Genomic DNA, 58,217 nt, shown 5'->3' with positions numbered 1-58,217 from the left:
GAAATTCTTGTGAATGCTCTCAATTTGACACCTTATCAAACAGATCCTTTGGACAAGTTTTTGGGACTAGAAAGCTTCTCTCCCTCTCTAGTTGCAGAGGAGAGGGGGTCGCTCCTTTCTGTCTAAGACTGGGTTTTAAATATGAAGTCTTGTATTTTTAAGGTGTGACTCTAGAATTCCGTTAGTCAACATTATAAGCAAGAAACAAGCAGGTGAAACCCAATTTTACGGAAAAAAATGGGGTTAGGAATGACTGGACTTTTAATTAAACACTGAACTATAGGACCAAGAGCTCGCTTCCCGAGGGACCAATTCTTGGTGCTGGGAGTGATCCGGGGTGAGCAGAGCGCGTTTCCCGCCTCGGGCCGCAGGTCACACTCCGCTCGGAGGCAGGAGAACCGCCCTCCCCGCAGTTTCTGGGACTAGACGCCTCTGGCGCCGCCGGAAGGGGACTCAGTTTTCCTGCAGCAGCGCGGTTTCTTAGGTCTTCCCGGGGCGAAGCGGGAACTGCTTCATCTTTAGGGTCTGGAGAAGCATCTGGGCTACTCCCGACCCTCAATGGTGAAAAAAATCCAGAAATGCACCCAAGAAAAACAAAGATCATTCCTTTTCACTGTCGATTTGAATCCAAGGAGTCGTGCTGGCTCCGTGGCTTAGCTGGTTAAAGCGCCTGTCTAGTAAACAGGAGATCCTGGGTTCGAATCCCAGCGGGGCCTTTTGTGGTTTTCCCACCCTCAAGGAAGAGGACGAGCGATCCAAGTGTAATATTAGGGGTAAATTCCCCTACGGAATTTAACTCAAGCGTTTTATACGGGTCTAAGGGTGGGCGTTTTGACTGTTTGCGAAGAGAAGGTATAAAGATGAAGTTGCCTTCTTTTAGGGAGAAAGAATTTCTATCTTTCTTGATGTCAACATCTTTATTTCGCATGTAATACATTTTAGCACATTACTAAAGGAACAGGGGAAAGCAGCACGCAAAATCACCAACTTTAAACTACAAGCAACAGCATCATCTCAGGTCATTCTATTCTCTTTCCTAAGGGAATTCCAAATGCACACTCCCAATCTGTAGGCGGTATTTTTAGAAAGGCCAACCTCAGCGGTGATTGATAATTGTGTTGTTGGCAGCCACTAAAACCCAGCCGCATAACATAAGTAAGTAATTTAAAAGGTGGTTTTGTGCCCGGAGTTTTTCGGATGGGAAAATCAAACAGGAACACATATTTGTCATCAAGATTTCAGAAAAGAAGTCTTCAGGGAGAAGCATCTACTTGATTATATTATCAGAGTGGCTAGCCCCCTAGAACAAGCAGACCTGAAAATGGCAGCTTCCAGGCTGATTTGAGGAAGTCCAGAAGAACTGAGGCGCCTACTCCTAAACTCTCCAAGAGGGAAGGGGGAAAAAAGGGGGAAGTGGAAAAGTAGTCTGGAGTTCTACTCGCAGCCAGGGCCCTACAGAAACCAAATCAAGAGAAATGGAACCTCACTGTAGCTGTTAGCAACTCTCTTGTTCATCTCCCACCAGCAAGCTCCCCACCACCCCATGCAGAAAGTTCCACCAGCTGGCTTTTACCTTCAGAGCACATTATTTTATGTAGATGGTCAAGGGTTGACTATGATCTCTTGTCCTATCTGTAGAAACAAAATGTCCCAGGACTCTGAGGACTAGTTCAGGAAACAACTCTATTCTTATGGAGAATTGCTCCACGCACTCTGCCACTTAACTCCCACTTTTCTTTATAGGCATCACACAGCAATGGAAAGGCATTTTTTCACTACATCCTCCCATCCTTTAATCACGAAAGCCTTTCTTCCAGGTCTCGAGTACAGACGTCTATCAAATGCAGAGGACAGCTGAGTCACCAGGTAGAAGTCAACACTAGACCACGACTATTACTGAATCTGACTTAAGCTTCACTCTCTGGATCCATCAGGGTCCAGGAATGCCTTTCCTGGGATGCTTCCTGCTCAGAGGCCCTCAGTAGATCTGCACCATTGAGGTAAGGGCACTGGTTACTGAAGCAATGGAATATTCCGGGTGAGGATTCTAACCAACTTCTGCAGGCTGGGGAGAAGACATAGACAAAGTGCTCCAGGCAAAGGAAATGACATGTGACCAGAGGTTACAAAGTGGAAGCAATGAGGGGAGAAGGTGTGTCTGCACCTCAAACTCTTCTTTGTGTGGATATGACCAAAGGCCTCATGAAGACCCCAGATGCACTTGACCTGACAGCTGAGAAGTATCATGTACTTCATGGGGTTTTTGTTTTTGTTTTATTTTGTTTTTGCTTCATGGGTTCTTGTTTTGTTTTTGCTTCGTGGGTTTTTGTTTCGTTTTCAAACAGACCATGTGTTACCAAAGCAGGAAGGGTGGCTTTTGAATTTACCGGTTGTGAAGTAAGTCGAGTCTCTAGCTGGACTGCTATGGTTCTCCTGGGAGGAGATGGAGAAAGAAGGGACTGTGTTTCCCATTTGACCCTGGATAGCAACACTCCTCTACTTGCTTTTTATCTGACTTTATTGCCAACCTGTCTATGTCCTGGGGCAAGGGCTGTCTCTGGATCTCCAGAGTTCCACACCGGCCCCAGAGATAGCAGATACCCTGTCAGGGGAAAAGGTAGCATTTATCTGGTGTTTATTCTTTTCCAGGCATTTGGTATTTGCCAAGCACTCGATATATGCTAAGTCATGCAATGCCCGCTGCATCCTTACAAAAGAAGGTTCCATTATTTCCCCTACTTTAAGAGGAGGCACCAAGGTACAGGGGTACAAAGTCACTAGCCTGGAAGGTCATACAGCTCAGAAGTGGCAGAGTCAGGGGTAAGCCCATGTAGCCTCAATAGCATTGTACCAACCTGTTGGGCCTCCAGATATCTCTAAATGCTTCTCTTTGCACTTATTTGCCATTTCCTCCTCTGTCATATGCTGCCGAGGCCCAAGTGGGGACTCGAAATGGGCAGAAATGGACTGAACTTGTGGCCACCTAGGCAATTAAGAGGAAACCTTGTTTGGTTGTTCCTTTCTAACCTTACTGATGACAATCTTTCTATGAAATACCAATTCACTTTTCTTTCAGTGTATGTATGGATGCTTCTGTGAATTTTGAGGAATTTAGGAGAAGGTTGAATGATTCTGAATATCAGCGATCATAAAACAGATTCACCCTGTTTTCCATCTTTGTAAGCAGGTATTAGATTGGATTTCTTTTTAAAAAAGGAAAGGTGAGGAGAAGATTCTAGTTACCTGAGATTTTTCATTACTTGTGGCTTGGCAATAAATCATGTAAGAATAATAATATCCTCAAGTTTGGAGTTCAAAATAGAAACACTGTTTGCTAATATTTGTAACTAGCTATTAATGCTTAAGATAAACAGGCTGGAAATCAGGAAACTTGAACCTGAGGGATATTTCTGAAGATGTCACTAAACACGAATTTCTGTGTTTCTAAATCACATTCCCTGGGTCCTGGATCCTGTTATGAAGTGCAAATTTTGCAAACTGCCAGGCCCTCATGACCTGCCCTTGGCTCCCACTGTATGTCAAGGAAAGCTTCACAATGGAGTATGTAGAAGATGTTCACTGATGGTGCCCTTTTCTGTCGTGACCAGGCGTGGGGCCCAATTTGGGAGTCATCCCTGTGTGAGTAGGCAAAGACACCCTTGCCCATCTCTGTGTAGCAATTAAAAGCGATTGGTCTAGCAACATAAATAAACCTAAACACCCTAGTAGGGCAGGAATAAAGTAAAAATAGAATGGGATACATGAAACAGCGTCATTTATGTGAATTAAAAACGCGAGAGCTAAAAGCAAAAGTATATGTTCTGCAAACACGTTTAGAAAGAAAAAGATGACCTTTCTCCAGTAATTTCTTATGGGGGTGGGAGATAGGAAATGAGATTGAGAAAAGGGTATTAAAAAGAAATCTGTAAGTAAACAAAACAAAAGAGGGGCCCTGGAAAGATCAGTGTAATTTAGGAGTTGACATTCCTTCAATTTCTTGAATGTAATAAAGAGGAGATGAGATGAAAATTATTAGTTTTTAAATGTCTTCCAGGTACAGAGTGCTTAATTATAGAGCGATGATAAGAAATTTTTAAAAACTGATTATTCCACGTGGAGAATATAGGAAAAAGTGGTGGGATACGTTCACTGAAAAACGACAGTTTGTCAGGAGTGGGATTCGAACCCACGCCTCCAGGGGAGACTGCGACCTGAACGCAGCGCCTTAGACCGCTCGGCCATCCTGACCCTGCTGGTCGGTGTGTTGCTCCAAATTTATTTCTGGGTCTGCAGAAACACTATTCCCTTTGCTCAAGACACGAGAACTCCGGTGAAAGAGTGACCGAAAGTACGCCTTGGAGAGCCGCCCGGGGCGCTCGGTTGCCGGGTGGCCGATGGGCACCGGCCGTGCAACCTCGGATTCGGGCCCCCGGGGGGGGCGGGCCGGGGGCGGGCAGGGCACTCTCCATCCTCTCGGCCGCATGCTGGTGAGATAGTGAAAGCCCCCGCGATGCCGGAGTGCACACGCTGTCCCAGGAGGCGCCAGGTCGCTGCCGGGGAGTGCGGCGGAGGCCGGGCCCGCAGGTGCTCGCAGACTCCCCAGGCTCTCCTGTGAACCGCCCAGCCGGTGCTTAGCCCCCCAGCCCCCGACCCCCACCCCGGGAACCGGCTGGTCCGGCGTCTCGTTCTGAGTGCATTTAGCTCTCTGCATGAGGATCTGCGGGCGTTGCTGTACGGGCGTTTTACTGCAATAGTTCCCAAAGGAAACAAAAAGCGAGTCGTTTCTGTATCTCGTAGACCCGGCGGGGGGCGCCCTTGACACCAGGCGTCTCCTGCAGCCACTTTCCGAACGTACCTAAGGTCAGGCGGGACCCGCTTCGGGTTTTCTCGCCCGGCGTCACGGTCAGGACCCTGTGCCCAGAAGAGCACCGACCCGAAGCGCGAGTTTCAGACAAACTCGAACTAGTCCGCTGACCGCCAGGCGGATTTTAGACCCGTCGTCTCGCCTCTGTCCACCCGAGAACGTGCTTTCCGGGGCGCTTCACGGCTACGTCTAAATTCCGTGGAAGGACTCCAGTGCTTCGCCTCTTCAATTATGCACCAAATCTGCACCCCCAGGGAACCAATTAAAGGCAAATTCCCAGGCCCATCCCGACCTACCGAATCGGACGCCACGGGGAGAGTCCAGCCGCGCGCGGCTAGCAGGCGCTCCGCGTAATTCCCAGCCGTGCCCAGGTGTGCGAGGCACCCGCTTAAAGCACAATAACCCTGTAGCTCTTCACCGACGCTCCGCTCTGCCCTCCGCAGGAGGTGAAACGGGAAAGCCTGTGGATAGTGCCACCTGGGAATGGCATTTGGTAAGATTTCCCTCCACCCCTAGGGGATGTTCGTATGCACCCAAGTTTGAGATCATTATTTTAGGGTGAATCTTTCTTTTAAGGGCAAGGTGGAAGAGCCGCATTCAGAAGTGTTCAGGTCTCTGTGCTACAGGGCTCTGGGCCCAACAGGTGTGAATCAGAGTGCAGGAGCTCAAAGCGCTCTTGCAAGGGATGCTCGCAAGGGATGCGCGTGGGCTCCGTGTGTGCGCGCCCACCTGTGCCGCCATGTCTGCACGTGGCTCACTGCATATAGCCATGGTGACTATCCCCGAAGGAAGGTGCTCCCCGGTACCTGAAAAGCCAGAACCCAACCTCTCCGGGAGGAAAAATGAAAACAATCTGTAGAGAAGGTTAGAATCCGATTATTGGAGTGGTTATATAGGAGGAGATGGTATGTAAGCATTTTCTGAAGACAAATATCTCTCTCAAGGATGCAGATAAACTTTCTGAGTTTTAGAAGTCCAGCAATGACCACTGTCGTCTCTTAGAAAATTGGGAACCAACACTGATCATTTCCTCTAGGCGCTGGTAGCTGGTGCCAGCTGGAAAGAGAGCCTCAAGTCTCATCAGGTAAGTTCTTCCTCATTAGTGTCTCATGCAAAGAGGATAGACCTGGGGGAGGTGGGAAGAGATGGAAAGGGACACAAATGTTTCCAACGAATCTACTGTCAGCTCAGTACTCTTGTCTGGTGGCCATTCTCCTTAAATGTTCAAAGAAATCATGGATTTGGGGGAGGTCAAGGGGGAAGGGGAGAGGAGTCACAGAGATGATTAAAACCTGTGATCGTCTTTCTGTTCTCAGAGAGGGGTTCTTGGGGCAGTCCCTTCTGTTCTGGGTGATTTCACGTGTACATTTCAGGTTCCACATTATACTTTACATCACCAGAGCAACTGCTGGAGGTTCTTAAGTATTTTTAAAGAAATCTTGGACTTTGTTTTTCTTTGACTTTCTAAAAGAATAATGTGAGCACAAATGAACACTTAAAGCTAAATAAATAATGTTTTTCTCCCAGGGGGACCGTGGGGGAGGGGTGGCATGGGGTAGACAGCGTCAGCTGAGACATGTTAGAGGCAGGGGCATGGGAAAGAGGACACTGGGTGTTGGGATCCATGAAATGACGGAGGAAGAGGAAGAGGCCCTTTCTATCTGGTTCTCCGGGTGCAGGCCCTTGGGCCAAGTTAAAGGTGGCCCACTTAGTTGCTTTGTTCTTCTCCTGACTTCTTCACACCTAAGACTCTCCCAAGCCAACGGATGTCACCTTGGTAACTTCTAAGGCTCTTCAAACAGGAATCCTCAGACAAGGGCTTTCTAAAGATCACCAAGGTTTTGTTTTGTTTTGTTTTGTTTTCCAATTACAAGGTATTACCATTTAAAATTTCCCCAATATTGCCTCCTCCTGGAAAAGTATTGTTAACATTTGAAGAGGTAGCCTCACTCACCTACACCAGGAGTCCGGCTACCTTTCTAGGAGGAGAGATGGGGTTCCCCCCTAACCCCTCCTTCCCACCCAACCCCACCCCTTCAACCCGGCCTGCAGGGGAGTCTTAGACACACAGACCCCCAGTGGTCAGCCAGCTGCATTCCCATGCAGCTGCTTTCCTGTTTTTATGTCACTTCCACTTGTCGGGTTAAAGAAAAGTTGCAGATGCCGCCTTCAGCAATCAACATACTTATTTATTAGCTTAAGACCGTGGGCAACATCTACTCTGGAAACTGGAAAAAAAAATTCTGGAAATGGAAGGTGTGAGCCCGGAAAAATCTGCAGTCCGTGAGGATGACAAGCCATGTGTAGCCAGGAAAATGCAGACTGAGCGAGTGTGCCTAGCCTAGCTGGGCCCACCCAGGGATGGAGCAGCATCTGGGGCCTGGGGAGGAGCAGACCTGGGGACACACAGACCTGGAGATGAAGGGCGGGGGGAGTGGAGGCCGGTGGGGGGAGTGAACTGAAGGTGCGTTTGGGGGTTTAACCCAGAGGCAGGGTGGAGGGCTGAGAGGTCCCGAGGCCCGAGCGGATAAAGAGGTGATGTCACTGAGAAGGGTCCTGGAAAGGCTCTGGGATGGAGAGATTCTATATAAAAAGAGGAAGAGAGCTGGAAACTTGTGTGGGGTCTGCGGAGTGAGGTTGGAAAGACCCCTGGGGTCAGGGGGAAACAGGCCGGCTGAGGCAGACAGGACAACAGGAGCAGGGGCAAGTCCAGCCACCCCGACTGGGTTTCATCTGGAGTTTTCTCCTGGATCAGAGTTTCAGTCTGGCCCCCAGCCTTGATCATTTCATCCCCTCCCAGGCCCCCAAGCCAATGGCTCAGATCCCACACTAGTAGGGCCAGTTTCCTCTACTCTCCAGGACGTGTCTTTGACAGCTGGACATACAGGCCCAGAAAGTCTAGAAGCCAGCCAGGTGTTCCTCATTGGCCTGGATTCCCCTCACAGTCCTCCATTGTGATGTCTCCCCAAGTTGTTTTATGGGATTTCAGCCTTGAATCTTATCTTCCCAGAACCTTTTGAGTTCCCTGCTTGCCTAAAACCTGTTCCTCTACACATCCCTATTCTGGAGACTCAGATGTTTCTGTCATAAGCCCATGCCAGTCTAACCCCATCTTGATCGCTGAGTTCTCTCTCCCTACAGGATTTGGTCTCTGGGAATAGGAGAATGCTAGAAGCAGCTTCGGAGTCACCTCCCTGCCCCAAGTATCAGCATAGAAACAGAGGAGGAAGGCCCTAGACCCCACACTCTCTAGCAGCAACAACACTACCTCCCCAAGACCAAATGATTCCTACCCAACAGGGAGAAACAGGGCCTGGGTGGGCCTGGCAGCTGGTGTGTCAGGGGGGACAGAGGGGAGGGCTTAGGACAAAAGAAAGCAGTTGGGCTGGGATATTCCTTAAGGTGCCCTTTGGCTGGGCTGGGGGGGGTTAGTTTAGAATGGAGGGTATCCCCAGAGGCCAAGTCCTCCCCAATGGGGAACAGTGGGATCTCCTTAGTGAAGACTGTTGCGAGCAAAACCCCTGCGTCCCGCCAGGAGGTCACAACGTGTAAAGAAGAGAGAGATGGATATGATGTAACTCACTTGATCTTTATTGGGACGAGGTCCGCACCACTATCGTGGCCCGGTCACGGTCCGCTGACATTGTCATGGAGAAGGAGACGTCGCCTCACAATCTAGACAGAGAGGTCACCGCAGAAGTTGAGACTGAGAACCAGTGAGTGGTCGGCAACGAAACTGTCGGGGTGTCAGTAACAACCAACGATGATGTTCTCCCGACAGGGAACTCGCTTCACCTCAGTCCAACCCGATGCCTCTTTATATACTGTGCTAAGTCTCCTTCATAAACATTACATCACTTATATTTCTTATGCTTACACACCAAAAACATACACATGTTATAAACATGTTTTGGTCTACGATATTTCGCACAAGTTAAAATATTTACAACTTGTCACTCCGTGCTAATCTTATCACTACACGCATATGGTCTAGGCTTACTTGCTATGTGGTATTTGCTATGTGGTTAGTTTGTTATCACTACACGCATATGGTCTAGGCTTACTTGCTATGTGGTTAGTTTGCAGTTTGTTCCTGTTTTTCATTTAGTAGGGGTTTGCACTTACTACATATTATTTATTTATTTATTTATTTATTACACTTTATTTATTAAACGTTCGTACTCACTACAAAGGCCTTGGCATCAGCAACTACGGTGACTCTCTCAGGCCCATCAGTGACCGGACAGATGGTCAGGGGCTTTTTGCCACAGGACCACAGGCAGAAGAAAGGCCGGAGGGGGCCAGAGAAGGAGGCATTGGAGAAAGTATAGATATGGGACCCATTGGTCATACTGTAGAAGGAGACGTCACCTGATTCATAGTCCAGGAAAATCCCAACCCGACGGGGGGGCCCTGCCAGGGGGAGAGGGGTCCGCAGCGGGGTGAGGGCCCAGTACCTGTTCCCATACAACTCCACAGCCCAGAACCCATTCTCTGGAGTCATGGGGTCAAACCCTTTCTTCACCACATTCTCCCTGCACACCCCGACTGCCCAGTCAGCCCTGTCTCCCACTTCCACCTCCCAGAAGTGTTGCCCTGACGTGAAGGTCTCACGACCCAAAACGCAAGGCCAGGAGTCAAATCTCTCTGGTTTCTCAGGCAGCTCCTGACGTGAATCTTCCAGCCGGACAGATCTGGAATCCTCATACAAAAAGAGGTGGGGGTGGGCAGTGTCTGGATCCAGAGTCACATCCACTAGAGAGAGAGAGAACAAGTCTCAGCATCAGTGAGCGTGAGGTGCTACAAGACTTATTCTTTCTTCTCCAAAAAGAAATAGAGGACTGTTCGAGAAGCTGTCAGGCCCCCTCAGGAGGAGAGCTGTTTGGCCTCCTCCTGTCACCCGTCATGTGTGAGCTGACTGTCACCAATGCCTAATGGGTCCCTGTCAGAGGGGCTTGTCTTCTAAATGTCTTCCAAAGGCCTTCTACGTGCCTCAAGGAAAATGTGGAGGCCGTTCGCCATCATCTCTTCCCTATCTATCCTCACCACAACAATGGGTTAGTGTTTTTATTTCCAAGTATGACAGGACTTTGAATCCCTGGGGGATAGAGCCTCAGAGCCCTTGAGAAGTCTGAGAAGTTCAGAGCCACTGACCTGCATGCACCGTAGCCTTTTTCCATCCTGCAATGAAAGAGAGAGAGTCAGTGACGGGTTTCCTAACAGGAGAGAGAACACCTTGTTGTTGAATTCATGACAAGAAGAGAGAACTTACTGAGCTCTTCCAGGAGTTTCTCTGGAAAACAAACAAAAATACCTTAATGACCTTTGAAAGCAGACATGAGGGAGGGGAGAAAACTGGTGTGAGGGACACACAAAGGAGCAAAAGGTCAGTTCAGGATTACTGAGACTTTATCAATAAATGAGGAACAAGGATTATGGTTTTTTTCCTAAGAAATGTGCAGGAAGTTCCTACTGGCTTGAGATCAGATCATTCATCTTTACTGGGAAACCGAGTTAGAAGTGAGGAGAGAGTCTGGCTGCAGTGGGGGGGGGGGGCAGTGAGGAAACAGCAGTCTGATATCTCAGTTAGCATTGCTTTTGACTCCTTCTACACCCCAGATCTTCATATTGGGTATCGGTGGCTTCAGGTGCCTTATAATCCCCCCTCCCTCGACTCTCAGAATTCTGGAATCGAGTATCTTCCCATTGGCAGCCATCCCAAAGGACTTGGGTCCAACCCCACTTGGTAGCACGCCTGACAAGCAGCCTGTGACTTACCCTTAGAGCTGAATTCGTCCTTTCTTTGTCTGGATCTTTCCTTGTAGAGTCTCCAAGTGCAAACTATGGACCCAATTGTCAGAAATCCTAGGACCATCAAGATGACAGCCACCGCCACCATCCAGGGAGTCAACCTTGGGAGGAAGGGAGCTGAAACAAAAGCCCCAAGAAGGACGAGTTGCTGGGCGACTCCAAGCAGGTCCAGCTCTGCTTCTCATGATGACCTGGTTCTCTCCCACTCCTCCCAGGGCAAACAACAGAACTTCCAAGGCTGCTGCTCTAAGCTTTTCAGAAAAATTTTGGGCCTGATGGCGTGCTGCTCCCTAGGGGTGAGGTGGGGACTTAGAGGTGGTGACTGGCTAGGCCTTTGGCTAGGGATTTACTAAACCTGCCCTTGGAAGGGACAGAATAAAAAACAAAAAGAAATGGCTAGGGGCACCTGGGAGGCTCAATTGGTTAAGCATCTGCCTTCAGGTCAGGTCATGCTCTCAGGAGTCTGGGGTCGGGCTCCCAGCTCAGCAGGGAGTCTGCTTCTCCCTCTCCTTCTGCCCCCACCCCTGCTTGTGCTCTCTCTCTCTGTCAAATAAATAAAACCCTAAGAGAAACGAAACGAAACAAAATGAAAAGGCTAGTTCAAAGCCCAAATTCCTATTTTATAGATGGAAAATGTCCAGTTGCTACAAGACTACCCTGGATGTCAGCCGTGCTCAGACGATGGTTCTTCGTATAGGCTGATCAACAGTTCTGGGCCAGGCATCAGGAGGAAAGGCCAGACTTGCAGAAGGGTGTTCATTTAGAAGAAAGCAACACTAATGGTCCCCACAACCTCTTGAATTTCTGTTATATTCCAGAAAGCCTTACTGGTTCAGTAATCCCAGTTAACGTTCCAAGAAAATGTAATTGTGTTTAATTCTGTAAGGCATACAACAGTGATCTATTTCAGTGTCTGATTTCCTAGAAACTTTTGATCATGGGCAAGAAAAAAAGCAGCATCATTTTGGGAGAGGACGTGGGAAACAAAGAAAGTAATGGATTGATTCATGTTAATGTGGGAATTCCTTCTTAACTATCCATGCAGAATGGGAGCCAAGGGGATGTAGGAAGTAAATCAGGAAGGGAAAATGTCACCTCCATGTGTGACAGAATGGGACTCAATGACCAAAGAATAAGGAGAGGTTCCTGCCTGAACCAGAGATAGCCTTGGGGTGAATAATGAGAATATTTGCTTTCCTGCAGACCCTGGAAACCTAGACAGAGCTCTAGCATGGGATGGAGAAGACAGAGGGGCAAGGGTGGAAATGGGTTTTCTTGTTACTCAAGGACAGAAGGTCCCAGAGACAAAGCTTCTGTATCTAAGATATATCTCCTAAAATGGAAAATCCAGAATTTCCTTGAGATTGAGGCCAATGTTATGCATTTAGAATCTTCTCTCTTCTAATGAAATTCGTGGGACTTCTTCATGTCAGTGGTCAGGAGCTTAGGTAGGGACAGCAGACAACTTCCATGAGGGCCTTGGGCAAGTGTCCCAGGTAATATGGGCCCTGAAACTGTGTCTGATAGGACCCCAGCATCGATTTCACTGACCTGGTATGGAAATGTCTACTTCCTTCTCCTGGCCAAGAAGGAGGTTCTGGATAGAGCAGGATATATTCTTCATGGAGGGGTCTCTGATGATCACCGAAGCTGCTACAGTGAACAGGCCTTCTTCATCAGGATTCCTAGACTCTGAGGTGGATAGAAACTGCTCTCCCCCAGATGTCCTCCACTGGACATGTGGCTCTGGGTACCATCCTACTGAGGTACACTCCAGCCGGACCTCTCCATTTTCTTGAACTTCCATATGGATGTGAGGATCAGAGCCCAGAGCTGTGGCGAGAGAAGCTGGCCTTAGTTCTTCAGCGGACAGCCTTCCGGGAGCCTTATAACCACAGGATTACACAGTCTGAGAAAGAGAAGTGCACAGGAACTGGGAGTGGGAGGCCCTTATTACCTATTTCACAACACACAGAAGATGTGGTATCAATAAAAGGCATTTCATAACCTTATCACAGAGGGATGCCATATTGGGAGTTAGGGTCTGAAGTGAGGGCAGGAGTCTGATGGACAGACATGGGGAGCTTTTCTAATTAGTAGGAGCAGAGAGCTCAATGACTTAGAGGCGGGTAAGGGAGCTCCAGAGAGGGGAGAGGGCTTTGTGGTTGGAGGTATTATGAAATGACTTTGAGGAGGAGAACTAGGAGATGGGTATTTGAGGATGATCAGAGAAGGAGTATCCTTGAGGAGAAAGAGGATTAGAGGTTCTTTGCATTGAGATTGTAGCTGACAGTCTAAGTTTCCTTTATCTGCGATATTGATACAGGAATTTCCTTAAATGGGTTTCAACCTTGTCTTCCCCACACACAGTTATGTCCTAACATATATCAACATAAAGCTGTTTTTCCCTTCTGTCTTCATTCTGATTATTTAGTTACAATTCTACAGAGTACAGAAAACATGAAGCTGCAGAGAAAAGTCCTCAAACACATGTCCACACTGTTAGTTGAAATCCAAGTTCCAGGGTGTGTGTCTACATGACAATGTGGATTCTTTTCATGAAAAGGGCTCCCACTTTCAGCAGAATCTCAAAGATGTCTATCACCCAGGGGCGCCTGGATGACTCAGTCAGTTAAGTGGCTGCCTTCAGCTCGGGTCATGATCCCAAGGTTATGGGATCGAGCCCCACTTGGTGGAGAACCCGCTTCTCCCTCTGCCTGCTGCTCAGCCTACTTGTGCTCTCTCATTCTCTGTCAAATAAATAATATCTTAAAAAAAAAAAAAAGACGTCTATCACTAATAAAGATAACAATGACAGTTTTATGCCATCATATCTCTAGGATTTTATAATCAACTTTGAAGCTAATTCCCTAAAAAGGAAATGTGAGTTATACATAATGCCACCACACGGGACACCCTGTTCTGAGGCAGGGACCCCAATCACACCCCAGTATTTTTTAAACTTTACCTTTATTTTAATCTATACATAAAAGACAATGCATCTGTATACTGCAAATCATGGGGCAGACTGAGGCACAGTAATAATATCTCACAGGTGTATAATGCTTCTGCAAGCTTCCACAAGGCAGTTTCTTAGGTATTGTCTAACTTTATTTCATTCTTGCAAAATCTTTGATAGATGCACGCCCAGTTTTGCAGTAGGAAACAAGGCTCCGAAAGAGATTTGTTTGCTTCTGTTCACCGGTAAGTGGGAAAGTCAGAGCTCAAGGCAGGCTTTCCTCCTGACTGCTTACCATTTCCACTATGGGTTCCACCCCGAACTTGGGCTTGATGTCAAAAAGAAAACAAAAACCAAAAACTTTTCTCGGTGGATCAAGAATGTTAAGGAGCAGCCCGGCTCTAGGACCTCAGGAAATTCGACCTTAGGTAAGAATCCAGGAAGCAGCCTCAAAAGATGGGAACCATGGCCTCACCCCATGGTGAAAAACGGACACGACTTACATGTTCAGTTCTGAGACTGGGTCAAGCATATTACGGTGTACTCCCGGAGAAGGCTGCATTTACTGAACTAATTACAGGGGAAATGCTCTGCGCCTCTCAACCTGCCAGTTACCTCCCACTCCAGGCCTGCCAACCCTTTCCATCCTAAGAGGGATTTAGGCAAAGAATCCGGTGGTTTCCAAAGTCACGGGGCCCTAAGAAAAGGTACGCCGCCTAGAAGTCACCGGAGAAGCCAAACCCCGCGCGCTCACCGGCCACCTTCAGGTGCACGCTGGCCTCCTCGTAGCTTCCGTCCTGCCGGAAAAAGCATCGGTACTCGCCGTCGTCTGAGGCCCTGACCTGGTGGATCCTCACGGCGACGCGCCCCGCCGCGATGTCGCGGTCCACGAGTGTGGCTCTGCCGCGGTACTCGGCCACCTGCTCCCCGTCCTGCTCGCGCCCGTCCCGGCGCACCAGCACGGCGGCCGCCACCTTCCCGCGGAACCACCGCAGCTCCATGCGCTCGGCGCTCACGTTCGGGGACAGGTGGCAGGGTAGCTCGACGTCGTCACCCACCGCGGCCAGGATGGGCTCCGGCGGCCCGATCACGTCGAACTGGGCTGCGAAAAGCAGGGGGCAGACGGGGTGTGCGGGGGGAGCTGAGCACCGACACCGACCCGAGTCGGTCCCCGCGACGGAAGCTCCGAGTCCACCCGCACCCCCCGCGGAGGGCGCTAGCCAGAGCCAGGTGGTGCCTCACCCGTTCGGAGAGGTTTCAGCCCGGGTTGCGGGAGGCGGCGCAGAGAGGGAGACCCAGGCGGGACCTACCGGAGTCCGGCTTGGACAGCGGGAGGCAAGCGAGGATGAGCAGACAGCTGTGGAGGCAGGACTTCGGGGAAACCGCCATCTCCAGCCCTCCTGGGGCAGCACGTTGCTGGTGGCCTCCGGTGTCAGAACTTCCCGCCTAGGAGAGGAATGCACAGATCACGAAGTTTCTTCAAGCCCCTCCTGCTGCGTCCTCCCTCCAACTCTTTCCAACTTGGGACGCTCTAGATCTTTGCACCTGAAGTCTCCCCCTTGCCTCCTCCCACTGCGGACTCTGCGATGGTCCAGAAGTTGGCACCGCACACCCACCACCTGGTCTGGTCATGCGGAGGCCAAGAAAAACAAGGCTGTACCCACCTCAAGTCTAGCCCTGACATAAGTACAGCCATCCTGACAAAACAAAAGCTGGCACCTTGCACCCCCCTCTCCACCCGCTCCCCTCCCCTCGGTAGTACGTGTGAACAAATAGTTAACTTGCAGAAATCACAATCCTACAAGACAGGAATCTCCCTTGGTTTACAAATGTCCCAATGCTAAATCTCACTAACAAGGATGCTTGATAGGAGGAATGTGACATTCCACCAGGGAACTCCAAACTGTCTTCATGTTAGTGCCTCATTAGAGGAACAAACAGCCTTGGCTTGATAATAACCCGGCCTCCAATATTCTGACAGTCTTCTTTACCCTGATAGCCCTTCTGAACACCCCCTTTGTCCTCGCCCACCGCCGAGTCCACCCCTACTCTGCCTTTAAAAATTCTGACTGTAGGGATGCTTGGGTGGCTAGTTGGTTAAGCAGCTGCCTTCGGCTCAGGTCATGATCCCAGCGTCCTGGGATCGAGTCCCAGATCGAGTCCCACATCGGGCTCCTTGCTCAGCAGGGAGCCTGCTTCTCCCTCTGCCTCTGCCTGCCATTCTGCCTGCCTGTGCTCACTCTCTGCCCCCCTCTCTCTCTCTCTGATAAAGAAATAAAATCTTAAAAAAAAAAATATTCTGACTGTAGTCTGGTTCAGGGTCCAAGTCCCTACTCCGTTGCATCGGGTATACTTGGGCCCAAGCTTAAGCTTGCCAAATAAACCCTCGTGTGATTTCATCGGTGTTGGCTCCTGGGTGGTCTCTCAGACACGAAAACTCAGGCGTAACAGTCAAGCATGTACACCACCACATCACAGGCCCTAAAACCCCAAGACAATCCTAGGAGAAGGGAATTGTGAGGCGCAGCACCCCTAATAGATTGCCTGTCAATGAACAAGTCTTGGAACCACTCTCTGCTCTACAAAAAGCCTCTTTTTCCCCAAATATGGTAGTTTGATATTCAATTTCTGCAATGACCATAAAGACGAAGCAATGCAGGCAGAGACAGAAGCCCGGGGACTGAATTGGAGGAGAAAAGAGGAAAGTCACAAGAAAGGGGAACTGGAGAGAGCACAGGGTCCAGGCTAGAGGGCCCAGGACTGGGGAGCAAGGAGCCGGAAGGACAGCAGATGCCCTCCTGGCTGCTGGCTCTCTCAGGGGAGCCAGGGCAGGCGCAGGTACTGACCTCGGATCTTGGAGGAAGAGGCACCAAGGAGCCTGGCCAAGGAGTGACAGAGCTGCTCCTGGCTCCAGGGGCAAAGTTAAAGGGCAGGAAGAAGGAAGGGGGAAGTGCTCTCAGCAAAGCCTGCCCCCAGGCCCCAGCTGCATTTACTTTGGATTGGGGGGTGTAGTTTCCCAGAGAGATGAGGGGTCTACATTTGTGGTCTTCAGCTCAAAGACCTGAATATATGTTGATGAGCTGGACTAAATCAAAGGTAGTCAGGTGAAAAAAGAAGAGGGTCAAACAACACTAAAACAAGATCCTAAGGCCTTAAACCAGTTCATTCACTTCTTCAAGCTCACTTCTTCTACCTCTAAATTAGGAATGTCATTAATAATGCCTTCTTTGGAAAGGCACTGGATTAAATGAGATCACACAGGTAAAGTGCTCAGTACCACAGGGGTTTAGAGCCTTCAGCTCAGGTCATGATCCTGGGGTCCTGGGATCGAGCCCTGCATCGGGCTCTCTGCTCAGCAGAGAGCCTGCTTCTTCCTCTCGCTCTGCCTGTCTCTCTGCCTACTTGTGATCTCTGTCAAATAAATAAATAAATAATGTTTTAAAAAAAAATCCAAACAGTTAAAGAGCTTTTAAGAAAAGTGTCAGTCCTGTTTCCCCTCTCCTCATTCCCCAGAAACAGCTCCTCACCTGCTTGCTTATCTGGCATTTATCTACATTTTTTTCAAGACTTTAACATATTTTTTTAAAGATGGGTTTATTTACTTGAGAGAAAGAGGGAGTGTGTGCACATGCAGGGGTGGGGGCAGAGGGAGAGAATCTTCAAGAAGATCCCTGTGCCCACCAACCCACGAGATTATGACCCTGAGCTGAAACTGAGTTGGTCGCTCAACCGAACTGAGCCCCCCACCTTCTGTCACTTTTTCTCGACATACCCATTTTTCGATATTACTTTGCAGAGCCCTATCAATGAAGTCAATGACAATTTAATTCTTGTGACAGTTAGCTTCCTGTGTCAACTTGACCGGGCTGAGCAATGTCCAGAGAGCTGGTAGAATATTATCTCTGGGTGTGTCTGTGAGGATGTTTCTGGAAGAGACGAGCATCTGAACTCGCAGACAGTTAAAGGAGATTTCCCTCCACAGTGTGCATGGCCCTCATGCACTCCACTGAGGGCCTGAAGTGAACAAGACGGGGGAAGGACAGTCTGGTCTCTGCTTGAGTTGGTGGGCAGACGTCCTTCTGTCAGACGTTGGCTTCCTGGTGCTCAGGCCTTGGGGTTTGGACTGGAGCTACGCTCCCACTATTCCTGGGCCTCCAGCTTGCAGCGGGCAGATCAGGGGGCTTCTCTGCCTCCATAATCACAGGAACCAGTGCTCCTAACACATGGTTTTCTATATATCTGTATATATCCTCTTGGTTCTGTCTCTCTGGGGAACCCTAATACAACAGAAATAGATTCCTTCTGTTCAATGTTTCCAGTGCTATTGGTTATGTAGCTGTGGTTTTTATGGGTCTAAGTATCACATCTGATGTCAATTTCTTTTCCTGTACAACTTCTTGAGCTTTTCAGGGACGGAGGAGGGAAGGCATTAAATGGTTCGTCTCCGTTCCTTTGCTTACTTTTCTGTGCTCTCATCAGGCATATTTCCCACCCTCCAACAGCCCGAGTACCGTTTCCACCGCGGAACGTACCGGATGATTTATCAGGACTCGGTCATCCCCGCCCCGCCCCGTCCCTCCCAGAGCCAGGCTTCTTTAACTTACCTGAGCCTCTGCTTCCCTGGAGGGTTTTCTAAATAGCAGATTCGGATCCGGTCAGCCTGGAGCAGGATCCGAGTTCTCACCCGGCTGCTGGTCCGCAGAGCTTTACTTCGATCCTTACTCAGAAGCCGCAGGTGAGGCGGCGGCTCCGGGCTTCCCATGACTGTGGAGGTGGCCCTGAGGGGCTGCTCTGGCTCAGGGTCTCGGGCTTCTTTCTTTTGCTGAACTGAGCTAGGAGAAAGGATGAGAGCAAATGGGCACGGAGCAGGTGTCGTATTGAATGCAGAGGCCTGCGAGGGAGCTTTGTGGTCAACCGCTCTTTCTTGGGGCACACATGGTTGGCACACTGGTAATAATCAGAAGTGACCTAATATGTCCACATTGTAACAGTGATCCCACTCCCTATTTACCCAGCCTGTGTTCAATTTACATGATTTGCCACACCAGGTTTTGCATGTATGAAGGGCAGCTAGAAAGAAAGGGGGGAGACTCGGAGACCATACAGGCAGATTTCTGTGTATTAGAGGGGCTCGTGGAGGCAGATGGAGATGAAGTGTGCCCTGGGGAGCAAGAAGACACTGAGGTCTGGTTGAGTGGGGACATCTTTGAGTCATATTCCTGGAAATGCTTTCGAAATGGAGAATTCCAGGAAACAGAGAGGAGGGGCAGACAGGGAACTTTCTGGAGCCGGCCAAGTGCAATTGGATTGAACAGGGGAAAATAGGAGGATCCTGGGAAAGGGTCAGGGTTGTGTGGGCCACTGTTTGAGTTCTTTCGAGAACGTACCCCCTGCCTCTTTTCCCGCTACCTGGTAGGCAAACCCTCCAAAGCATGGCTACATGCATTCACCCTCTGTGGGGAGGCTATAAAAACCTGAAAAAACAGAGGTTAGCCCCTTTTGGCTGAGGATCTTTCAGGGTGAGTATCACAGAAAAGTGCATGCATGCAGGTGATTACTGAGAAACAGACAAGACACACACACACACACACACACACACACACAGAAGGAGACTGAGTAGAGGTAAGGAGGGGAAGGGAGGAAGGGAGGGAGAGTGAGTTCGATTCTGAAGGCTCCTTTTTTTTCTCCAAAGAAAGGAGACACCATGCTAAGTAAGAATCGTCTATTATCCTCACGAAAAGACCTTTTCCAGCCTGTTCCCTGGCCTCCACGCCCAGCCCGTAGCCACCACCCTCCTACCTGCAACCCCTTTCCCCCTCAACTTCTTTCCTAATTATCAGCTACAGATGAGTGTGCCTTCGAGTTACTCTGGGAGAAATGAGTGCGCTAATCTTAGGGCCACCTTCCAAGAGGCCTATATGTCTCCTAAGGAGAAAGCGGAGGCGATTTACGCGGTCTTCTCTCTGCCCTTATTGCTAAAATGCCGTCAGTGTTTTTCATTTTCATGTATCCTGAGGCTTCAAATCCAGTAAGCAGAAGCCCAGAATCCCAGAGTAATGAAGAGTCACTGATGTATGTACAATTGTGGTTCTTCCATTCTGCCATAACAGAGCTTTTATGAGATGCAAAGCCTTGTTTAAAGAAAAATGTGGGGGGCACCTGGGTGGCTCAGTGGGTTAAGCCTCTGCCTTCGGCTCGGGTCATGATCTCACAGTCCTGGTATCGAGCCCCGAATGGGGCTCTCTGCTCGACAGGGAGCCTGCTTCCTCCTCCTCTCTCTGCCTCTCTCTCTGCTTACTTGTGATCTCTCTGTCAAATAAACAAATAAAATCTAAAAAAAAAAAAAAAAAAAAAGTCACTAAAAAAAAAAAAAAAAGAAAAAAAGAAAAATGTGGGATAACCCCAGAGTTCTCCAAGCTCTTTTAGGAGTTTCTTTGGAAAATAAACAGAACTAAAGTAATTAAGATTTAAGACGTGGGAAGGAGGATGGTAAGTGCTTATGATTCACACAATGGCGTGACTGTTCCCTTCTGTGAATACCTGACTACTGAAAATGGATCAATAAATCATGAACAAGAATGCACTTTATTTCAGTTTAAATTCTTAGAAATCTGCAGGAAGTTCCTTTTGGCTCTGGATATTAAGAAATGTTGTTGTACATGGGGAACTTACCCAAAAGTCTGGAGCCAACTTCTGGATGGATGGGAACACGGGCTGGGAGGCTGATGGGGTTCTGACTTGTCTGTGGTCATGCTGGACCCCACCAGCTAAAGCCCACCTGTGGCGGAACCCAGTTGAATTTGATGGTACTTGTGAAAACAGCATGAAAAGTGGCGGCGGTGGGGGGGGCCTGGGAGGTGGGGGGTTTCAGAGAGAGGGTGTGGGAGGAACTTACAGGACTTCAGTTTGGTTGGGGGTTTGGAAAGGTTGCTCTGGATGGATGCTGTTGGAAACCAGGAGACTGGGATCCAATATTCCAATTTGTATTAGGAAGTAGAACAGAGCCGGTTAAAATTGTAATTGGTAAAGCAGCAGCGAGCCAAGACAGGCAAGTATGGTCCTTTTTGTGGTTTGCATGTGGTCTTGTATTTTTGACTGTGCTCCGGCCTGGTTACAGAGGGGAGGTGTTTTGTCTCCAGTTACGGAATGGTCTAGTCTGATGTTGACAGCAGTGCTCATACCTGCTTTTTGCTTTCTCAGAGACCACAATCTCCTTCAGATCTAAATGTATTTGGGATTTTATGACCTCAAGAATCCCTTCCAATTTTTTTTTTTAAGATTTTATTTATTTATTTGACAGCGAGAGATCACAAGTAGGCAGAGAAGCAGGCAGAGAGAGAGGAAGGGAAGCAGGCTCCCTGCTGAGCAGAAAGCCCGATGCGGGGCTCGATCCCAGGACCCTGATGATGCAAGGTAGCAGAATAGGCTACCCCAAACATGCCACTTTGTCACAGAAATTCTTCTGAGCTGAAGGTAATTTAGAAGCAGACATCGCAGCTAGAGGCAAAGACTTCAGTATTTTAGTTCTGAACGCTGCCGTGAAAATGCATTTTCTTTGGAAATATCCATTAAGGGCATTTAAACTCTGCTAGAAAAAAAAAAAAACCTGTTTTAACCTACTTTTTGTATTTAATAGTTACTTGTATAAATTAAAGGTTTTCAAGTTAGGAAAAAAAATAACAGGGTGCCTGGGTGGCTCAGTTGGTTAAGCATCCACCTTTGGCTCAGGTCATGAACCCAGAATCCTGGGACTGAGCCCCACACTGGGCTCCCTGCTCAGCGGGGAGTCTGCTTCTCCCTCTGCCCCTCTTCTCTGCTCATGCTTTCTCAAAAATAAATGAAAAAAAATTTTAAAGATTTTATTTATGTATTTGACAGAGATCACAAGTAGGCAGAGAGGCAGGTGGGGGGTGGGTCAGGGAAGCAGGCTCCCCGCTGAGCAGAGAGCCCGATGTGGGCTTGATCCCAGAACCCGGACATCATGACCTGAGCCGAAGGCAGAGGCTTAACCCACTGAACTACCCAGGTGCCCCAAATTTTAAAAATCTTAAAAAGAAATAGAAAGGAAAAAAAACAGCCAACACTGCTTTTTACCTTCCCTTTTTTCTGCCTAAAGGATGGATATAAATTCTCCTTTTTTTTTTTTTTTTTTTTAAGATTTTATTTTTATTTATTTGACAGAGAGAGAAATCACAAGTAGGCAGAGAGTCAGGCAGAGAGAGAGAGAGAAGCAGGCTCCCGCTGAGCAAAGAGCCCGATGCGGGGCTCGATCCCAGGACACCGAGATCATGACCCGAGCCGAAGGCAGCGGCTTAATCCACTGAGCCACCCAGGCGCCCCTATAAATTCTCCTTTTACTGGAGACTGACATATACCTGTCCAAAGAGGAACCAGAATAATCTGCAAACTTTCCTCTGACTCCCTGCCTTCTTTTTACCTTCCATTGCGGCCTAAATTTGTACTCCTTTGTCCTGTCATTTCTCCGTAAATTGATTGTCTTTTATTGAAGGTGGTAAATAAGTTGGAGTTCTAAGCTGCCATTCAGAGTTATTTTCACATAGGTTCCTCTCTTGTGATGCGTTAACTGTTTTTCTCTTGTTAATCTTTTTGCTACTGTCCTAGCTGAAAACCTAAGATGAGGAGGGGTAGTCGCCCCCAACAATGATCTAGGGAGAAAGAGCAGGGTGCCCCATGATGTACCCCTCTGGAATATTGATTATCTAAAGTTACTTAGAAAACATTGAGTTCAAGGACACGCACACCTTCCTTCATCCCACTGACAGCAGGAAGCAAATCTCCCATATGAAAAATACCCTCCCTGAAAAAGAAGTAAAAAGGCATCCACATGACCACAGAATAGGGACCGGAGAAAGGCAAGAAAGACAACTGGGTGAAACTGTTCTCAACCCCAAGGCTCTTTGGCTCTCAGCAAAAACAGACATTGATGCAAGGCCAAGAAAAGATTTAGGGAGTGTTTATTGAGGCTCATGCCCCAGTACCAGGGAGGCAGCACTGGGAACAAAGGCCCGGGAAGTTTGCAAAGGGGATGAGGCAGGAGAGCAGGGACATCCCAGCTGGAAGGGCTGGAGATACAGAAAACTGCTTGCAGGTGCAGCGGATAACTCCCGTCCACAGGCAGCACCTGTCTCATTAGCATGTCAGGTCTTCATCCTGGGGCCAAGTGTGTTAGGACTGTCCGTCCGAGTATTATGATTGTCTTTAGAATTGTCTGGAGGAAAGAGCAGGTGGAGGGTCAGCGCTGGGGTCCACTTCAGCACAGGCTGGTTTAGTCTGGATTCTTCTCGAGAGTTCCCTCAGGCAAATATCTCCTTTCTGCATCCCTGAAATACACTCCTCAAAAACGAGTGATTGGTTCTTTTCTTTCTTCTTAGGTGATATGCAGAGCAATGGGCTTTGTGGTTAGGGTGGGATAGGGTCCCAGACACAGCCCCTATTCTATTTCAGTCCCCCCAGGAGAGATTTTACCCTGCTTACTCCTAAGGAGTAGGGGCCAAGGTCTCATCTTCTGAAACTGCTTCTTGCTGAGTGGGGTGTTGTCCTTGTCCTAACCTGGAGGGGTACAAATCTCTCACCAAATGCTCTAACACCTTATAGGGACATTGCTCCTCTTGGGACCGGTTATGTGGAACCCTTGTGCTACCACAGTTCACAGGAAACTGCTGTCATCTAGAAGACACAAACTTAAATGATTAAAGGGGCAGGGCCTGAATAATAACAAAAGAATGATGACCACAAGAGAGCCCAGGAAAGGGAGGAATCACACAATGTTAGGTAGAGAGCCTCTGCCTGCGTCCCATAGTTTGGGCAGTGTGATTATCGAACCCATGCAACCATCTGGTTCGTCTGTAAGTCTCCTGAACGTTTAGTTCCACTTCCCCAGAGCTGTTGATGTAGGCACAGCAAGTGTTGTTGACTACCGCACAGACACCCCCTTGTTTGGCCAGAAGATAATCTAGAGCTAACCGCGTGTCAAGTACATTAGCCATGGAATCCAGGGACTCCTGGCGGCTCTTTAAGCTGTCACCAGTGTTTGTGGCCAGGTTTTCTATGAGCTGGGTAAGGTCTTTTAAGGTTGTTTCATGATAAGCAAACCCCCTCCAGGGGGCAGCCAGTCCTACGGCTTCTCCAGTTGCTGCCAAGATAAGCCCAAGAGCTCTCCTATGTCTGGTCTGAGAGGTGATGTTATATATAGTGGCGCCTAACCCTTTAGGGCCCAATCGTCCCAAAGTGCATTCTCCCCGGAAGTGAACATTATCTACACACGAATAGGCCACTGCCTGAAGAGGCCTGGAGAAGAAAGAATTAGGGCTCCCTTCGTAGGGTAGCTTATTTTGGGGAGGACCGCAGAGAAACAGATACCCTGGTGGGGTACAAGCTTGGCGGGGTGAAGAGGAGTTAAACCAACTTCGTAAAAGGCGACCCCAGTTAGGTGTACTCTTGCATCTGGGGGACAGAGGCCCTCCATCCAGTGGCCCCCCATCGAGCTCTGAATCCTCTTCTATCCCCTCCTGGCTATCGAAGGCAGCTGGGGTCTGATAGGTGAGCCTCCAGGAAGGGGTTGCTATTCCTTTCCAGTAGGTACAGGAGAAGTTAGGCTTGTCATCTTGGGAGAGAAGAGAGGAGTCCACACACCAGTGGGTCTGGTTAGGAGTACATGAAGAACTTGACAAGGAAAATGACATAGGATAAACAGAGGGCAAGCTTCCCACATTGGTAAGGCAAGTGCGTGTCTGGCAGGGGCAACAGGGCTGTCCTTGCTCTCGACAGAGAAGAGGCTGCTTAACCTGGAGACCGGTTTGGTTCCAAGAGTCTGTAAGCCCAACACACTTCATATCGTTGCGATCATCGAGTTCTACTACTAGAAAGGCTGCCCTCCTAATAGAACCAGAAGTCAAGGTGAGAGTAATATCCTCATTGACAGGTACAAACTGGATCTTCGAAACCCCGTCTTGTGGGGGAGGATGACAGATCAAACAATCAGAGAGGTTATTTCCTGAGGCCACAATGCTAGAAATGTTGACAATTGCATTTTCTCTCCAGGTTTCCCCGCCTTTGTTATTTTCTTCCCAACTCATCCCAGGGAGAAGGGCCAAGAGAAGAGTCCACTTCATCAGTCTCATCATTGGTTTTGATCTTCTAGACTCCGCAGGGGCAGAACGTCTCTTTCCCAGGGAGGAGAGATGACCCGAAACGGTACTCACAGAGAAGGGAAAAGTAAAACAAAGGCAACAAAAAGCAACGTCAGCAAACCAAACCACCAAGGTTTAAACACTTATCTGACTCTGAGGGTCGCTTCTTGAACAAGTATTTGAGGTCTTCCACAGGCTCACATGAGTCAGATGGTTCTGGGCCTTCCGGGCATTTCTGAGGATGTCCAGGAGAAAAAGGTTTTAGCCTAGAAAGATGTACCTGGCTAGGGATTCCTTGCAGCTTAACTGCTCTTGGGGTGGGCTAAAATCAGTCACTAGGGGACTTTCGGTTTGGGGAGCAACTGACCCTCCAGGGAGCCCTCCTTCCCAGGTTTTCAGAAGGACCTGATCCCCTGGATTAATTTGCACAGGTTGGGGTGGCAGGGAGGAGAAGGGGTCACTTCTAAATGACCTCTAGGGGGTGCTGGTAGCATGTGATTAGCATAATCCACAACGGCTTTTTGCACCAGGCCCAAATAAAATGATGCAAGCTCTGGCTTTTGTTCCCAACCAGTAAAATATCGGGGTGAGGGTCTCCCATGTCCTTTCAAATGGGCTGAGTATTAGGTTAGTCTTAGGGACTGTGGCAATCCTGGGTAGTGCGGTAGGAGGCAACTGGACCCAAGACTCATGAGTTTCTTGACATTTTTCCACAAGTCTTTTCTAGTGTATAATTCATCTTTATTTTATTTTACTTTAAGGATTTTATTTATGTATTTGACAGACAAAGATCACAAGCAGGCAGAGAGGCAGGCAGAGAGAGAGAGGGAGAAGCAGACTCCTCACTGAGGGGATCGATCCCAGGACCCTGAGATCATGACCTGAGATAAAGGCAGAGGCTTACCCCACTGAGCCACCCAGGCGCCCCATGATTCATCTTTTCAACCTGCCTGAGGAATAGGGGGCCCAGGGAGCATGTAATTTATAATTTATTCCCAGGGCCGCTGAAAGGCTCTGCGTATTTCAGCTGTAAAAGAAGGAGTCTCTCACTTTGAAGACTTAGAGAGCCTGAACTGGGGAACTTTCTTTTAGGAGGAAAGTCTGCCTTCCCAGACCGGGTGGGGAAGGCTTCTACCCATTCAGTACAAGTATCAACAAACACAAGGCGGTATTTGTGGCCAGCTCTGTGGTGCAGCAGACTAAAGACTACGTTGCCATTTCCCCCAGGATACATCCCCTGGTGTTGCTGGTGTAAGGAAGTGGGGGCTGATTGGATGGGTCTGTGGTTTGCTTTGAGTACCCAAGTCACAGGCGAGGGTAACTTGTTTTATAGTCTAAGTCCCTATCCTGGAAAGACCTTTCACACCAAGTCCTATAGGAGGTCTCTTCCATAATGGGTGACATCATAGAAATGTTGAATGAGCTTTTATTGCTGGGCTTTGGGAATGAGAATTTTGTCCTCTCTCATAAACCACCCAGGACTTTCTTCTGTATATTCCTACCTCTTCGCCGCCTCCTGTTCCATCAGGGGGTTCTGAGGGTGACTGGGGAACTCATGGTGGTAATCTGAGCTGGCTCCTGAGCTTGGGTGGCCTGTTTAACCAGCTGATTGGGGGTGCCTGGGCAGCTCAGTCCCTTAGACGTCTGCCTTTGGCTCAGGTCACGATCCCAGAGTCCTGGGATCAAGACCCGCATTGTGCTCTCTGATCAGCGGGGAGTCTGTTTCTCCCTCTCCCTCTGCTGCTCCCCCTGCTTGTTCTCTCTATCAAATAAATGAATAAATAAAATCTTTCAGGTGCCTGGGTGGCTCAGTGGGTTAAGCTGCTGCCTTCACCTCAGGTCATGATCTCAGGGTCCTGGGATCGAGCCTCGCATCGGGCTCTCAGGAAAGGTAATGCTACGGCCCGTCGGTCCCGTATGCCAGAGGTTATTCGGGTTTGGATCTTCAAGTCTGAGTAAAATGAAACAGGAGACAAGAAGACAAGTATGCAACCAGAAATGGTTTCATTAGTATTACGACATCTCAAGAGGAGGCCAAATGCACCCCCTCTCTGGAAAATGCCGGAGGGGGGGTGGAATAAGAGAGTGGGGCCATAAATTTATGGCGGCATTTATCTGGGGTCTGAGAGAGACCAGGAGGTAGGAAACAAGTGAGATTGGGTGCTGGGGTTAATGGAACTCTTTTTAACTATTCTGGTCTGAAAGTTTTGGAATCTGTTCCGTTGGGCATCAACCATCCAGGGAGAACAGGAATGCCGACAAAACCTCAATCAGTTAAGGGGAGGCAGATCCAGCAAGCAGTGTTTATAGGAGAAGACGTAGAATGAAGCCAGAAGTGACAGGTGGTATTTAGGAATTGGCGAGTATAGTTAGCAATAGAGGGACCAGGGCAAGCACAGGAGGGAATAGGAGTCCGTCCCCCATTACGTCGGAGTGAAGGTATGGCCACTGGGTCCTTTCCAGTGACATCCAGCCGGAGTCCCCAGGACCTGTGTTGATCCCAATAAGCACTTTTGCACCGCAGTGGAGTGAGAGACAGAGTTGCTGCTGGATTTCCAGTTTTAAGAGGGGAAACAGTGAAATGCGAATCCGTTTCCGTCCAGGAGGCAAAAGTTTCGCATCCCCATCGGGAACAAAAGCCATCTGCTTTACCCCCACATCCCGTTGTCTCCTGGACAAATCTGTATATTGTCCCCAGGGCGACATAGGCTTGCCCAGGGCCAAGGCAGGAGCTGACACTGTGGTACTTGGAAGGTAGGACACTGGGTTGGGGAGGTGGTCTGGTTGGCAGTAACATTTCTTTCCTCCCTTGCCCCTCAGATGCCCCACCCATTCCCTAGTCAGTGTCCAGACGTGGATACTGGCCCGAGTCTCTAGGGGTGCCAGGAGGAGAGTAAGTATTACTCCATGCTGGATTCCCCAGTTTTGAGTCCTGTACTTTGGGGGCCCTTTTTGAGAGTAACTGTTAGGGGGTTTGATGGTGATGGATGTGAAGTCCAAGAGATCTGTTCCGGATTGGTCCTTTTTACTCATGAGTGGTGGATCCGTGGTATGAGGCCGGAAACTTTGAGGGCGGTAGAGGTTATAAGTATTACTGTGTGGGGGCCAGTCCACATTGGACGGATGGGTATGTTTCCAATCTTTTACCCAGACTTCATCCCTAGGGCGAAATGAATGGATGGGAGTTCCTAGAATACAGGGGTTCTCTCCAACAGGTGGGCATGTAGTTTTGTAAAGGACATGTCCTACGGATTTTAGTTGGCTTTGGAGATGTGTATCCCCTAAGACCTTGAGATTGCCGGGGGTGGGGATTAATAAGGTGGGCCGGTCTGCCATAGAGTATTTCAAAAGGTGAGTATCCATATTTCTGTGGAATGCAGCGGGAACGTAGAAGTGCTAAGGGGAGTAACTCTGTCCAACCCAGGGAGGTTTCAGCATGTAATTTGAAGGGTTTCCTTTAGGGTATGGTTCATGTGCTCTATTTTTCCTGACCTCTGAGGTTGATAGGCCGTATGGAGTTTCCAGGAGAAACTTAAGGGCTGAAGTTAGTCCTTGTAGAACTTCGAGATGAAAGCAGGGCCGCTGTCACTGTGAATGGTCAGTGGAATCCCATATCGGGGGACAGTTTCCTGGAGCGGTATCTTGGTGACTTCTCTGGCCCTTTCAGTTTGAGTGGGAACGGCTTCAACCCATCCTGAAAAGGTGCAGACTAGGACAGAGACATTTGATGTCTCGGTGAGGGACCATCTCGGTGAAATCTACCTCTAAATCTTCAAAGGGTGCCGTCCCTATGCATTGTAGCCCGGGGGGGCAGAGTGGGACCAATTTTTGGATTATGTTTAGCACAAGTGACCCAACGGTCCATGACCGACGTACACAGTGTTGTGAGTCTGGCGATGTAGAAGTGTTTTGCCAGAAGTTCTTCCAGTCCTGTTTTTCCCAGGTGTGAGGTTGAATGTTGTTCCCCAGGTGCATGAGGGTCAAGGGCCACCAGAAGGAACAATCGCTCATCTGGGAGGATCCACCATCCTTGCAGGTGCTGGATTGCTCCTTCGGTCTTGACCCACCTATCTTCGGCAGCCTCGTATGTGGGATTTTGCAGGGAGGGAGTGACGGGAGCTATGGTGGCAGGTTGTCTGTTTTGTGCAGCTTCCCTGGCCGCTTGGTCAGCTCGGCAGTTCCCGGTGGCAGGCTCATCATCCCCTTTCTGGTGTCCCCAACAACGAAGACAGCAAGGCTTTGGGGGGCCCGTACCATCTCTAATAATGTCAGGAGCCCCCTTTCTTTGTATATTGTCCTGTGCCCATGTAAGGTGGCAAAGGCATATCTTGAGTCTGTGTATATGTTGAGCTTTTTGTCCTTTGATAATGTAAGCGCCCATATTAAGGCCCAGAGGTAGCCCTTTGAGCCTACCATCCTGCAGGGAGGGTGTTAGCTTCCAGGACTTCCATGGCTGTGGTTACAGCATAGCCCGCTTTCCTTGAACCATTACTCAGGAAGCTGCTGCCATCAGTGTATACAGTGAGGTCAGCGTTTGTTAAAGGGGAGTCCTTGAGGTCCGGACAGGTGGCGTATACTTCAGTAATGATTTCCAGGCAGTTATGTTCTGGTTCTCCTTCTGCCGTCAAAAGGTATGTGGCTGGGCTCAGAGCCTGTACAGTCTGCAAGGTAATGTGGGGATTTTCCAGGAGTAGTCCTTGATACTGAGTGAACCTGCCATTTGGTATCCATTTTTTACTTTGGCCGTACATTAGAGTTACTACTGAGTGGGGAACCTTTACCGTTAGCTGCTGTTCAAGAGTGAGCTTGTCGGCTCCTTTGATAAGGAGTATGGTACCTGCCAGGGCTTGCAGGCAAGGGGGCCATCCAGAAGCGATGGGATCTAATTTCTTGGACAGGTATGCAACTGGCTTTCTCCAGGGGTCTATGGACTGAGTTAGGAGCCCTAAGGCTGTTTTATCCTTTTCATGGACATATAGCCAGAAAGACTTTCCAATGTCAGACAGGCCCAGGGCTAGAGCTTTTCCAAGTAGGTCCTTAAGCTCCTTAAAGGCTTTTTCTTATGTGCCTTTCCATGGTAAAGGTTGTGTCTCCAGGTCCCGCTAGCAGATCATACAGGGGCCTGGATATGACTGAGAACCCCGGTATCCAGATCCGGCAGAATCCTGCAGCTCCAAGGAACTCATAGAGGTCCCGCTTAGCAGTGGGCCATGGGAACCTAGTTATTATAGCCTTTCATTCTATGCTGAGGGCTCGCTTCCCTTGAGTTATTATGAATCCCAAATATTTAGCTTCTTGTCTACATAGTTGAGCCTTTTCCCAAGAGACTCGATATCCTCTCTTCAACAAGTGTTATAAGAGGTCGAGCATTTCCTGATGGCAGGTCTCTTCAGTGGGGCTGGGGATGAGAAAGTTGTCCACATACTAGAGAGCTGTGTAACCAGTCTCATCTCGGGGAAAGTCTGCCAGATCCGAGGCCAGGGCTTCACTGAATATTGTTGGTGAGTTATTGAAGCCTTGTGGGAGCTGGGTCCAGGTTAGCTGCATCTGGCGCCCTGTGCTGGTATCAATCCATTCAAAGGTGAATAGGGGCTGGCTTACTGGGGCCAAGTGAATGCAGAAGAAGGCGTCCTTTAAATCGCGTCCAGTGGGATATGGCTTAAAAGGGTATAGGGGTTGGGCCTACTGGATGTACGGTTTGCGTAACTTGATTTACAGCACGCAAGTCCTGGACGGGTCGGTAGTCACCATTAGGTTTCTTGACTGGGAGCAGCAGGGTGTTTCAGGGGATTAGCACTCAATTAGGGTGCCTGCTTTTTTCAGTCGCTGCAGATGAGCCTGTATGCCCAACTGAGCTTCCTGCAAGATCACATATTGTCTTTGCTGTTGGGGTTGATTTCTAATTTTTAGTTCTATAATAATGGGCCCGCCGACAGCAAGCCCGGGTGGGTTATCTTCTACCCATACATTGGGAACTGCGGTCTGGAAGGCTTCAGGGCTGGTTTCAGGATGGTCTTGTTCAAATAGTCTCCATTCCTCATCTCGGGGTGTGTTTAGGGACATGATAATGCACAGCTTGGTGGGGCTTAGATTCATGGTGGCCTGTCCTGACGGCTCGAAAGAAATCTGAGCCCGTAATTTTGAAATTAAGTCTCTTCCCAATAGTGGTATTGGGCAGTCTGGGACATATAGGAATTCATGGGAGACTATATGTCCTCCTTGTTTACAGGTCCACGATTGGCAGAAGGGTTGACTTGTGGCCCGATCCCGTGGCCCCCATGATGGTTAGGGTTCGTCCTGTTAAGGCTGTCACTGGGGTGGTCATTACAGAGTGTTATGCTCCGGTGTCGCCCATGAAAGTGATCTTCTGGCCCCCAATGTTCATATTAACTGTGGGCTCCGGAGGGCCTAGAATCATTGAGCCTGGTCTCCATGAATCTAAATCTATATTGGCCAGCCTGATGAAGTCGGGACCTTGGTTTGCCTGTATCTTGGGTTGGGTGGAGGGCTTGTGACCTGGGCTTTCGATTTGGGCACTCATTTTTCCAGGGCCCCATTTCCTTGCAATATGCACATTGGTCCCTTTTGAGAGTTCTGCGCTGCTGAGGTCATGTCTCCGATCAGCCTGTTGTTTCATGTTGTTGTTTCATGTGGTTGGCTCTCGCTGAAGGGCCGTGGCTAGCAGAGTGACTTGTTGTTTCATTTATTTTCAGCCTCTCGTTTGGCTTCAGTGTCTCGGTTGCGGTAGACCTTGTTTGCTATTTCTAGTAGTTGACTGATGTTCATCCCAACGAAACCCTCAAGTTTTTGGAGTTTGTGGCAGATGTCAGGGGCTGACTGAGCCACAAACGCTGCATTTACCATTTGTTGATTCTCTGGAGCTTCTGGATCACATGGAGTGTATATGTGGAAAGCCTTGCAGAGCTGCTCATCATAATTACCGGGCACCTCTTCTTTGTCCTGAGTCACATCAGCTGTTTTTGACATATTAGTAGGTCTTTTGGCTCCTTGGCAGAGGCCCTGCAGGATAGCATCTTGGTAGCACTTGATGGCATTCCAGCCTTCCTCTGTGTTGAAGTCCCAACCGGGCCAGTTTTCCAGGGCAGAGTCTTGGGTCCATCCCTCTGGGTTTAAGGAGCCGACTGGTGCCAGTTCTTTGAGCCATTTACGTGCCTCCTGGAGAATTCTTCTTTCCTCGGTGTTGAACAAGCTGCTGGCAGTCTTCCCAGGTTAGTCGGTGGGTCTGGAAGATGGATTCTGTAAGGTTGATTATTGCTTGTGGTTTTTCCAAAAAGGCAGGAGTGTTATGCTTCCAGTTCAGGTCTGTGGAGATGAAGGGCTGGTAGTAGATAATGGGTCTGCCCCATTGGGGTTGGGGGGTGCCATCTACTCCAATTCTGTCAAGACCTGGAGTTTCTGGGAGGGGCATCTGGTAAGTGGGAATTTATTGCATTCGGAGGCGAGGTTTGATGTTCCATGGCTCGCGTTCTGGGGAGGGATCCTCATCAGAAACAGTCAGCCAAGAGTCTGGGGAGGGGTCCCCATTAGGAACTGGCGAAGAGGCTGGTGCTGGCTACAGGGTTACTGGTATCTGGGAAGTCAGAGGCGGTGGGGAAATTGCTGCTGTTGGTGGAGCCAGAGGCATTGGTCGGGCAACTAACGGCTTACGAGTGAGAGAAGGTGGAGAGGGTATGCCTGGTGATGAAACGAAAGGTGGTGGTATGTTGGGTCCCACTTCAGGTGCAGTTGGGAGGGCTGAGCAGTTGAGAAGGTCGGAAGCCCAGAGGGTGGTGGGAGCCCTTGATGTATACAGCCTCATTTCAGATGCTTTTAGTCGATTGTGTCACGAGAATCCTGTAATGTCCCTTGCCATTGGCACAGAACCATACCCATGGGGGAAGGGTCCTGGCTATCTCTAACCAGGAATCGATGTATGGGAACTGGTCCAGATGTCCTGGGTTTCCTGGGACTACAAGATAAATGCGCTGGACGGTGGGGAGGTCTAAGGTTCCTTCTGAGGGCCAGCCAGCATCAAAAACTGGGCCACTCCAGTTCACACAGGGTTCTCAGTTTTCCCAGGGTCATATGTACCCTGTAGTTAGCACTAAAGCCTTTCCTGAAGTTTTTAAGCATGCAATTTTAGACAATGGGTTTGTTGGGTTTCCCATCCATCATGAACAGTGTTGCAAACAAAGGGTGGGGTACTTTCAGGTGCTGTCCTGCTCCCGTCCCTCGTGGGAACTTAGGAGCGTCTTAGCTAAGGTCTATCCATATAAACCCCGGGACAGGCTACTCCACAGAGTAGATGACCATTACACCGTATGACGCTCTGCGAGGCTCAGGGTGCAGCCCACTCAGACTCCGTGGTGGAAGCTGTGGAGCTGTACAGACACATTCATACACACAAGTGTTTCTTCAGATTCAAACAGGCTGGACACCCCCCTTGGGTATCCTGGACTGATGGGAGGTGATCAGTCTCCTCTTCCACCCACAGGGGTGGGTCTGGCTTGGACAGTGGCCCTGGGGCTTCCCTGGTTCAACGGGTGGTTCTGGTCAGTTGTCCCCAGTCTCCTGTTGTTGGTCCGGCAGGGGGGAGGCGAGCCACGGCTGTTGGGGAGAACCCAGCCTTGGGTCTGCTGAAATCAGCAGGGCGTACCTAAACCCTAGGGCAGGTGCTCCGTTGCCCTCCGCAGCCTGTCTCCTGTCCCACACCGGTGGCACAATGGGCCAGCACGGTTGGGTTTCCCGGTCAGGGAACCAAATGTTGCAGAAAATCTGAGGCGACCGAGGAAATTCAAGCGGCACTCGGAGAAATGGGAGAACATAGCTTTATGAATGCAGGTGGGCTCAGCGGGATCCTTCCCAAAGTCTGAGCATCCGGCCTTTGTTGGGGCAAGTCATTTATAGGTAAACTAGAGATTTTTTGTGGTTTCTCACTGCTGATTGGCTCAGGAGTCTAGTGGTAGTTCTTAGAGCTATGCGGAAATGACTGGGTGGAGAAATGCCATGTCACTTCCGGCGGCCTTTCATCTCAGTGAGGTGGCCATTGTGGGCTTTTCGCCTCAACCCTATCTGGACGGTCGAGGGATTTGTCTTGAAAGTCAGGTCTGCTGGAATATTCCCTCTGTTCCTCCGTCTCCACCGATGGGCGCTGGAGACCCTCATCTTCTGCAGATGGGAGCAGTGCAGCAGGGTTGAATCTGGCATACTTTAAAAATAACATCTGGAGGGGCGCCTGGGTGGCTCAGTGGGTTAAGCCACTGCCTTCGGCTCAGGTCATGATCTCAGGGTCCTGGGATCGAGTCCCGAATCGGGTTCTCTGCTCAGCGGGGAGCCTGTTTCCCTCTCTCTCTGCCTGCCTCTCTGCCTACTTGCGATCTCTCTCTGTCAAATAAATAAATAAAATCTTTAAAAAAAAAATAACATCTGGCTATCAAGCAAGAGGGCCTGATACTTAGTTAGCCTTCCTCCGGTCAGCCAATAGTGCCCTTTAATTTCTAATACTGTCTGAACCTGATGGGGAGTTAGATGATGACTCAGGGTCAGCTTTGAGGCCTCACTTACTAAGGGAGCTGGGCTATGCCCTTGTGACTTGGTCTAGTTATTTTGAAAAATAGGCCACCAGTCTCTGATCAGGGCCCAGCTTTTGAGTTAGGACCCCCAAAACAATCCCCTGCCTCTCATGGACATACAGGTAAAAGGCTTATCCAAACTGAGGAGTCCCAGTGCAGGGGCCTCATCCAACTCAGTTTTCAAGGCTTTAAAAAGTCTCACTAACAGGGTGCCTGGGTGGCTCAGTGGGTTAAGCCTCTGCCTTCAGCTCAGGTCATGATCCCAGGGTCCTGGGATAGAGCCCTGCATCGGGCTCTCTGCTCAGCGGGGAGCCTGCTTCCCCCACCAACCCCTGCCTGCCTCTCTGCCTACTTGTGATCTCTGTCAAATAAATAAATAAAATCTTTTTTTTAAAAAAAGGCCCACTAACATCAGTCTTTTGTAGGGGTCCCCTTTCTCCCCCTTGAAGGCTTATAAGGGGCTCCACCATTAGGACATAATTAAGGAATCAGAGCTCGGCTGTATCCAGAAGTCAGATTCACTTTCTGGTTTAGGGAACAGGCAAGGCGCTGATGGTCCTCTTGGGATCCACGGCCTGGTATCAGAGTGAAGCCCAAATGCTGGCCCTGTTTTTGTTTTGATGGGGTAACCCTATATCCTCCCTTAGTAGAAAATTTAAGGTTTTTCCAGTATTCTGATCAGAGGCCTGCTTGGTCAAACTGGCTATGAACCAATCACCATCATACTGTAAGAGGATCCCATGTCTCACTCTTAATTCCCGTCCTAACTCTCTTGTCAGTACCTTTCCAAATAGGTGATCTCTAAAGTCCAGATGTACTAAGCAGGGGTTTTTCATTCAAAGGCTAGTAAATTTAGACTCTCCTCATAAAGGAATATGCAAATAATAATAATAATAAAGGCATCCTTTAGATCTAGGACAGTGAGAACTCAAGCATAGCTGGGAACCTGGGTAAGCAGAGTATATAGGTTGGGTACTACTGGGTGTGTGGGAACCATTCCTTGATATATAGCCCCCAAATCCTGTACAAGGCAAAACTGTCCACTGGGCTGCCTCAGTGTGAGGACTGAGGTATTACATGGGGCTTGATAAGGCTTAATAGTCCATATTTGAGAAATTTTGAAATTAACAGCTGGATTCCTCTTAAAGATTTATTTTATGGGATACTGTTTTTTCCAAGGACAGCGTGCACTGGGTTTTAACTTTATCTGACTGGAGGAGACATTTTTACCTTACCCCGGACAGGAGTATCCATGCAAATGGATCTCCTTGGTTTTGTGTTCAGAGCAATATTTGAGGGCTCAAACCTGGGACCACTCAGCAGTGCCTGTGGCTGGATTCCTGGTTTCTATTCTATCTCCATTTTAATATCACTGTTTTCAAGATAAATTGTGGTTCCAGAATTGTTTAGCAGATCTCTCGCCAACAGCAGGGACCTCAGAACGGAATGAGTAAAAACACTGGATCAGGCCCCGCAGGCGATAAGGAGACTAAGCTGTCTTACCTTTGGCTATCCATTCGTCCGTCCGTCCGTCCGTCCGTCCATCCCAGTTCCCACATGGTCACAGTTATAAAGGGGCCAACAGGGTGAGGCAGGACAAAGGCAGCAGCTCTCATATCCACCAGAAATTTAGTTTTCCGCCTGCCACATCAGAGGTGACCCCCGGCTCCACCAGTGTGATGGTGAGGGGCCCAGTGGGTATGGGAGCTGGGCACATCCTCCAGCCTCTTCTCTGTGGTGGGGTGGCCCCACTTCTGAAAGAATGGCCAGGATGGGGCCCGCTCCCTTCCCCTGGCCTTCCCACCTGCCACAGGCACATTTTCTCCGTCCAGGCTGCCTCTGCTCTGGTCAGATGGTTCAGGCTGTGGTCTTCTGGGCTTCCTGGAGTCACCCCAAGGTGGCGGCTGTATCAGGGAAGCCAAAATCTGTGCCTCTTGTCTGTATTGGTCTCCTCTGTCCTGTCTCAGTTATTCAAGACCTTGAAGGCCTCTTCCACCGAGGCTGACACCAGGGTCTGAGAGCGGTCCTCTAACTTTCCTAGCTTCCCCCTAATATCAGAGGCAGTCGGGACGATAAAAGGCTCGGCTGCCTCTGGGTCTCCCCTGGGGTGTGTGTGTGTGCGCGCGCGCAAGGCCTCTAGCCCTGGTGTAGAAAAACAGCTGGATTCTCATCCTCCTCCTGAGTTCTGTCCCACACTTGGTCGTAACTAACTGGTTTTCCCATGCGCTTCCTCAACCCTTCAGAAAGGCAGGTAATAAAGGGCCTCACCAGCACCCTGTCGGTTCTGCCCTCAGGATCCCACTGTGGGTACCAGTCAGGGACAGCGTTTCCTCCTACCCGAAGTGCTCTGTCTCCTGGGTTGGCAGACTGTCAGCAGAATGCCCAGCTTTCCTAAGGATCTAGTCCCGCTCATCTCGGGTGCAACAGTGAGACGTGTCTGTAATGCCAAGTGTCAGCTGAGGGATGTGAGATTTAACTTAATAAATGCATCCCTAAATGGGAGACAGTTTTTTGGAAGAATGACCAAACTTTTCCTTACATAGCCCCAAGTCTGTGAGGGAGAAAGAGACAGGAACCCCCCTCCCTCGGGTACAGCACTTCCCCAAGGGGAACCAGATCCTGCTGGGGCCTAAGTCTGTGGTCCTGCTGTGGGTGCCAGTGAGGCTCACTCCAGAGGAGGGGGTGGAAGCTCCATTCGAATAAGGAGGTGGGGAGCTGGTGGAGAGGGAGGGGAGGTTGTTTGAGTCAAAGTTGCAGGAGTAGAGGGGGTTGGGAGGGGACTCCAGTAAAGGAGCACTACTAGATCCCAGTTGACTGGAACGGGGAATCATTTAAAATGTCTGGTTTCAACCCAGCAGTGAGTGGGTGGGTGCCTGTGGTAGCAACAAAGGCTACCACAGACTCTACAAGACTCTACCAAAGACTCTATAAGAGTCCCTGAATCTGGGGTCTTGGTATTTCTCTCCACTTCTGAGATCTTTTGCAAAACAACCCCAATTGCAAGACAGTGTTAAAATTTAATGATCCATTTTGGGGCCATTATTCCTGGCCCCCCAAGTTATATTGGGACCAGTGCTAAAAATAGTAATAGTAATTTCCTTTTCTTCAAACCATCCAATTTAAATCGATCCCTTCCTAGAAGGGAGTCCTTTATCATATCTAAGGTGTTGCCCAGCTTGGGAAGTTGAACAAAATCTGGTGACTTACAAAAAAAGGTGAAAGCTGACTATAATCCATGGGACTTCAGGTCTATAGGAATAATGGACCTCTTCTTGTTCCATGTTGGCCTTTGGCAGAGGCAGGCCAGTATGAAGAAGGAAGCCTGATTTCTTAAAAAAGGTGGCTCTCCAGTACAGAAAATGATTACTCCTTGAAGTCCCTGAATCCGGATCAAGATCTGTACTTCTTCAACCACACACCAAAACCAAGTCTGGCTCACCAAGAATTTCCCTTCCCTCTTAAAAGAAGAACAAGTTACCAGATGTTTCACCGGACAAAAAGGATGGTCAGGGACAAGACAAGACTGATGGTAGGAAGCTCACACGCCACTTTCACAAAGACAACAGTGAGATTTCTCAGGGCAATACCCCTGATCGGAGAGAAAACAGACTAAAGAACACAGATCTGAATCCCCAAATACAGAGAGTCTGGATATAATTCCAGGTTTTAAAGAAACCCTAAGGAAAAAGACCAGCCAGAAGGAAAGCTGGGGAGGGGCTAAGAGCGACGGAGACGGGGACGGTCAGAGTGGGCTCAACCCAGAGTGGGTCAGTGATCAACGCCAGGGAGGTGAAAGTCCGGGGACCCGGGACACTCAGGCTGGGCTCTGCCCACCAGAGGGTCCCCCAGTGACCCGCAGGAGACCAACACTGGGGCGGGGAGTCAGAGGGGGGAGGGACACTCAAATCAGGCTCCACCCACCAGAGGGTCCTCCAGTGACCCGCGGGGTACCAACATCAGGCAGGGGAGAGTCGGGGGGGGGGGGCACTCGACCCGGGAACGCGAGGCCAAAAACCTTCCTCCGCCGTAAAATTCAAACCCAAGTGACCGAGGGGCAAAAACCGGAGAAGCAGTGTGCGAGGCCTGACTGAGGGGGCAGAGTCGCTGAGGCAGGAGGCACAACTTACCGCCGCCGAGACGCCAAACTAGAGCTCCGAGCCGCTCACTAGTCCCAAGGGTCGGAGGGACTCCATCCGCTGTCTGCCGGCTCTGGGTCCTCCGGGACTCACCGGGGCTCTCTCGGGGTCCCTGCGTGGTCGCCAGAATACGTCCCCGACCGCAGGACTCTTTGGCTTTCAGCGCAAACAGAAACTGAGATGAAGCTGAGAGAAATGCGGCAGCGTTTGCTGGGGCTGAGACTGGGAGCAGAAGCGCCGGCCGGCTCGGCGAACAGCCGGCGCTCTGCAAGGAAGCTGCGGCGGGAAAAAAATGCAGCCGGCGGCCAGGGGCGCCGAGCCGGGAAGCTGCGCCAGCGCAGTGGGCGGCACAGGCCCCGCCCCGCGCGTCTCATTAGCATGTCCGGTCTCCACCCACCCCCACCCTCCCACCTCCCGCGCGCGCGCGAGTGTTCGGATTCCACGGAGGGAGGAGCTGGTGAAGGGTCAGCGCCGGGGTCCACCGCGGCACAGGCTGGTTTGGGCCGGTTTCTCCTGCAGAGTTCTTTCTGGCAAACATCCTGCTTCCGCGTTCCTATGAGATATACTGCTCAAAAAAAAAAAAAGGATTGCTCAACCTTTTCTTCTTAGGTGACACGCTGAGAGCCTTGGGCTTTGTGGTTAGTGCGGGGAGGGATGAGGTCGGAATGCAGCCCCTATTCGATCTCGGGACCACTTTTAATGGCAAAGTGAGGAAGGGTCTCCTGGGGGTAAGTGATGGACTTCCTTGAGGACTAGGAAAGAATCAGAAGGTTTTGGGGGCCACCTGCCCGGGGCGCCTGCACGACTCACCTCCTAACTCCATTCATCCCCCTCTCATTTCTCATCTTAAGTTACTTTGGAGAAATTTAACTGCTTATCCCAAGTTATTTTATTAATTTTAGAAGCGATTTCCCACAGTATACCCCTCAGCCCCTCCACCCCTCCCTCCACCAACCCACATTAGACTCTCTCGGAAAGAGTCAAAACCTTTCTGAGGTGGTCAGGGTTGAGTTCGGCATAGGTGAACTTTAATGGATAAACAAACCTGCTCAAAGCTTTACTGTACAGAATGCCAGAACACTGCAAGCCTGCAAGTTGCTCAAAATCAGCACAGGCGTTATTAGTGACAAAGGGAAGCTGAAAGGACTGCATTTTAGGAAGGCTCCATCTCTGCCAGGCCCCATGTACTCATGTTCAGTATCTCATCTTGCATCTGAGTGAGCCAAAGAAGCTCTGTTCCCACTCCAAGGGCGGGGCAAGAAAGTGCATCATTGAGTTTCCTCCTAGGTCCCTGTAAACCTGATAACATCTAAGAAGAATGTTTCAGGACATTAGCTTCCAAACAAACCTCCATTTTCACTGGTGTCAACATCCCCGACCTTTGGTGATTTATGGAATAACACCTGATGCTTTTGATTGACCCTACCCTAGATTCCTTAAGGAACATGTACCCGGAACCCCTTTCCAACATAAATCCCCAAAGGAAGAGGACACCCCCTTCACCCTGCCTGCTCTACTCTTGTCACACTATTCCATAAATGCTGCTCTCACTTTTTTCCCAGCTCACATTTGATTTCTATCCTGCTCGAAGCCCAGGACCCTCTTGCCTACTCACAAGCAGCCCTGGTTCTCCGACTGGCCTTGCAGACCTGTGTTTTTGGTTAAACTTTTTTTTTTTTTTAAAGATTTTATTTATTTGACAGACAGAGATCACAAGCAGGTAGAGAGGCAGGCAGAGAGAGAGAGAGGAGGAAGCAGGCTCCCCGCTGAGCAGAGAACCCGATGTGGGACTCGATCCCATGACCCTGAGATCATGACCTGAGCCGAAGGCAGAGGCTTAACCCTCTGAGCCACCCAGGTGCCCTGGTTAAACCTTTTCAAACAATACTGTAACAAGAGACCCAAAAATAAAAACACATTCACGTCTTACCAAGTCAGCTAGTTCAGTGCCCTGTGCTTTCCAGAAGGTGGCCATGTGTCACTGCCTTAAGTTTTTAAATATTCTTTGTTTCAGCCTACTTTTTACAACTGGATTACTACCATTTAAACTTACATCACTTTAGATACCCGACTCCTGACTCTGTTCCAGGATTCTCTATCCTGGTTCTCAACCTATGATTTGCAGATTTGGGCTGGGGGTTAGGTGGCGGTCCCTGATATACTTTCAAGGAGTCTGCAAGGTTAATACTATTTACATAATAATGACATTATTTGTTTTTGCTCTCATTCTTTCACTAGTGTACAGTGAAGTTTCTAGAGATGACCCAGCTTGTGATACCCCAACATTCAGTGCAGACACGTATGTGAGGGTCCAGCCCATCTTCTAGTAAAAGCCAGATATTAGATTTGTAGAAAACTTAAAGAATGCCACACTTCTCAATACAATTTCTTTTGCCTCAGAAACAATTTTCATAAAACATGTTTTTATATTAACTTATAATAGGTTTACTATTGCTATTTAATATGTGTCATAAATACATTTTAACATGTCTCAGTTTCCATCTGCAATGCCATAAATACGGGCAGATAAAACCCAAATGAGCAAAAGCTCTTTAGAGTCCTCAATAATTTTTATCTATTTATTTTTTAAGATTTTATTTATTTAGCAAGAGAGGCAGCGAGGAATAGGAGGAGGGGCAGAGGGAGAAGGAGAGGGAATCTCAGGCAGATTCTGTTCTGACACGGAGCTGGATGAAAGGCTCAATTTCACAACCCTGAGATCAAGACCTGAGCCAAAACCAAGAGTAGGACACTCAACCGACTTAGCTACCAGGGCGCCCCCCTCAATAATTTTTAATGTCTAAAGGAAGCCTGAGGTCAAAAATTTGTAAAGTGCTGCTTTTCCCCTTGAACCTGAACCTGGGGATCTACCTGGTTCAGTACTCACCTGCTCAGTAGGGACCTTAAACCTCAGACCATACTCAGAACAGAGTACTGACTCCCAGTTTACCGACGGGACACCTGAGCCAGGCCAAGATGTGTCTTCATCCTTCAGCTCAGTTCTAGGTTGGGAGAGCTTTGCTGTATAGTCTGGAAAGCTCAGGGGAGGGCTGGAAATGGACCATCAGCTCCTGAGCCCCTCGGCTGTGAGGGTGAGGCTCACAGCACTCGTACCCTTCGGTGGCTCTCACCTCCCCGGCTGCTTCCCCAGTCCCTGACCTCCAGCTGTGGCTTCCCTCCCCTCAGTTCTTCCATGGGTCCAGGCCCATCTCCTTCCAGGGTGCTGTGCTCTGGTAGCAGAGACAGCCCAAGGCTTCTCTACTTGGCTCTGAGGCCAGGAAACTCTTCATGGTGGCTGCGACGATGGGTCCCCATCCTGTGGAGAATCAAGCCGCCCTCTGGCACCAGGACCCCCCGTGCCCCCGTGAAGGCTGGGCAGATGAAGAGGGGGCTGTCATCAGACCCCAGCCTGAAGAAGGGCCTTAGGGGCCCAGAAAAGGGTGAACAGGGACATGTGTAGATGTGTGATCTGTCCCTCATGTTATAGAAGGAGATATCTCCGGCTTCATAGTCCAGAAAGATGCCCACCCGGCGAAGACGCTCTCTCAGGGGGAGAATCTTCTCAGGGGAAGAAAGGGCCCGGTACTGGTTTCCAAACATCTCCAGGGTCCAGAAGCCATTCTGGGGGACCAGTAGGGCCTCCCCTTTCCTCTCAACACTGTCTCTGCAAACCCCCACAGCCCACACCATCACGTTTTCAACCTCCACCTCCCAGTAATGCCTTCCTGAGGAGAAGCTCTCCAGGCCCAGCACGCAAGGCCGGCAGTCGAATCTCTCCGGGTTGTTGGGGACACTCTGCCTGGAGGGGCCTCGTCTCACGCTTCTCCCGTCCTCTGTGAGGAAGAGCTCAGGATGAGCGGTGTCCGGATCCAGGACCACATCGGCTGCAGAAGAAGTCTCTGGTTTAGGCCTGGGGTCTTGGGGGATAGTGCTATTCCTGGACCCCAGGGAGGTCCCAGAAAGGTGGTGGGAGACCCCTGTGTGGCGGCCTTTTCCACGAAGGCCCCTTGATCACAACTCCCAGGCAGCTGGCTCACAGAACCCCTGAGACTGCACTTCCACCCCGTCTGACAGGAGCCTGGCCTCAGGTAGGGGATCATCTGGGCTCTAAAAATGTGATAAGTTTAGCAAAGGAACCAAAATCCATGGCTCCCGCTTTCTCTCAACATTCTCCACTCTGCCCCCTTTTCTATTCAAGACATATGGTCTCTGGGACTCTCTTTAGTCAGGAACATTCTAATTTGGCTTAAACCAACCAAGAGGTCCACCCGGCCCCCTCTCCCAGTGAAGCAATTTATGCCAATTTCCCCTGCAGATTCCTGGGTAGTCAAAGTTCCTTTCATTGGTTCTCCGGATTCCACCAGTTTCACCAGCTGACTACTGACGGAGATGACTCCCAAGGGCATCCCCTTCCCAAGGGAAAAAGGGAAGGTCACATCTCCACAACCTGCTTCTGCAAGGGTCTGACCTCTCTGGATGTAGGAAAGGCTTCCGAGCCCTGCAGATCACCCACGTACTACCACCTCCCTGCTACTCAGCTGGTCTACACTGCTGTCGTGTGAACGTGATTTTCCCTTCTCCCCACGTTGTTGAGATGTCTGACTGGGAGTGTTGAAATTCACCTAAAGAGGAAAGGTTGGAGTACCACGGTAACTGGTAAAGCCTGGATGCCTGTGTGCTTTTGAGCAGCAGGGGAGAACTCGTAAGATGCAAAGTGCTCATTAGGATGAGGCTCTGGTAATAGACGAAATTATGCTAAGATCGCCTGGGTTCCCTGATAGCAGAGCTGGGACCCAGTGCTGCAGGGGTGTGGCTAATGATTGCATCCCAGCCCCTCCACCACCTGGAGCCCCCTGCCCACTTCCTCTAATAGGTCCTGCTGGCTGGGGAGAGGCCTGAGGGCCAGCGGGGTGAGGCTTGAGGGCATGTCCAGGGCGCTCACCGGCATGTAGCAAGGTTCTTCTCCATCCTGCAATGGGACAGACAGACAGACGAGCTTCAGGAGTTGCTGGCTAACCAAGGAGAGCGCAAACCTGCACGGACTACTTCAGGAAATGGTACACTTACGTAGTTCTTCTTCAAGTTGCTCTGACAAAGAAACAGAAACCACTTCATGTCTTCAATAGAAGAAATCAGAGAATCTGAGTTTGTGTTAAACGAGGGAGGGTGGGCCCTTCATGAACACCCCCGCCCCTCCCCCACCACAGCTTCTGGAGATTCCAGAAACAATCCATGCGCTGGTGGCTGGATGTTATGGGAACTTATTAGGTTTGTGTCTGTTCGGCAGCGTGGTGCTGAGTCCGCAGAATGGGAGCAAGCAGGCAGAAGTTGGGGGGGTTGGTCCCTGGATGCCACGGGTCCGAGCCCCTTGCTGCAGCCTCTGGTCATTTCCTCCCTGTCCCCAGGCTTCTAGCTGCTAGAACCATGGCCCTGTGGGACAGCGACCTATCCTCCTATTCTTTTACCTCTTATTTGACGTTCTTTCTCTTTTTCCATCTGGTCTGTCTCCAGTTCCTTACATGCAATTTCTTTCTCTTCTTTTTCAACCTCTTTTCCTCTGTGGAGTTTCCTGATGAGACAGACGCTCCCGGTGATGAAGAGAAGCAGAGAAGGCAGGAGGGCAGCGAGGCCCGCCGTCCAGGGAAACATGCTGGGAGCAAAGGATTCTGAAAAGGGAACCAGAAGAGTCCCATTCAGTGAGAGAAAGGAGACCTCCAATGACAGAGTCCTTCATGATGCCCATAGGAAGTGCTCCTTGGGGTCCCTGCTCCATTGGCTCCTCTCTCCAAAACCCGGGACAGAGACCCTGACTCTGCACTGACTCATCCCATAGCAGTTGCCAGGGCTGGGGGCCCAGGAGCCAAAAAAGCAGGGACCCCTGGAGTCACCATGGGAAGGACCAGGGTGAACACAGCAACCACTGAATCACCACAGCCACCACCCTGCATGAACCACCACTCCTTTTTGCCTGAAAGCTTGCAATTCCCCAACGCCTGCCTCTGTCCATACCCCCTGCAGTCTGTCAGCCCAGCAGGCTGAGTGAGATTCTGCTACTTCTCTGCTCAAAACGCTGTGTCCCACAGACTCACCCAACTCTTCCTGCCTGACCACACACCACACCAGCCCCTTGGAGTTCCTTAAAGCTGCCAGACATGCTCCTGCCTCAGGCCCTTTGCATGTGCTGTTCCTGCTCCCTGGTTGCAGAGAAGCAAGCAACTCAAGTATCTGCACAGCTCCTTCCTTACTTGCCCAACTGCCATCTTTTCTAGTGAAGACTTCTTTGATCATCCTCTTTATAATTACAACTCTATACCCTATACCCTAGCACTCCCCGTCCTCTCCCCAGTTAAATTTTTCTCCAGTACTTATCTCCATCTGATATAATCTACAGTTAAATTATTTCAGTTATAGCTCTCTGCCACCCTAGAATGTTAGCCCCATGATGGTAGGGATCTTTATGTATTCTGTTCACTGATTTATTTTCGGTCTTGAGAACAGTGCCTTGAACACAGGGGATACTTTGTTAAGCATTTGTTGGATGAATTCCTGCATGTCTGTAGATAGAAAATCCCCCCTTCCCTGAGTGTAGGGCTCCCTTGCCTGTACCACTCTCCGTTTATGATTGTTCTAAATGCTTAAAAATGGCTGCAGGGGGCACCTGGCTTGCTCAGTCAGGACAGTGCGGGACTCTTGATCTCAGGGTATTATGAGTTCAAGTCCCATGCTGGGTGCAGAGATTACTTAAATAAATAAATTTTTTTAAAAAATGCTGCAGGATAAGGACCAGGACAGAGAAACAACTCTCAGAGAAGACTTTGACTTTCTCCTTGAGAAAAGCCAGGAGGAGAGATCGTGGGGTTCAGAGCCCCTTGCTTCATTGCTCCCTCCCTGTTCCAGACTCCGGTCTGTCTGAAGACCCTGCCTCGGCGTGGTAAGCCTCCAGAGGGCAGGGAACCAACCTGGGATGAAAATGATGGTTTCCTTCTCCTGGCCAAGCAGGGTGCTGACCACAGAGCAGGACGCGTTCCTCACCGAGCAGTCCCTGATGACCACGGCCGTGGTGACCATGAAGAGGCCTTCTGTGTCCACTGTGTAAGCCTCCTCCAGCACCGGCATGATTGCACCGTGAGGGTCCCTCCATACCACATGGGGCTCCGGGTACCATCCTCTGGACGTGCACTCCAGCCGCACGCCACCATCCTCCTGGCCCTTCATTTCAATGAGCGGCTTAGAGCCCAGGCCTGGGGACAGAGACCAGGAAGCAGCTAACAAGGCAATGGTGTCTCAGCCTAAGTGTCTTAGATCAGCTCTCCACGGGGAGAGCCAAGGACGGGGAAGGCAGCAAGGGGCCAGTGGCCAGAGAACTGGTTGGGTGTATTCCCTGCATTCCCACGGTCCCCCTTCTGTGAAGGGAGAGAGGGAGGGAGGGAGGGAGGGAGGAAAAGAAGGAAGAAGGCCCTGGTGCTGGACATCAGGAGACCAATATGCCAATAAATCGTGAGCTCTTGGAGGGCAGGCTGACAATGCACTTGGCTTTGTGTGCCACCCGTGACCCCATCAAAGAGGCACACACCCGTCTGTCTCCCACCAAGTGACTGCCGATTGATTCATTCAGTTAGAGGGTCTGCTTGTCTCACTTGTGGGTGAGTGTGTCTGCTCAACCTGAAACAAACAGGTTGAGGATTTCACTCTCCGTCCTGGGAGGATTTCTCCACAGTGCCTGTCTCCCAAGCTTGGGAATAATCTGATAAGGACAGAAGCCTGCCAGGCCAGCAGAATCTTGGGAAACTTTTTGACCTCAAGACACAGTCCCTTCTCTCCCAGTTTAAGGCTGCATGTGAACCACAGGTCATCAGGAGTAGTTGGTTTTTTAGAGAATGGAAAGAACTAGAATGTAGAACCAACCCCTACCCCAGTTCAGAGACATGTACCTCCCAGGGGCTCAATTAGCCAGGGGATGTCCTTGAATCTCTCCACAACATCTACCAATTAGAAAGATCTGGGTGCTCCTGGGATCCTCAGGATTACAATATCACCTCCTCAATGGCAGCAGAACATCACAAAAAATCCCGAGTCCAGGCTCTTCCCAACTTATTCTTGTCTTTAAAAGGCACGCTTGGGTGGCTCAGTTGTTAAGGGTCTGCCTTCAGCTCAGGTCATGATCCCAGCCAGGGTCCTGGGATCGAGAGGCCTGCTTCTCCCTCTTCCACTCCCCTTGCTGTGTTCTCTATCTAGCTGTGTCTCTCTGACATATAAATACATAAATAAAATCTTAAAAAGAAAAAAAATCTCTAATAAAAATAGATTAGTGGTTCAAGACCTAGGAGACTTCTGCCTCTTCAGCCAGGAGTCTAGAGATTATCCAAAGTTCTTAATGAAATTAAATTAGATTTTATCTTAGAACAGCTCAGCAAGGGGCGCCTGGGTGGCTCAGTGGGTTAAAGCCTCTGCCTTCGGCTCAGGTCATGATCCCAGAGTCCTGGGATTGAGCCCCGCATCGGGCTCTCTGCTCAGCAGGGAGCCTGCTTCTCCCTCTCTCTCTGCCTGCTTCTCTGCCTACTTGTGATCTCTGTCAAATTAATAAATAAAAATCTTAAAAAAAAAAAAAAAAGAACAGCTCAGCAAAATATAATTCCTGTTTATTGTTGGACAACACTATCTCATCCAATCTTTTTTTTTTTTTTAAGATTTTATTTATTGGGGCGCCTGAGTGGCACAGCCAGTGAAACATCCAACTCTTGGTTTTGGCTGAGGTCATGATGTCAGGGTCCTGAGATCGAGCCATGTGGGGCTCTGCAGTAAGCACGGAATCTGCTTGCCCCCTCCCTTTGCTCCTACCCCCATTCTCTCGAATAAATTTAAAAATCTTTTAAAAAATATTTTATATATTTATTTGAGAGAGACAGAGCAAGCATAAGTGCGGGGAGAAGGGCAGAAGGAGAAGCAGACTTCTAGTTGAGCAGGGACCTGGAGTGGGACTCCATCCCAGGCCACTGGGATCATGACCTGAGTCAAGGGCAGACTCTTAACCCAATGAGCCACAGAAGCCTCACATCCAAACTTCTTTTAAGTAACTCCTTTGGTAAGGCAATCCAAAAAATTAAAAGACAAAATGAAAACAAAAGACAAAATTAAAGCAGTCATGTAAGTCTCAGTACTACCTGCTCCATCTGATTTTTGCCAAAAAGAAATAAACAACAACAACAACAACAAAAGGCTGGTGTAGAAACTCTGAACTGTGATTAAGACTCAAAAGAATTCGGCAAGTTGGAAGGAAATTCTAAAAATAAAATGGAGTTCCACGGGGTTCAGTCAAGGCAAGTTTGAAACAATAGACTTAAAGACAAAATCACCCAGCCAGTGAACCAACCAACCAACCAACAAAAACAATAAGCAGTTCCACAACTCAGTTCAGACTGGAGAAGGTCAGGCCAAGGTCATGTTTACAGGGAAAGAACAGAGGGTTCCTGCCGCAGACATACCATCGCAGACATACCATCGTGGTGAGCTGGGCAGTGCTGCTACGAAGACTCAGGACACCAGGGCTGAGAAACCCTCCTGCCACAATATTTCAATATTTTCTATTAATCACATATGCCCTTCTAGGTGACAAAGATGGCGTCTCCTACTATCTACGAGTTGAGACCCCCTGGGGAGGCCACCCTGTCCTCTAAGCCTTACTTCCATTGGTCAGATTGACTGAAATGCCAGTGATTTACTTAGGTGTATTTTAAAGCTCTTCCAGCCTTCAAACATTTATTTTAAAGTATAATACACTGGCCCCAAGAGTGAGGTCATACCTTAAAACCATTATTAATAAACTCTTAGAAATCCTGGTTTATATGCCACTTCTATTCTGAAGCCTTGCCCAAGTCCTCTGATCAAATTCTCGTTTTCCTGTGGGGCTAACGGGCTTGATACTGTATCATGCTTTAAAGAAATCATCTGGACATGTCAGTCACTCTCACTACACTGGCATTTGGGGAAAGGTCAAAAACGGCAAAATTACTATCAAGATGAAGGATGTCCCTATGTTGTCCCCATGCAGTGGCTCTTCTCACTCTGACAGTCAGAGTTTGATGAGAACGTCTATGGTCCCCTCTCCAAACCCAGCTTCAGGGTGCTGTGCTGGGACTTCATGCGGGGTCTTCTGAGCCCCCGAGGGGTGCAATTCACTCACACTGTTGTGCTCCCCTGCCATCCCGTTAGGGAAGCTACTCTCCCAACCCCCACCTTGCAGTCTCAACCCTTCTCTGCTTTATTTTCTCTACAGTGCTCATCACCAGCTAGGATAGTTTAAATATTCTGTATTTTTTTCTCTTAAATATCGTATTAATTGGCTCTCTGCACTCTAGAACATGGGCACCATGAGGACAGGAACCTCCGTGTCTTTCCTTCAATGTTTTGACCTGTTACTTGGAACAGTGACTTAAACATAGAAGCGGTCTGTTAAGTATTTTCTGAAAGACTTATCGAATGTCTGTGATGTGAGGGAGTGCAAAAAGAAATTTGCCCACTCTGAATTTTTCTTTTTTTTTGCCTTTTAGAAGGTCATGATCCGGGAGTCCTGGTGATGAGGGAGCAGGAGGCTGGCTGAGGACAAAGCAAGAGCGGGCGTCTTGTACCCCCCCCCCTTCATCCGCTCCCCTCCATAGGTGTAGCATTCCTCAGGCACCCTTGACTGCCATAAAATGATAAATAGTTAACTTGCTGAGATCACAATCCTGCAAGACAGGAGTCTCCCTTGGTTTGCAAATGTCCTTGAGATTACAACAAAGAAGTTACCTTATCAATAGCCCAATTTCCAAAGACACAGAACTCAGTTCCTCAAGCCTAATGTCACCCTCCTCTCCATAAAAAACCGAAGGAGGTGGAAGTAGAAGGAAAAGTAAATAAAGTTAAATCTCTTCTAAACCTAAATCTCATTAACAAGGATGCTTGATAGCAGGAATGTAACATTCCACCAGACTTCCAATTGTCTTTACTTGATAGTAACCAGGCCTTCAATATCCTGATAGTATTCTTTGCCCCAATAGCCCTTCTGAACACCCCTTTGTCCTCACCTACCCAACTCCTGTGTATATAACCAGCCACTCCTCACAACCCGGGGCAGCAGCTCTTCCTGCCCACGGGTCCTGTCCCCGTGCTTTAATAAACCACCATTTTGCACCAGAGATGTCTTAAGAATTCTTTCTTTAGTCATCAGCTCCGAACCTCACCCCACCGAACCTGACTTAGGTTCTGGGACTTCATCACTGGGATCCAGCCCCAAGTTGGGCTCTCTGCTCAGCGGGGAGCCTGCTTCCCCCTCTCTCTCTGCCTACCTCTCTGCCTACATGTGATCTCTGTCAAATAAATAAATAAAATCTTTTAAATAAATAAATAAATAAAATAAAAAATAAAAAAAAATTGTCATTTCCCCAGGCAATGAGGTGGGGATCATAGTTCCCCTCTCCTGTACTGGGAGGACCACCACGTGACTTGCTTTGGTCAATGCCATACAAGGCTTCTCCCTCTCCCTTTGCCAGATTCTCTGCCTCCTTGTACTCTCTCTGTGTCAAATAAATTTAAAAAAAAAAAAAAAGTACTTTAAAAGAAATTTAGAAAACAAATTTATAGTATCTATTAAAAAGGAAGAGCGGGGCGCCTGAGTGGCTCAGTCGGTTAAGAGTCTGCCTTCAGCTGGAGTCATGATCCCAGGGTCCTGGGATGGAGCCTTCCATTGGGCTCCCTGCTTAGTGGGAATACTGCTTCCTTCCCTCTGCTGCTCCCCCTGCTTTTCTATCAAATAAATAAAATCTTAAAAAAAAAAAAAAAGAATTATCTGTAAGAGTTAAACACTCTCTCTGGCTCAAGGCTACAGTGGAATGCTGTGTGTGCTTCTCAGGAACTGATGCCCACAGTGTAGCAGGGCAAACCCATTTATTTGGTCCTTGGGAGGAGGAAGCCACCTTACCTGTTCTTGTTTTGTTCCATTTTTTAAGATTTTATTTATTTGACAGAGAGAGAGCAAGCACAAGCAGGGGGAACAGCAGGCAGAGGGAGAAAGAGAAGCAGGCTCCCAGCTGACCAAGGAGCCAGTACTCTGGAATCATAACCTAAGCCGAAGGCAGATGCTTAACCCACTGAGCCACCCAGGCTTCCCACTACCTTCCCTGTTTAAAACCTGCTGGGCTGCAATAGGGCCTGAAGTTAGGAGAGAAACCTCCCCGAAGGGTCCCCCTGAAAAAGCAACCAACAAAATGAAAATACACACCTGCCACCATCAGGCGCAGGATGGCCTCGTCGTAGGATCTGCCTTCTTGGAAGTAACAGTGGTAGATGCCATTGTCGTGGGCTGTGACATTGTGTATGACAAGCACCACACTCCCTGTGTTGATGTGGTCACTCACCAAGGTGGTTCTTCCCCGGTACTCCTCCATCTGCTCCTCGGTCCTCTCCTGTCCATCCTTATACACAAGCACTGCCGGGGAGAACTGAGCACGGAACCAGCGCACCTCCATGTGCTCTGCGTCCTTCTCGGGGGACAGGTGGCAGCGGAACATGGTGTCTTCTCCCACCATGGCCAGGACAGGGTCAGCTGGCCCCATGACAGTAAACGGGGCTGTTCAACAAAGGAGCAGAATCAGAAGACACAGTTATCAAAGATCTAAGGCAGGAAAGGAAGCAGATATTCCAGGGGACAAAAGTAATCTTCCTAAGGCCACACCAGAGGATTCTGGGGGCAGGCCGCTGAGGTTGGCTGGCAGCCACAGATGCCTGGTGGGGGTACCCAGTGAGGCTTGTCTTTATTGGAGCACACATATGCTTCACATATGGAAAGCCGTGGACCTGGGACTGGATCCACTGTGACCACAGTCCATAGAGCACCTCCTGCAGACCCTGTGCTTCGATTTTCCCTAACACTCAAGCTGTCCGTTAAGGCAGCCACAGGCCAGCGGCTGCTGGAATGTGCTGTTAAGTGTGAAATACACACAATTTGGAAATGTTAGAGTAAAAAAGGTCAAATAGCTCACTGTTCATATTTTACATTAATTAAAAGTTTAAATAACAATATTCTGGTTATTTGGGGTTAAACAAAATGCATGATCAAAATCTATTTCATCTGTTTTTTTCTGCTGTTCTAAAGGCAGCTACTGGAAAACCTAAAATTGTATGTGCAGCCTGCCTTTGTGGCTCTCCCTGGATTGCTATCGGACAGTGCTGGTCGACATCCGGGGAGCACGTGCAGAATGCGAGCTGCCAGACCCCAACCCCAGACCTTTTCCCCTCTTCCTCTCTGTAGACTGGAGTGCCCTCTCACCCCTCTGAAGAGCTGGCAGGAGCTCGAGGGAGGAGCCCCTACCTGAGAGCAGGCCCAAGCAGCTGACCAACATGAAGGACAGAAGGGAGCGGGGCACGGAGAAGCGCAAAGCAGCGGCCGCCTCCATCCAAAGACTGGGCTCCCTGGAGAAGCAGCGACGCAAGGCCTGGGGGTGCAGACAAGGAGAAATGTGGCACCAGCTCTGATGGAAGTCAAACTTTCCTGTGACCCGCACTGGGATCTTCAGCGCCCCAACTTCTGTGTCGGGTAGCACCCTTCCTCTCCCTGTAGACTGACTCCTTATACATTCCACAGATAAGCCACAAGGTGAGGATCCAGGAGGCAGTTTTCGGCCTTCTCCAGCTCACTTCTCTAAGCAGAGTTGAGTTTCTTCAGGTGTCATTTGATATCATCCCATACCCTTCCTCGCCCCCCCCACCCCCAACTTCCCCTGCAATCCCGCAGAGCAAGCACAGGGGCAGACAGAAGAGGCCGCCCCACTCCCAGGACCCCCAACCTTCACTCACTCCCCACCTGCCGCCCCACCCCCCCTTTCCTACCTTCTTGAATTCTCCTCTGCGTTTTATCTCCTCCGACTTTCCAATGAAGCTTTTCCTATTGTCCTTCTTCTCTCTAATCTCATAAACATAATCGGAAAACAAAAATTGCCGGAGAAAGAAACCCTTTTCTTGGCCACCCCTTAGTCTCTCTGTGTGCAGACACCAGACCTGGGACCGGGTCCACTGTGACCAGAGAGTCCCAAATGTCATTGAATGGTCTAGAGCCCAGGGCTGGCCAGCTCCGTGTCAACCAGCCAATGGTATCCCTGAGCCTGCTTTCTCACCAGTCACTAGGCAGAATACACACTAAGTTTAAAATCACACAGCTGTGTGTAGCTTTTTGGGATTATCTGAATGTTTAAAAGTCTTTTTCTAATTTTCAGAAGCAGGAAAACCCCCAGGAGCGGCCTCTTGTGTGTAGACTGACAAGCGTGTAGTGGTTAGAGATGGGGAGGTGATGAGGGAAACAGAAGCGGACCCCCTTCCAAGGCCCAAGGAATGTGTTCCAGTTGCTGGGGTTGTGCGGATGCTAGTGGGGACGCTGGAGAGAGAGGGAGGGAATGCAGGAGGGGTAGGGGAGCTGCAGTAGCCATTATGGATGTCCTGTTATTCATTCAAAAACCACTGAGAGGTATTGAAGAGTGAGAGCCAGTGGGGGCTGGAAGATGGCACCTAGCAAAGGCTTTTTCCATTGGGCTTCATGGTCTGCCTGTGGACGGTCTGGTTGAGGCAACACCCCACAGCCACACAGTGCTCCCCTCCCAGAACCCAATCCAACTACTGTATAGCTTTCTTCTAGAACAATCTTCCAACACACACTCCTTAGTATTTCCCCAAGTGCCTACATGCTTCCTCCAGAGGCTTCCAAATCTCTGATTCACTTCAGAACTGCACTGGCCTTGTATCCCAGTGATGAGGGAGCAGGAGGCTGGCTGAGGACAGAGCAGGGGCTGGCGCCTTGCACCCCCTCTCCACCCACTCCCCTTGGTAATATGTGTGACATTCCTCAGGCACCCCTGACTGCCCTAAGAGAAGAACAAATGGCTATCTTGCAGAGATCAGACTCCGGTAAGCCAGGAGTCTCCCTTGGTTTGCAAATGTCCTTGAGATTTACAACAAAGAAGTTACCTTATCAATAGCCCAATTTCCAAAGACACATAACTCAGTTCCTCAAGCCCTAACGTCACCCTCCCCTCCATAAAAAAACCGAAAAAGGCCGAGGTAAAAAGAAAAGTAAATAGTTAAATTTCTTCTAAACCTAAATCTCACTAAGAAGGACGCTTGATAGCAAGAATGTAACATTCCACCAGGAGACTCCCAATTGTTAATGCCTCATTAGAGGGAAAGTGGCCTTGGCTTGATAGTAACCAGGCCTTCAATATCCTGATAGTCTTCTTTACCCCAATAGCCCTTCTGAACACCCCTTTGTCCTCACCTACCCAACTCCTGTGTATATAACCAGCCACTCCTCACAGGCCCTGGGCAGCCGCATCTCTGCCTGCCCAAGGGTCCTGTCCCCGTGCTCTAATAAACCACCTTTTTTGCAGCAAAGATGTCTCAAGAATTCTTTCTTGGTCATCGGCTCCAGACCTCAGCCCACCGAACCTCCCCTAGGTTCTAGAACTTCATCACCAGGGCCCAAAGTCCTGACACCCGTTCTCCCGCCCCCCCTCCCCCATCGCTCTCCATTTCAGCGTCTGGAGGCCCAGCCTAGCCTTCCTGTCCCCCCTCCTCCGATAATAGCTCCACACGTTCCCAGGCGGCAGTGTTCTCAGACTCCTCCGACTCCCGGTTCTGCCTGCTACTCCATCCTGTCCTGTTATTGCTGTGTATGTGGAATTGACGAAGGAAGAGAAGGCAAGCTGGGGACAAGGCAGAAGCTGACACCCCGCAACCCCCCCTCTATGGGTGTGTGTGACATCCTCAGGTACTCCTGGCTGTCCTAAAGGAAAAACAAATAGTTAACTTGTAGAGATCACCGTCCTCTGCAAGTCTCCCTCAGCTTACTTGCAAAGGCCTGAGCAAGAGCTTCCAGAAGGAAATGTAAATACAATTAAGGTCTTTGTAACTTGCAGGCCAGAGGCCAAGTATACTGTTCCCCCAAATTCCCAACTATCTAAATGCTAATGCCTCACTGGAGGGGTCAACAACCTTGACAACAGCAAGGCCTCCAGTATCCAGAGAGACTTCTTTAGCATATGAAAGTTCTTTCCGAAACCTCCCTTTTTCCTTACCTCCTCCAACCCCCTCATATACACAATGAGCCTCATCTCACAACCCCTGGCAGCAGGCCCTTCTGACCACAGGCGCTTTAATAAACCACCATTTTGCACCAGAGACGTCTCAAGAATTTTCTTGGTCGTGGACTCAGTGGGACCTCACCCCACTGAACCTCATCAATATTCTACAACCCCAACAGCACGAGTGCACATCTTCGCAGGGACTAGAGTTCGTGTTCCCTGGGAGCAGACACTTGGCCCAAATCCTCTCTCCCTTACAGGGCCCCGCCCTTGCTCTGCACTCAGCTGTTGTTCAATGCCTGAGTGAGAAAGCTAAGGGGGAGGCCCCCCGCCCAACGTTGTCCATCCAGACACCACCTACCTTTCCTTCTCCGGACCACACCGTGGATGAGAACTGCCCTCCAGAACTTCCCATGCGTTCCTGCTACACGTTCCTGCTACACGTGTGACAGGTGACGCAGCGCTGGGCCATTCAGTCCTCCTGATGAGGGAGGCTGAGGACAAAGCAAAAGCTGACCCCCCCCCCCGCAGCCTTCCCCCACCCCCACTCCTGGGGGGGACACATGTGACATTCTTTAGGAATCCCCCAGCTATCTTAATGTTTATACTTTGGTAGAGGGGAAAAATGACCTTGACAATGGCAAAGGCTCAAGGCCCCGTATCTTGTAGGTCCTCTTTAGCATATGAAAGTTCTATAGAAATCTCCCTTTTCCTTACCTCTGCCTACCCTATCCTATGTAACCTGCCACCCCTCACCACCCCAGGGCAGCAACTCTTTTTTGGCCCACGGTCCTGTCCCCAGGCTTTAATAAACCACTATTTTGCACAAAAGATGTCTCAAGAATTCTTTCTTGGTCGTCGGCTCCGGACCTCACCCCACTGACCCTCACCTATGTTCTAGAACTTCATCACTCCCTCTGGCCCGGCCTGGGTGGGGTGTCGGGATGAGATCCCATCTCTGTGCATCGGCCATGGGCAGCAGGGCTACAGTACGTGGGCATGTATTGGAAGACAGAAGTCACAGCTGCTATGTGGATGGGGCTGGCGGGGGCGGGGGGTGACAGATGTTACCCGGCGTTCCCTACATTCTCCCAGGCAGGGCCTTGTAAAGAACGCTATTGATGTATAACCCCATGTCCCCTAGGTCCATGTCGGGCAGGCAGTTTCCTGTTAGGTAACAAGTTCCCAGGTGCCTGCTGTTGTTCTCCATCCGAGAGCTTTCTCTAACACTGAGGACGCTTGCTCCTGTGGGTCAATGCAGCCCAACCTGGAAGAGCAGGGCAGAGATGCCACCCCTAGGGGCAACCCTCACCCAAAGGGGGGCGGGGACTGTGGGTTAAGTGGCCCGGGCTCCCCATCCCTGCAAGGTGGGTTCTGAGCATATGGGGTGGGTCAATTGGGCCCAGGTGACTAGACAGTGACCAACTAGCTAACATATCCTTTCTGCCACTTTTCACTTAGTTGACTTTTTTCCCCCTTTCTTTCTGAACTTGGGTTTTGGGGCACCTGGGTGTCTCAGTTGGTTAAGCATTTCCCTTTGCCTCTGGCCATGACCCCGTGGTCTTGGGATCAAGCCCCACATCAGGCTCCTTAGGCTCAGTGGGGAGCCTGCTTCTCCCTCTCCCACTCCCCCTGCTTGTGTTCCCTCTCTCGCTATGTCTCTCTCAAATAAATTAATAAAATCTCAAAAAAAGAGAAAATGAACTTGGGTTTCCTGGGGTCACTTCCCAAGTAGACTGTGGGCACCCAATCCTTGACTCAAAAGTCAGCTTTTGAACAAAGAGATGGAATTAGGTACATATTTTACCAAGCATTGTATCCAACAATTGGAAGGATCTTTTCTGGAGAAGTGCCCTCTGACATACAGACCTGTTCTCTATAGAGAAACTGTTGGGCTGGCAGAAAGGACTACTTAAGATGGCAAAAGTTCCTGCCACAAGACCTGAGCTCGGACAGGAGAACAAAGGCCCAAGCAGGAATCTGAGACCCTCCTGCCCCGGGCTCCAGTGGACCAATGGGACCCCGATGAGCAGGCGAGATATCCAAATAAGGGAAACTTGCCAAAAGACCCCTGAGCTCCCCTCGAGACCCCTTAAAAGCCCCCTCCTCCCTGCCTTGGGCGCGACTTCTGCCACTCTGCTTTCCAGAGTCCCAGAACCTCGCCCGAGGGTGCCCACCGCCTCCCAGCGCAACTTTCCTGGCTCGCCTTCTCCTGAGCCCTGGAACTTCACCGGAGAGCGTTTTTAATAAATCTTGCCTTGCACCCACTTTGCCTGGTGTTGTGTTTATCTTGCTGGAAAAACTTTACATTTGGTGCCGGCACCGGGGAAGGAGATTGAGCCCCCACCCTAGTGGGGAGGCTCTCTCTTTTCCCCAGCCGGACCAGACCTGCCTTTCCCAAGGGCACTTCACCCTGGTGAATTTCCCCTGATTCCGCGCCTCCTTCCGGAAAGCCCTGCCCTAATCACGGCTGGCTGCGTCAGGGCGGACCCCACTGGTCACCAGGTGACCTCCGTGACTCTGAGAGGCTGGGAGGCTGGGAGACGTCCTAATCTCTACAGCAATCGACACAGTTTTTCCACAACCCAGTGGTGGACAAGGGGCCGCCTTCCTCCAGCCCTCGGGTTGCCCAGCAATGAAATCGTGGGGCCCTCCCAATCCAAATTCGACCCTAAAACATCCCGGGGGGTGTTTTAGGTCTGTTGGCCAATCTTAAACCCCTGGAACTGGACCAGGACCTGCAAAAACGACGTTACTGTACTGTTGCTTGGCCACAATACCAATTAGACAATCGGTCCCAGTGGCCTCCAAAAGGCACATTTGACTATCAGATTCTGATGGACCTAGGCAATTTCTGCAAACGCCAGGGCAAATGGGTCGAGGTCCCTTATGTCCAGGCTTTCTGGACTCTGCGCTCTCGCCCCTCCCTCTGCTCTCACTGCTCCACCTCACGGGTCATTTTGGCCTGCTCCCCTCCCCCTCCCCTGCCACTCACTGCTCCCAAAGACCCAGACCTCTCCTGCCTGTCTCCCCTCTCTGAACCCCCAGAGAGCTTCACCCATCCACCGACAAGAGGGCCCCTGGTTCCTCCTTACTGCGATCCCTTACCCCAAGGTCCCTTAAGTTCAGGATTTCTGAACCGGCCCCCTCGCCTACCCCACCCCCCTCCCTCCCCACTCCTATCTGAACTCCTGACAAAGTTATGAACTCCTGACAGTTATCCGCAGTAAACGGGAAACTCCAATCAGAGTTTACTGAAGGTCAAATAGACTCTTTTGTTATTTGTTAAAATCTGCTAGCAAAGAGATGACTAGAACTGATGGTTACTGTGTGTCTCAGAGTTTTAATGGGTAATTCTTAAGGTAGCTTTCAAAGTCTTTGGTAACCGTTAACTGAGTGGGATAAAATACGAGAGCGCTGGTTTCTGGAACTAGGTTTACGCTTTTGGAATCTGTTGGTAAACATCTTTTGTGCTTCACTGAATTCTGTTGTAACAGCCCCAGGGCTACTGTTTGAGCTAGATCCTTTCGTAAAGAATGGAAGGGGAGACTGATCACCTCCCATTAGCCAGGAATACCCAAAGCGGGAGAGGCTGTCCAATGTTTGAATCTGAAAAGTGCCC

General features: G+C 49.7%; 2 protein-coding genes across 5 annotated transcripts; both read right to left on the bottom strand.

The window, feature by feature from the left end:
• Positions 1 to 8,432: 8,432 nt before the first annotated feature.
• LOC309865260 (butyrophilin subfamily 1 member A1-like) lies at positions 8,433 to 39,034 on the bottom strand. Of its 4 annotated transcripts, XM_082731513.1 has the most exons (9): positions 38,484 to 39,022; positions 18,239 to 18,466; positions 14,945 to 15,080; positions 14,389 to 14,736; positions 12,227 to 12,508; positions 10,643 to 10,792; positions 10,137 to 10,157; positions 10,019 to 10,045; positions 8,433 to 9,619 (listed from the first exon to the last, which is right to left on the bottom strand). In XM_082731513.1, the coding sequence occupies exons 3-9, from the start codon at positions 15,021 to 15,023 to the stop codon at positions 9,033 to 9,035; spliced, it is 1,494 nt and encodes a 497-aa protein (XP_082587639.1). In that variant the 5' UTR covers positions 15,024 to 15,080; positions 18,239 to 18,466; positions 38,484 to 39,022; the 3' UTR covers positions 8,433 to 9,032. The 4 variants fall into 4 exon arrangements, 3 of the variants coding, with proteins under 3 accessions (XP_082587639.1, XP_082587641.1, XP_082587640.1); XM_082731515.1 differs by lacking the exon at positions 10,137 to 10,157 and having other exon boundaries at positions 8,443 to 9,619; XM_082731514.1 differs by lacking the exons at positions 18,239 to 18,466; positions 38,484 to 39,022 and having other exon boundaries at positions 8,443 to 9,619; positions 14,945 to 15,332.
• Positions 39,035 to 41,081: 2,047 nt separating this feature from the next.
• LOC309865259 (butyrophilin subfamily 2 member A2-like) lies at positions 41,082 to 52,530 on the bottom strand. Its single transcript, XM_082731512.1, has 8 exons — positions 52,356 to 52,530; positions 51,838 to 51,961; positions 50,749 to 51,096; positions 45,452 to 45,733; positions 43,958 to 44,158; positions 43,560 to 43,580; positions 43,435 to 43,461; positions 41,082 to 42,376 (listed from the first exon to the last, which is right to left on the bottom strand). Exons 2-8 carry the CDS (start codon positions 51,920 to 51,922, stop codon positions 41,751 to 41,753), a joined length of 1,590 nt encoding a protein of 529 aa, XP_082587638.1. The 5' UTR covers positions 51,923 to 51,961; positions 52,356 to 52,530; the 3' UTR covers positions 41,082 to 41,750.
• Between the last annotated feature and the right edge of the window lie 5,687 nt (positions 52,531 to 58,217).

This window comes from Mustela nivalis (genome assembly GCF_964662115.1).
Source record: "Mustela nivalis genome assembly, chromosome: 5".
Classification (NCBI taxonomy): Eukaryota; Metazoa; Chordata; class Mammalia; order Carnivora; family Mustelidae; genus Mustela; species Mustela nivalis.
The sequence above is the reverse complement of the archived record's forward strand: the minus strand, read 5'-3'. Positions and strand labels throughout refer to the sequence as shown.

What these genes read in the sequence shown, in the direction of transcription:
- LOC309865260 (XM_082731513.1), bottom strand. Translation starts at nt 15,023, where the DNA reads ATGGCGGTTTCCCCGAAGTCCTGCCTCCACAGCTGTCTGCTCATCCTC. An exon ending in CGTGCACCTGAAGGTGGCCG is followed by an intron (nt 12,509 to 14,388) that starts GTGAGCGCGCGG and finishes CTCTCGCCACAG; the next exon opens with CTCTGGGCTCTGATCCTCAC. An exon ending in GAAACTCCTGGAAGAGCTCA is followed by an intron (nt 10,046 to 10,136) that starts GTAAGTTCTCTC and finishes CTTTCATTGCAG; the next exon opens with GATGGAAAAAGGCTACGGTG.
- LOC309865259 (XM_082731512.1), bottom strand. Translation starts at nt 51,922, where the DNA reads ATGGAGGCGGCCGCTGCTTTGCGCTTCTCCGTGCCCCGCTCCCTTCTG. An exon ending in GAAAGAACGTCAAATAAGAG is followed by an intron (nt 43,581 to 43,957) that starts GTAAAAGAATAG and finishes TTTCTTTGTCAG; the next exon opens with AGCAACTTGAAGAAGAACTA. An exon ending in AAGAACCTTGCTACATGCCG is followed by an intron (nt 42,377 to 43,434) that starts GTGAGCGCCCTG and finishes CTTCTTCTGCAG; the next exon opens with CCGATGTGGTCCTGGATCCG.